Below are 55080 nucleotides of genomic sequence, written 5' to 3' on the forward strand. Positions count from 1 at the left end.
AACAGATCTTCAGGGGGAAGATACTGAGAGTGGACAGAAGAAAGACACAGAAGCTGGGCTGAAGTGGGAGGAAGCTGAGAACCCTGCATGGGATTGTCATGCGCTGGGACTCACTCCCAGAGCCCAACAACTCTGGGGGAATGGGTGAGTTGAACTGGCAAGGAGCAACCCGCTTTCACCATGGGCCTCAGGAATTCTGACAGAGGAGACCCCTCAACCACCATGGACACTCAAGTTGGCAGAAAGAGCTGCTTAGAGAAGTGGTAGGGGCCAACACAACAGCTGATGTGTAGGCCAAAGGGATTGGTACGGAAGCATCTGTAACAGAACACAGCCAAGGACGCCCATTCCCCTAGGCTCGACTTCTTCCTACAGGAGAGTTTAGCCCTAGGGGAACTATAAGACCTAAACTCTACAGGGTGGTCTTGCCCACCAAAACAGAACTGGTCTGACCTGAGCACTCCTTGGTCTGCTGGGGAACCTCAGGTGCGCTGGGTCCCACATCATAGCTCCTGCACTGGCAAACTGTGCCTAACCGGCAGAAAGCCCCAGCGAGGCAGCCGCTATGGTCATGCACCAGCCGGCCTGCTCCCTCTCCACACTGCAGCATCCCTCAGATACACAGCAACCCCCCACCTCCCACCTGCATCACTTTGCAGGCACATGTCTGCACACGCAGGTTTTGCCTTCTTAGCCCAGCAAGTGTGCCTGTGCATGCTCCCCGCCTTGCCACAGCTTCAGTGGGGAAGTGCACTTTGTCCCCCCTCCTCTCACCAGATGGGCATTGCAGTTGGAACCTTGGTGGGCACAGAGCCATACAACACTGCACCCTCCAGCACCCTTCCCCTGCACAAACACAGCCACAGGAGTGAAACTAGGCACGGAGAACAGCAGACCCTCCCCTATGCTGAGCAACCGCCTCTGCCTGTGACTCACAGCACAAACAGACCTGCACCTACCAGTGCCTTGTCTCCCTATCAACACGGCCACCAGTGGGACCATGTGCACAGTAAGCATCAGGGGTCCTTCACCCTCCCCAAGCCATGCTGCCTCTGTCACTGTGGTGAATGCCCACACCCCGCTACAGCCAACAAGTGTGCACCCCACCGTGCTGGCTTGCTGCTGCAGCCACATGTAAATTAAGCTAGGCACAGTAGCTCATGCCTGTAATCCCAGCACTTTGGGAGGCTGAGGTGGGGAGATCATCTGAAGTCAGGAGTTGAAGACCAGCCTGACCAACATGACAAAACCCCATCTCTACTAAAAATACAAAAATAGCCAGGTGCGGTGGTCTGTGCCTATAATCACAGCTACTTGGAAGGGCAGGAGAATTGCTTGAACATGGGGGATGGAGGTTGCAGTGAGCCAAGATCATTCCATTACAATTACACTCCAGCCTGGGCAACAGAGAGAGACTCTGCCAAAAAATAATAATAATAATAATAACCTGACGCCACCACCCTACAAAACAATTTATGCTACTGGCACATGTGAATTAAGACAGATGTTGATGCCACTACACTACGAAATACTTTGGCTGACACCATTTGATCACTTGATATGGTTTGGTTCTGTGTCCCCACCCAAACCTTATCTAGAATTGTAATCCCCATAATCCTCACATGTCAGCAGGGTGAAGTATAGGGGACCAGGTGGAGGTAATTGGATCGTGGGGGTGGTTCGCCCACACTGTTCTCATGATAATGAGTGAGTCTCTCACGAGATCCAAAGGTTTTATAAGCATTTGGCATTTCACCTGCTTGCGCTCACCCTGTCCTGCTGCCCTGTGAAGAAGGTACCTGCTACTCCTTTGCTTTCCACCATGATTGTAAGGTTCCTCCGCAGCCATGTGGAATCATGAGTCAATTTAACCTCCTTCGTTTATTTACCCAGTCTCGGGTATTTCTTTACAGCAATGTGAGAATGGACTAATGCAGTAAATTGGTACTGCAGAGAGTGGGGTGCTGCTATAAAGATACCCAAAAATGTGGAAGTGACTTTGGAACTCAGTAACAGGTAGTGGTTGGAAGTTTGAAGGGCTCAGAAGAAGACAGGAAATGTGGGAGAGTTTGGAACTTCATTGAGACTTGTTGAATGGCTTTCACCAAAATGCTGATAGTGACATAGAAAATGAAGTCTAGGCTGAGATAGTCTCAGATGCAGATGAGAAACTTCCTGGGAACATAAACCAAAGTGACTCTTGTTATGCTTTAGCAAAGAGACTGCTGGCATTTTGCCCCTGCCTTAGAGATCTATGGAACTTTGAACCTGAGAGAGATAATTTAGGGTGTCTGGAAGAAGAAATTTTAAGCAGCAAAGCATTCAAGAGGTAACAGAGCATAAAAGTTTGGAAATTTTGCAGCCTGATGATGTGGTAGAAAAGAAAAACCCATTTTCTGAGTAGAAATTCAAGCCAGCTGCAGAAATTTGCATAAGTAATGAAGGGATGAATGTTAATTGCCAAAAAAATGGAGAAAATGTCTCCTCCAGGGCATGTCAGAGACCTTCCTAGCAGTCCCTCCCATCACAGGCCCAGAGGCCTAGGAAGGAAAAATGGTTTCATGGGCTGGGTCCAGGGCTCCCCTGCTGTGTGAAGCCTCAGTATTTGGTACCCCGTTTCCCAGTTACTCCAGCACTGGCTAAAGGGGGCCAAGGTACAGTGCATGCCATTGCTTCAGAGGGTGTAAACCCCAGGCCTCAGCACCTTCCATGTGGTGTTGGTCCTTTGAGTGCACACAAGACAAGAATTGAGGTTTGGGAACCTCCACCTAGATTTCAGAGGAGTATGAAATGCCTGGATGTCCAAGCAAAAGTTTGCTGCAGGGGTGGCACCCACATGAAGAATCTCTGTTAGGGCAGTGCAGAAGGAAAATGTGGAGTGGGAGCCACCACACAGAGTCCTCACTGGGGCACTGTCTAGTGGAGCTGTGAGAAGAGGGACACTGACCTCCAGATCCCAGAATGGTAGATCCACCAACAACTTGCACTGTGCACCTGGAAAGGCCACAGACACTCAATGACAGCCCATGAAAGCAGCCAGGAGGGGTGCTATACCCTGCAAAGCCACAGAGGTGGAGCTTCTCAAGGCTGTCGGAGCCCACCTCTTGCATCAGCATAACTTGGATGTGAGAGGTGGAGTCAAAGGAGATCATTTTAGAACTTTAGGGTTTAATGACTGCCCTATTGGATTTCAGACTTGCATGGGGCTTGCAGCCTCTTTGCTTTTGATTGCCCTATTGGATTTTGGACTTGCATGGGGGCTTGTAGCCCCTTTGTTTTGGCCAATTTCTCCCATTTGGAATGGCTGTATTTACACAATGCCTGTACCCCCATTGTATCTAAGAAGTAACTAACTTGCTTTTGATTTTACAGGCTCATAAGTGGAAGGAACTTGCCTCGTCTCAGATGAGACTTTGGACTTGGACTTTTTCATTAATGCTGGAATGAGTTAAGACTTTGAGAGGCTGTTGGAAGGACATGGTTGTGTTTTAAAATATGAGGACATGAGATTTGGGAGGAAACTGGGATAGAATTATACGATTTGGCTTGGTGTTCCCACCCAAATTTCACTTTGAATTGTAATCCCCATAATCCCCACATGTCAAGGGCAGGAATAGAGGGAGGTAATTGAATCTTGGGAGCAGTTTTCTCCATATTGTTCTGGTGATAATGAGTGAGTCTTACAAATCTGATGGTTTTATATAAGCATCTGGCATTTCCCCTGCTTGCACTCACTCCATCCTGCCACCCTGTGAAGAAGGTGCTGCTTCTCCTTTACCTTCCGCCATGATTGTGAGTTTCCTGAGGCCTCCACAGACATGCAGAGCTGTGAATCAATTAAACCTCTTTCCTTTATAAATTACTCAGTCTTGGGTATTTCTTCATAGCGGTGTGAGAATGGACTAAGACACCACCCATCTGAGTGTAGTGAACAGCGGTCCAGAAGCACCTCAGCCCTCCACAGCAGAACTAGAACACACAGTCCAGGAGTTGAGAGCTGAGTGTTGGCCCCCTAAAATCTTCCATAAATGAAGCAAGTCAGCTGAACCTACTTTATACCACAATCAAACCCTTTAGGTCATCAAACAGGATAAAAGGAAAAAGAAACCCAACCAATGATCAGAATTTCAAAGACTGAAGAAACATCAGCCCACAAAGATATGAAAGAACCTGCACAATAACTCTAATAACTCAAAAAGCCAGAGTTCCTTCTTTCCTCAAAATGACTGCTCTACCTCTCCACCAAGTGTTCTGAACTGGGCAGAGATGGCAAAAATAACAGAAATAGAATTCAGAATATGAATAGAAAGAAAGATCATTGAGATGCAAGAGATGTTGAAACCCAATCCGAGAAAACTAAGAATCACAATAAAATGATACTGGAACTGACAGACAAAATAGCCAGTATAGAAAAGAATAACTGGTGCAATAAACCTGAAAAACACACTACGAGAACTTCATAATGCATTCACAAGTATTAATAGCAGAAAAAACAACCACAGGAAAAAAATTCAGAGCTTAAAGACTGACTTTTTGAAGCCTAATGTTAAATACAGCTAGAGAGAATGGGCAGGTCAACTACAAAGGGAAACTCATCAGACTAGTAGCTGATCCCTCAGCAGAAACCCTACAAGCCAGAAGAGTTTGGGAGCCAATATTCAGCATTCTTAAATAAAAGAAATTCCAACCCCCAAATTTTATATCCAGCCAAATTAAGCTTCATAAGCAAAAGAAATATAAGATCCTTTTCAGACAAGCAAATGCTGTGAAAATTTGTAACCACCAAGTGCTTTACAAGAGCTCTTGAAGAAAGCACTAAATATGGAAAGGAAAGACCATTATCAGCCACTACAAAAAAACACACTTAAATACACAGACCAATAACACTATAAAGCAATCACACAAACAAGTCTGCAAAATATCCAGCTAACATCATGATGACAGGATCAAATCTGCACATAGCAATACTTACCTTGAATGTAAACAGGCTACATGCCTCAATTAAAAGATACAGGGTGTCAAGCTGGATAAAGAACTAAGAATATTGGTATGCTGTCTTCAAGAAATCTATCTCACATGCAATGACACACGTGGGCTCAAAAGAAAAGGATAAAGAAAAATCTACCAAGCAAATGGAAAACAGAAAAAAAAAAGCATGGGTTGCAATCCTAGTTTCAGACAAAATAGACTTTAAACCAACAGAGATGTAAAAAAGAGAGAAAGAAGGGCATTACATAATGGCAAAGGTTCAGTTCAACAAGAATACCTAACCATCCTAAATATATATAGGCACCCAACACAGGAGCACTTAGATTCACAAAGCAAGTTCTTAGAACCTTAAAAGAGACTCAGACTCCCACACAATGATAGTGGGACACTTTACCACCTCTCCAATGACAATATTAGACAGATCATCAAGGCAGAAAACTAACAAAGACATTCAAGACCTGAACTGAGCCCTGGATCAAATGAACCTGATAGACATCTACAGAGCTCTCCACCATAAAAGAACAGAATATACATTCTTATCACCACATGGGACACATACTCTAAAATCAGCCACATAATCTAACACAAAATACTGCTCAGCAACTGCAAAGAACTGAAATCATAACAACCACTCTCTCCGACCATGGCACTTACAAATTAGAAATCAAGACTAAGAAATTCAGTTAAAAACATACAGTTACATAGAAATTGAATAACCTGCTCCTGAATGACTTTTGGGTAAATAAAGAAATTAAGGCAGAAATCAACAAGTTATTTGAAACAAATGAGAACAAAAATACAACATACCTGAATCTCTGGAACAGAGCTAAGGTAGTGTTAAGAAGAAAATTTATAGCACTAAGTGCCCATATTAAAAAGTTAGAAAGATCTCAATTTAACAACCTAACAGCACAACTAAAAGAACTAAAGGATCTAGAGCAAACCAACCCCAAAGCTAGCGAAGACAAGAAATAACCAAATTAAAGCCAAACTGAAGGAGATTGAAACATGGAAAACTGTTTAGAAGATCAATGATCCCATGAGTTTGTTTTATGAAAACTGTAATAAAATAGACCCCTAGCTAGACTAATAAAGAGAAAAAAGCAGAGAAGCTCCAAATAAACACAGTTAGAAATGACAAAGGGGAGATTATCACTGACTCCACAGAAATATAAATAAATCTCAGAGAATATTATGAACACCTCTATGCACACAAACTAGGAAATCTAGAAAAAATGGATAAACTCCTGGAAGCACACAGTCTCCAAAGACTGAGCCAGGAAGAAATGGAATCCCTGAACAGAACAATAATGAGTTTCAAAATTGAATCATTAATAAATAGCATACCAACCAAAAAGAGCCCAGGACCAGACAGACTCACAGCCAATTTCTACCAGATGTGCAAAGAAGAGCTGATACTCTTCCTACTGAAACTATTCCAAAAAATTGAGGAGGTGGGACTCCTACCTAACTCATTCTATGAGGTCAGCATCATCCTGCTACCAAAACCTGGCAGAGACACAACAACAACAACAACAAAAATTTCAGGCCAGTATCCTTGATGAACATCGATGCAAAAATCCTCAACAAAGTACTGGCAAACTGAATCCAGTAGCATGTCAAAAAGCTTATTCAGCACAATCAAGTAGGTTTTATCCCTGGGATGAAAGATAAGTTCAACATACACAAATCAAAAAATGTGATTCATCATATAAACAGAACTAAAGACAAAAACGAAATGATTATCTCAATAGATGCAGAAAAGGCTTCTGATAAAAGTTAACACTACTTTATGTTAAGAACTCTCAATAAACTAGGTGTCAAAGGAACATACCTCAAGACAATAAGAGTCATCTATGACAAACCTACAGTCAACGTCATACTGAATGCACAACAGTTGGGCACATTCTCCTTGAAAACCTGCAAAAGACAAGGATGTCCTCTTTCACCACTCCTATTCAACATACTCTTGGAAGTCCTGGCCAGAGCAATCAGGCAAGAGAAAGAAATAAATGTCATCTAAATAGAAAGAGAGGAAGTCAAACTATCCCTCTTTGCAGATGACATGGCCCTCAATCTAGGAAACCCTGTAGTGTCAGCCCAAAAGCTCCTTCAGTTGATAAACAAGTTCAGCAAAGTCTCAGGATACAAAATCAACACGCAAAAGTCACTAGTATTTCTATACACCAACAACAGTTGAGCTGATAGACAAATCAGGAATGCAATCCCATTCACAAGTGCCAAAAAAAAGTAAAATACTTGAAAATACAGCTAACCAGAGATGTAAAAGATCTCTACTGAAAGTGTGGCCTGCCCCTCCACACCTGTGGGCGTTTCTCGTTAGGTGGAACGAGAGACTTGAGAAAAGAAATGAGACACAGAGACAAAGTATAGAGAAAGAAAAAGTGGGCCCAGGGGACCCGCGCTCAGCATACAGAGGACCCACGCGGGCACCGGTCTCTGAGTTCCCTTAGTATTTATTGATAATTATCTTTACCATCTTAAAGAAAAGGAAGTGGTAGGATAATAGGATCATTGTAGGGAGAAAGTCAGCAGTAAGACATATGAATAAAGATCTCTGTGACATGAATAAGTTTAAGGAAAAGTGCTGTGCCTTGATATGCACATGTAAACATCTCCATAAACCTTTTTAGTTCATAAAGAGCAGCATTGCGCTTGCAAGTCCGGCCTTTCGCCCTAAGGCGGTTTTCTCCTTTCTCAGTAAACAGAACATACAATCGGGTTTTATACCGAGATGTTCCATTGCTCAGGGACGGGCAAGAGACAGATGCTTTTCTCTATCTCAACTGCCAACAACCGCCAAGAGGCCTTCTTTCCTCTTGTACTAGTCCTCCTCAGCACAGACCCTTCACAGGTGTCAGACTGGGGGACGATCAGGTCTTTCCCATCCCATGAGGCCATATTTCAGACTATCACATGGGGAGAAACCTTGGACAATACCTAGCTTTCCTAGGCAGAGGTCCCTGCGAACTTTGGCAGTGTGCGTATCCCTGGGTACTTGAGATTAAGAGAATGGTGATGACTTTTAACCAGCAAGCTGCCTTCAGGCACTTGTTTAACAAAGCACACCCTGCACAGCCCAAAATCCTTTAAACCTTGAGTCACCATAACACATGTCTCTTGCAAGGACTAGGTTGGGGGTAGGGTCACAGATTAACAGCATCTCAAATACAGAACAAAATGGAGTCTCTTATGTCTCCTTCTTTCTATATAGACACAGTAACAGTCTGATCTTTCTTTCTTTTCCCCACACTCTGCAAGGAGAACTACAAAGCACTGCTCAAAGAAATTAGAGATGACACAAATGGAAAAACATCCCATGCTCATGGATAGGAAGACTCAATATTATTAAAATGGCTATCCTGTCCAAAGCAATTTATAGTTTCAATGCTATTTCTATCAAACTACCATTGAAATTCTTCACGGAACTAGAAAAAAACTATTTTAAAATTAATGTGGAAACAAAAAGATTGCAAATAGCCAAGGTAATCTTAAGCTAAAAGAACAAAGCTGGAATCGTCATGCCATCAGACTCCCAAATATACCACAGAGCAACAGTCACCAAAACATCATGGTACTGGTACAAAAACAGACACATAGACCAATGGAACAAAGTAGAGAGCCAAGAAATAAGGCTGCACACCTACAACTATCTGATCTTTGACAAAGTTGACAAAAACAAGCAATGGAGAAAGGACTCTCTATTCAGTAAATGTTGCTGGGATAACTGGCTAGCCATATGCAGAAGATTGAAATTGGATCCCTTCCTTACAAAATATACAAAAATCAACTCAAAATAGATATAAAGACTTAAATGTAAAACCCAACACTATAAACACCCTGAAAGATAATCTAGGCAGTACCATTTTGGACACAGGAATGGGTAAAGATTTTATGATGAAGACACCAAAAAGCAATGTCAACAAAAGAAAAAAATTGATAAATGGAATCTAATTAAACTAAAGAATTTCTACATGAAAAAAGATCATCAACACAGTAAATAGACAACCTACAGAATGGGACAAAATATTTGCAAACTATGCATCTGACAAAGTTCTAATATCCAGCATCTATAAGGAACTTAGGTAAATCTATGAGAAAAGAAACAAACCCATTCAAAAGTGGGCAAAGGACATGAACAAACACTTTTCAAAAAAAGACATACATGTGGCCAAAAAGCATATGAAAAAAAGCTCAACATCACTGATTGAGCTCAACATCACTGATAACATCATTAGAGAAATGCAAATCAAAGCCACAATGGGATACCATCTAACACTAATCAGAATAGCTATTATTAAAAATTTAAAAATAACAAGTGCTGACAAGGTTGCAGAGAAAAAGTAACACTTATACACTGTTGGTGGGAGTGTAAATTAGTTCAATCATTGTGGAAAACAGTGTGATGATTCCTCAAAGACCTAAAAACAAAACTACCATTTAACTCAGCAATGCCATTACTGGATATATACTCAAAGAAATAGAATCATTCTATCACCAAGATACATGCACGTGTATGTCTATTGCAGCACTATTCACAATAGCAAAGACATGGAATCAACCTAAATGCCCATTAGTGGTAGTCTGGATAAAGAAAATGTGCTACATATACCACAGAATACTATGCAGCCATAAAAAACAACAATATCATGTTCTTTGCAAAAATACAGATGGAGCTGGAGGCCATTATCCCTAGCAAATTCAGGAAAAGAAAATCAAATACCTCATGTTCTCACTTATAAGTGGAAACTAAATGATGAGAACACATGGACACATGGAGGGGAACAACATACACTGGGGCCTGTCAGAGAAGGGAGGGTAGGAGAAGAGAGATCAGGAAAAATAACTAGTGGGTACTAGGTTTAATATCTGGGTGATGAAATAATCTGTACAACAAACCCTCATGACACAAGTTTACCTATATAGCAAATCTGTACACGTACCCCTGAATTTAAAATCATATATTTTACAAATATGAAAAATAAAATAAATCTAAAAAAACAAAGAAAGCAATCTGAAAACAAATCAAAACAAATGAAGCTAGGTAGCTATAAATTTAATTTGTGACATAAGCACAAACAAAAAAATTATTTTAAATTATTTTAGGGCACAATGTTTTCACCGTAAATTCTTAGTTGAATATGCTCTCAGAGAAAACAGCTGCAAATAAATTTTGACAAATAATAACTATATATATTTATGGGATGCAATATGATGTTTTGATGCATGTATACATTATGAAATGATTAAATCGATCTAATTAAATCCATCCCCTCGCATACTTATCTATTTTTCTGGTGAGAACATTTGAAATTTACTATTAGAAATTTTGAAATAAACAATACATTATTATTAACTATAGTCACCATGCTGTGCAATAGACCTCAAAAACATTTCTCCCACCGCTAACCTCTGGTAACTACCATTCTACTCTCCACTTCTGTGGGTACAGCTTATTTCAGATTTCACCTACGAGTGATATCACACAGTATTTGTCTCTTTGTACCTGGCTTAGTTAGCATAATGTCTTTTAGATTTCTTCATGTTGTCTCAAATGAAAAATTTCCTTCTTTTTTTAAGGCTAATAAGTATCCCATCCCACAATTTCTTTATTCATTTGTATATTGGCTAGCAGTAAGGTTGCTTCCATATCTTAGTTATTGTGAATAATGCGTCAGTGAATATAGGAGGGCAGATAACTCTTCAACATACTGATTTCATTTCCTTTGTATGTATAGCTAGAAGAGGGATCACTACATCATGTAGTAATTCTATTTTTGCTTTTCTGAGAAACCTCCATGCTATTCTTCATATCTCCATATCCTTTTGTCCCCAACCTTGCCAACACTTACTGTCTTTTGTCTTTTTGATAATAGTCATCCTAACAGTTGTGAGGTAGTATCTCTCATTGTGATTTTAATTTTTGTTTTCCTGATGATTAGAGGTCTTGATCATTTTTAATATATCTGTTGGTCATATATATATGCTGTTTTGAGAAATTCCTATTCAGGTATTTTGCCCATTTTAATTGGGTTATTTGGGGTTTTTTTCTATTGAGTGATTTGAGTTCCTTATGTATTTCGGATATTAACCCTTTATCAGATGTATGGTTTACAAATATTTCCTCCCAAGTCCATAGGTTGTCTCTTTACTCTGTTAATTGTTCCTTTGCTGGGCAGATTTATAGTTTGATATAACCCCATATATCTATTTTTGCTTTTATTGCCTGTGCTTTTTGGGAATCAAATCCAAAAAATCATTGCCCAGAACAGTATTATGAAGACTTTTCGCTATGTATTTTTCCAGTAATTTTATAGTTTTAGATCTTACATAAAGTATTTAACCATTTTAAGTTTATTTTTGTGTGTTGTGTGAAGTAAGGATCTAATTTCATTCTTTTGTGTGTGAATGAAGAGACTGTCCGTTTTCCATTGTGTGTTCCCAACATCTTTGTCGAATATCAACAGAGCATAATGCATGGGTTCATTTCTAAGTTCTCTATTCTGTTTCATTGGTTGATGTGTCTGTTTTATTGTTTTGATTTTGTTTTGGACAGTATCAAATGTTTTGATTACTATGGCCTTGAAATAAATTTTGTAGTCAGATAGTGCAATTCCTGCAGCTTTGTCCTTTGTATTTAACATTGTTTAAGCTATTCAGGCTCTTTTATAGTTTTATATAAATTGTAGGGAGTTCTTTTTCTATTTTTGTGAAAAAGAGCATTTTCATATGGATTACATTTAATCTGTAGATTACTTTGTGAAGTATGAACATCTTAACAATATTAATTCTTCCAATTAATGAATGTGAAATATCGTTCCATTTATCTGTGTTTTCTTCATGAATATTTTGTAGTTTTCAATAAATATTGATTATATATAATTACATGTGACAACGTAATCTTACATATAGAAATCCCCCAAACACTACACTGAAAAATTGTTAGAAATAATTAATGAATTTAGTAAAGCGGCAGGATAGAAAAACAATTTCACTTATTTTCTACTTCAATACCTTTTATTTCTCTTTCTTGCCTAATTTCTATGTTAAATAGAAATGGTGAGAGTGGGCTTTCTTGTCTTGTTCCTGATATTACAGACAAAGCTTTCCATTTTTCACTATTAAGGTGATAGTATCTGTGCACTTTTCATATGTGGTCTTTATTGTTTTGAGGTACATTACTTCTATACCTATTTTGTTGGTTGAGAGTTTATATTATGAAGGATGTTAAATTTTATCAAATGCTTTTTCTGTATCTATTAAGATGATAATATGGGTTTTGTCCTTTATTCTGTAGTGTGTGGTGTATCACATTCAGTAATTTGCATATGTTGAAATATTCTTTCCTTCCAGAGATAAATTCTACTTGATCATAATTAATTATTATTTTATTGTACTTTTGAATATGGTTCATTAGTGTTTTGTTGAGGATTTTTGCATCTATATTTATCAGGGATATTGAACTATAATTTTATTTTCTTGTAGTATCCTTATCTGGCTGTAGTATCCTTGTCTGGCTGTAGTATCAGGGTAATTCTGGCCTTTTAAGATGGAATTGGAAGTATTTCCTCCTCTTTTATATTTTGAAAGAGTTTGAGAAGGATTAACATGAGTTATTCCTTAAGTGTTTGGTAGAATTCAGCTATGAAGCCATTCAGTGCTGGAATTTTCTTTAATTGGAGACTTTTACATTACTGATTCAATATCCTTATTCATAATTGGTCTTTGCAGATATTATGTTTCTTCATGATTCTGTCTTGGTAGTTTATATGTTTTATGAATTTATACATTTCTCTATGTTATCCAATTGTTTGGCTTATAATTGTTCATAATAGTTTTTTATTGTTTGTATTTCTGTAGTCATCAGTTTGAATGTCTCCTGTTTACTTTTTGATTTTGTTTATTTGACTCTTTTTGTTAGTCTAGCTGCAGATTTGTTGATTTTATCTTTTCAAAAACTTATCTTTTAGTTTCATTATTCTTTTAATCATTTTTGTAGTCTCTATTCCTGTTATTTCTGCTCTGATCTTGATTTTCTTTCTTCTACTAACATTGGGCTTAATTTTTCCTTCTTTTTCTAGTTCCTTGATTGTAACATTATTTATTTGAGAGCTCTCTTTTGTTTCTGAATGTAAGCAGTTATTGCTACAAACTTTCCTCTTAGAACTGCTTTTGCAGCAACCTATAAATATTGTATATTGTGTCTTCATTTTTGTCTTAAGATGTGTTTTAACTTCTCTTTAATTTCATTCTTCATCCATCGGCTTTGTTCAGGAACACATTGTTTAATTTCCACACATTTGTTACTTTTTCAAGATTCCTCCTGCTATTGATATCTAGTTTTATACCGTGGTCAGAAACAATACTATATATTATTTGTATAATTGTGATCAGAAAAAATACAGAAAAAAAAAAAAGCCATGATTGCAATCTTAAATTTGTTAAGACTTCTATCATGGTCTAAAGTATGATCTACCCTGGAGAATGTTCCATGTGGATTTGAGAAGAATGTGTATTCTGTTGCTGCTGGATGGAATGTTCTATATATGTGTGTTAGGTCCATATGCTCTGACATGTAGCTCAAATCCAGTGTTTTCCTAATTCTGTCTGGATGATCTGTCAATTGCAGAAAGTGCTAGTAGTGTATTGCAGCGTATCTCTATTTTCAGATCTTTTAATTTTACTTTATTTATTCAGGTTCTCTTATGTTGGGTAAATATATATTTATCATTTTTATATCTTCTTGATGAACTGACCCTTTTATCATTATATAATGATTTCTTTGTCCCTTTTTACAGTTTTTAATTTAAAGTCTATTTTGTCTGAAATAAGTCTAGCTACCTCTGCTCTTTTGGTTTCCATTTGCATGAAGTATCTCTTCTACCCATTTACTTTCTGTCCATGTGTCCTTAAAAGGGAAGTCAGTCTTTCATAGGCAGCATGTAGTCTTATTGTTTCTTATCCATTCCAACACCACATTTTAAAAAAAATTTACTCTTTTTACATTCAAGGTAATTATTGATGGGTAAGGACTTTCTATTACCATTTTGTTCATTGGTTTCTGGTTGTTTTGTAGATCTATTGTTCTTTTTTTCCACTCTTGCTGTCTTCCTTTGTGGTTGGATGACTTTCTGTAATAATAGACTTTGATTCTGTTCTTTTTCTCTTCCTTGTATTTACCATAGGTTGTTGTTTTGTGGTTATCATGAGGCTTATATAAACATAATACACTTTAAACAGGCTATTTGAAGTTGATAAGAGCTTAATTTTTATTGCATGCCAAAACCCTACCCTTTCACTTCCACACACATATTTTATGTTTTTGATGTCATAATGTATATCTCTTCCCAAATTATTGTAGTTGTAGATATGTTTGTTTGTTTGTTTGTTTGTTTTGAGACAGTCTCGCTCTGCCACCTAGGCTGGAGTGCAGTGGTGCAATCTTGGCTCACTGCAACTTCTGCCTCCCGGATTCAAGCAATTCTTCTGCCTCAGCCTACCCAGTAGCTGGGATTACAGGCACACACCACCATGCCCAGCACTTTTTTTTTTTTTTTTTTTTTTTGTATTTTTAGTACAGACGGGGTTTCATCATGTTGGCCAGTCTAGTCTCTAACTCCTGACCTTGTAATCCACCCACCTTGGCCTCCCAAAGTGCTAGGATTACAGAAGTGAGCCACCACATCCAGCCTGTAGCTGTCGTTTTTTAACAGTTTTGACTTTTAACCTCCATGCTAGAAATATTATTGATTTACACACCATCATTACAGTATTAGAATATTCTAAATTTGACTTTTGCTTACTTTCATAGTGAATTTTACACTGGGCAGGTGTCCTCACAGAAGTATTTCTTGTGTACGATTGTGGTGGCCTTTGTGTAAGGTTGTAATTTTTGCAGAGTATTTTGTGATAGGTCTTGTTATTATACGTTCATATATGAGAACCATCTCTTCATGGCCTTCTCAGCTCTATTTTTCAGAGTATTTAATGCATATGACTCTATTTTGATTCTGAAAATTTCCATAGAGCTTAATTACTTTCTTTTCATGGTGTTGTAATTCCTTGATACTTCATAATCCTGGTGTGTTGGCATTATGTACATTTGAAAAAGCAGCCAGCTCTTTTGGACTTTATAGGTGTTCTTTGGCATGGAGAGAACTTCACTATTTAGTCTAGCCTGGGATTCTGAATGGGCCAGCTGGTAATTACCACAGGCAGGCATAGTTTGCTGTTACGTCTCTATTTGGACTGGGCTTTTGTTCTGACATCAGATGGGGCTGCTAACTGGGCTGCACTTTCTGTGTAACTATTGGCTAGGCACTTCAGTTAGAGAGAACTGATGGAAAGGCATTGCTATTATCTATGACCAGGCAGGTTTGTAGACTGTATTTCCTGGCCAGGTAGTACTGCTGTTTGCGTTCTTCCATCAGACAGGGCTGTGCACTGAGCCCCGTGTTTAAGCAGAGTTGCTCCTTGGAGCAGTCACTAACAGAGCCTATGAGTCATAGAAGTGCATAGTTGAAATTTGCCTGACTTTCTGGGTAAAAGCTTAAGCTGAGCTCTGAGGCTGGGTCAAGTTGCTGTTATGACTTCCAGATTGGGTAGGGCCAGCCCCTGTGCTCTGCAGAAATGTGCAAGTTTTTGTTTGCCTGGGCAAGTTTTTATTTCTCCTTTGTTTCTAAAGAATAGCTTTTATGGATAAGGTATTCTTGATTAAATTTTTTTCCTTTCAGCACTTTCAATATATCATATCACTCCCTCCTGGCCTGGAAGGTTTCCATGGAGATGTCAGCTGCCAGGTATATTGCATCTCTCTTAGGTTATTTGCTTATTTTCTCTTGCTACTTTCAGGATGCTCTCTTTGTCCTTGACCTTTGAGAGTTTGATTATAAATATGTCTTAGGTTAGTGTTAGCCTTTCAATTTTCTCTTTATGTTTCAAGGCTGTCTTGGTTATCCTAGATCCTTTACATTTCCATATGACTTTTAGAATCAGTTTATTAATTTCTAAAAAGAAATTAGGTGATTCTGATTGAGCTTGCGTTAAATCTACAGATCAACTTAAAAAGAATTGATATTTTAACATTATTAAGTTTTTCAACCTGTGAATAAGATATAACTCACCCTTTCTAAATGTCTTCTTTAATCTTCCTCAGCAATATTTTGTAGTACATAAGTTATTCACATCTTTTATAACACTTATCTCTAAGCAGAACATATTTTGATGTCATTATAATATTTTTAAAATTAAATTTCCAACTTTTTGTTGCTAGCATATAATATGCATATGATTTTTGTATATTATTCTGCACCTTTCTAAACTCACTAATTAGTTCTATTAGTTTTTTGTAGATTCCATTGGATTTTCTACACCAAAAATTACGCTATCTTCAAATGAAGACAATTTTAGTTCTTTATTTCCATTCTAGATACCTTTTGTTCCTTTTTCTTGCATGATTTATTGTTAAAGCCTCTAGTACAATGTTCAATAGAAGTAATGAAAGCAGATGACCTTATCTCTTTTCCTTTCCTTAGGAGAAAGAATTCAGTCTTTCACAACTAAATACAAACTTAGCTATAGTTTTTCATTTATGCCCTTTATCAGGTTTAGGAAGTTCCATTCCGCTTTTAGTTTGCTGGCAGTTTTTATCAGGAATGAATACTGGATTTTGTCAAATGTGTTTTCTGTATCTATTAAGATCATTATTAATTTTTTAAAACAATAAACATACTGAATTACATTCATTGATTTTTTCAATGTGAAAGCAATCCTGTATTTCTGAAATAAATCTCACTTAGTCATAATATATTATCTTTTTGGCATTTTGTTAGATTTAATTTTATCTACGTTCATGTGCAGGGGTCAACATACTATGGCCCACATGCTAAATGCAGCTTGTAGTTCATTTTTGTATGGCTTATGAGCTTAAAAAGATTTTTACATTCTAAAGTATTCAGGAAGAAGAGAATGAAAGAGGAGGAGAAAGACCATGAGGAAGAGAAGAGGAGAAGAAGAAGAAAAAGAAAGAGAAGAGAAAGAGGCAAAAGAAGATGAAGATGAAGAAAAAGAGGAAGAAAAAGAGGAAGAAGAAGAAGAAGAAGATGAAGAAGAAGAAGAAGAAGAAGAAGAAGAAGAAGAAGAAGAAGAAGAAGAAGAAGAAGAAGAAGAAGAAGAAGAAGAAGAAGAAGAAGAAGAGGAAGAAGAAGAAAAAAGAAGAAGAAGAAGGAGGAGAAGGAGAAGGAGGAGAAGAAGAAGAGGAGGGGAGGAGGAAGGGGAAGAGGGAGGGATGGGAAGGGGAAGAGAGAAGGGGAGGGGGAGGGGGATGGGGGACGATGATGACTGTAAATAGCCTGCAAAGCCTAAAATACTTATCAAACCTTTTATAGAAAATATTTGCTGACCCCTGTTCATAAGGACTACTGGTCCATAATTTTATTTTTATGCATTATCGTTGTCTTATTTTAGTATCAGGGTAATGCTGGCCTCATAGAATGAATCAAAAAGTATTTCCATCTCTTCGATTTTTTTGGAAGAGTTAGTATAGATTAATATTATTTTTCCTCAAATGTTTAATGGAATTCACCATGAAGCCTGGAGTTTTCTTTGTGGGAATGATTTTAGTTAAAATTTCAATTTCCTTAATACATAAATAACCATGTTAACTATTTGTTCTTGCATGAGCTTTGGTAGGTGTGTCTTTCAAGGAATCTGCCCTTTTCATGTCATTGAATTTATTGACATAATGTTTTCTTCACAACATTTTCTTCTCATTATTTTAATACATGTAATACTATCAGCTCTCTCATTCCCAACATTGGTAACATTTTTCCCTGAGAAATCTGGATAGAGGTTTATTAATAGTATTGATCTCAAAGAACCAGCATTTGGTTGCAGTGATTGTATCTATTGATTTCTTCTGTTCTCCATTTTATTGACTCTCCTTTGATCTTTATTATCTTCTTTCTCATGACTAGTTTGTTTTTAATTTGCTCTTTCATCTCTAGATTCATAAGAAAGAAGCTAATGTCATGATTTGAGATCTTCCTTCTTTTCTATAACACATAGGCTTTTAGCGTTATAAATTTCCTTTAATTTAAATGTCACTGTTCTAGTGACATTCTATAAATTCTGCCATGTTTTTCATTTTCATTCGGGCAAAATGTTTTTTAAATATGCTTTTGATTTCTTTTTTGATTTAGGAATGTTTACAAGCATGTTACTTAGTTAATGGATGTTTGGAGACTTTCTAGAGATATTACTGTTATTGATTATTAATTTAATTCCATACTATGGAGCAATTCTCTGGACCCTTCCTTAACTCTTTGTTTTGTTTTTTGGTTTTCTTGGGGAGCGGGGGATGGAGTCTCGCTCTGTCGCCCAGGCTGGAGTGCAGTGACGCGATCTCGGCTCACTGCAAGCTCCGCCTCCTGGGTTCACACCATTCTGGCTAATTTTTTGTATTTTTAGTAGAGACGGGGTTTCACCGTGTTAGCCAGGGTGGTCTCGATCTTCTGACCTCGTGATCTGCCTGCCTCGGTCTCCCAAAGTGCTGTGATTATAGGCGTGAGCCACCGCGCCCAGCCTTTCCTTAACTCTTTGAAAGCAGCATCATTGGAGAAGGCAAATTCCTTATACAGTAGTCCACAAGTTCTGGGAAAGTAGGCATGAAAGAGATTGGAAGACTTAATTTTTAACAGTAGCTGTTCTGCACCCACCTGTTTTCACCAGTCTTTTGTCCCAGCTGGAGTTTAGCCTTATCCCAATATTATGCTGTGGGCTCCAAGCAATTTGAGCTACTGCTTCTGATTTATGTTTCACAGTGGCAGTGAAGCAAGTGGCAGTCTTCTTTGTAACTTAGTGTATATACAAAAGCGCAAGTTAAAATCTGTCCCCCAAACCTATCCACCCTCTTTCAAGCCAGCTATTCTAGAATGCCACCACTCCCTAATTCTCACTCTACACAACACACACACACACGCATACACACACATACACGTGCGCGCACATACACACACACACACACACACACCAGTCTTTAACATCCTCAGTGGTATATTATGGTTTTTATGTTAATTTCTTAGGCCTGTGCTTTTTTCTTTCTCTAGTGTGGATTTTATTAGAGGGAGCTAGCAAACCCTCTAGTTTCACCACCTTATAAGAAAATATAGCCCATGGCATGTAGTATTCCTCCACATATTCAAATAAATTTTTATAGAATGGCTGTTATGTTTCAGGCATTGTTCTATATGCTGAAGATAGCAGAAGTGAACAAAGCAGACAAAAGTTACTGTTCTCATGGAGCTTACACTCTAGTGAGGCAGACAGATAATAAACAAGTAAAATCTAGTGTTTGTCAGATGGTAATAAGCATTGTGGGGGTTGGGAATGGCACTTCTGAATTAAAATAAGGTAGTTGAGGAAAACATCATCATTTAGCAGAGGACTATGAGTAGAAGCTTGAAGTTGGTGATGAAGGGAGCCTCACACATATCTGAGAGTCTTCCACACCAGAAGGGTCATGAGGGCAAAACCTTGAGCAGGACATTGATTGGTAATTGAAGAACAGCAGGGAGACCTCTGTGTCTGAGCAGAGGAGTAGCAAAAAGGGTCAGAAAGATATTATCATGTAGGGTCATTGGACAGACTTTGCATCTTAATCTGAGAGAGGTGGGAAGCCACTAGAGGATTTTGAGTGGAAAAGTGACATAATGGTCACTTTTGAGAATAGGGTTGAGGGTGGAGCAAGGGCACTTGTAAAAAGATCAATTAAGAATCTATTGCAGTAACCCCAGTGAGGCATATGACTGTGACTGGTACCAACGTATTGAGAAATAGTCAAATTCTGGATACTTTTTAAAGGTAGAGCTGACAAGATTTGCTCATAGATTGAATGTGTAGGTAGTGTGCAAGAGAGGGGTCATCGATAAATCCAAAATTTCTGACTCATAAAAACAGACAGATGCACAAGATGGTGGTACAAGTTTCGGACAAGGAGTAGATTCACATTCAATTTGTAATGTGCTAAGTTTGTATTGTCTATACATTATCAGCATGGAGATGTGAGGGAGGAAGCTGACATAAGAGCCTGGAAGTCGAGGAAGAAATCCAGGCTGGAGCTATAAACATGTGTTGTCAACATCTAGATGGCATTTAATGCATCAAGTCTGGATGAGTGAATTTAGGTCAAGGAAGAACTCTTCTGGGACACTCCAACATTTAGAGGTCAAAAAGTTAGGAGGACATAGCAAAGAAGATTGAGGTGAAACAGCCAATGAGGTTGGAAGAAAGTCTGAACACCAAGTGAGGAAAATGTTTCAAGGAAAAGAGAGTGATCAATTGTGTCAAATGCTACCGAGAGAATTCAGATAAGCTGAAGACTAAGAATCCACTATTGGATTTTGCAGTGTGAAAGTTGTTGGTAATCTTGACTACAGCAGTTTAATACCCTGAGTCTTTATTTGTTATTTGCCTAACTTGTTCTGTTAATGAGGTAAGGATGTTTTAAAATCTCCAGTTTGGCTGAGCGCGGTGGCTCACGCCTGTAATCCCAACACTTTGGGAGGCAGAAGCGAGCGGATCACAAGGTCAGGAGTTTGAAGCCAACCTCGCCAACGTGGTAAAACCCCGTCTCTACTAAAAATACAAAAATTAGCTGGGCGTCGTGGCATGTGCCTGTAATCCCAGCTACTCAGGAGGCTGAGGCAGGAGAATCACTTGAACCAGGGAGTCGGAGCTTGCAGTGAGCTGAGATCGCGCAACTGCACTCCAGCCTGACGACAGAGCGAGACTCCATCTCAAAAAAAAAAAAAAAAAAAAAAAAATCCCCAATTTACAATTGTACTTGTGTTAATTTGTCCTTGTGCCTCCAATCATTTTTTCTTTATATATTTCAAAATATCATTTGACTCATAAATTTTAACAGTTTTACCTTCATTGTGCTTTTCCCTTAAAAATATTTTCCTGTTTAATGCTTTTATACTGAATGTGATTTTATTTTATTGCGATCTTTAAATTAATACCTTTTAGAATTACGCCAAAATCAGAAAAAGTTTATAGATGTTGTAGTACAATTGAAAGCAAAATGTCAAGTAGAAAGTGATCTAGTTAGAACCAAAAGAGCTAGGTGTAGTGGTTCATGGCTATAGTCCCAGCTACTCAGGAGGCCAAGATAGGAGGATCTTTTGAGCCCAGGATTTTGAGACCAGCTGGGCAACATAGTGAGACTCCAACTCAAAAAAAAAAAAAAAGAAAGAAAGAACTGAAATCACATTTTATTGCTCTGAAGCCATTGTTTTGTCCCAGAGCACAGGCCAAGCATGCATGTAATATTTAGATTTCTATTCAAAGCTAATATTCCCTACTGGTGGACTGGTCTTTTTGTCACCTCTTGCTGACTTTGCCCCTCTCTACCCTTTTCCCTGCCCCAATGCCCATTATCCATATCTCGTGGATTATCTTCCTCAAAGCTAATTATTAACAGCACATCTCTGCTTAGATATCACTTTGGTCCTCTGTTACTCATAAGATATTGTCCAACCTCTTTAGAATAGAGCCATGAGAGTCTGGCTTAGCCCTTCATAGCTTCCACATCCTGCCTGACATTCTACATCTCTACCCTTCCCACCTACCCTGTACTCCTCTAAAACTATTCATCATGCTTTGTCATACCCAGTACCTCTGACCATGTGCCCCTCTTTCATAAAATGAACTTCTCTTTTACTTGAACTGATGAATGCTCATTCATTTTCTTCTTAAATGTTTATGGTACCTTCTCTAGTCAGAACCGATGTCACCCACCCTTTGGTTCCCTCAACAATTTGTTGTCAACTCCTTGTGGTCATAATCTGAGGCATTCCTTCTGTGTTGCTTCCTTCTCTACTGAAGCAACTGGAGAACAGTGACTGTACCCAGCACAGGGCCTGGTACTCAGTGAGGGCTTAGTAAACATTTGTGGAATAAAAATTTAATTTATGAAAATATTAATTATATTCAATCAAAGCTACAATGTATTTATGTTTTAAAATATCTGTGAATCCCGAACTGTGTAAGATAGAGAAAAAAAGTAGTTGTGAAATTTTCATAGATCCTATAGAAGAATAATAATTTCTTTTCTCATCTCCAGATTATCTGTTAGAATACTTCAGTGATGGCCATTTAATAAACAAAATGCCCTGGCAGCATCAAATAGTGTTTAACTTGGGAACATGTTTTCAGTTCACCAAGTGATCTAGTACTGTAAATCCATCCTTGGATGGCTTTAATCTCCTATAATAATCAGTACTTAATGCTATTTTAACAGAATCTGCTTCAGACAATGGTATACAAAACTAAAGAAATTATCTATAACTTTTCATAAATATGCAGACTCAGAAAAGGAAACATTTGGAGATATTTTATTTCTATGATAAGGAAATCTCACATAAAAGTATCATTTCATTAATTCACAAAAAGTGTTAAATCAGTTAAAATTAAAGAGAAAAGTTCACACGAAATGAAAGACTCCTTTTGTCTTCTCCTCCCCTGCAATATGAGCAAAAATATATTAAATATTAATTAAACTAATAGGTGCAGTAAGTAACTGGTTCTATTATTTTATATCGGAGAAACATTGGATACATAGGAAAGTCTTCTGATAGCATTTGTTGAAGCCTTTTAAATAACCTAAAAGGATTTTGCATAGTTGAGCCACTAATTTAACATCGTGTGCATAATTTTGTTCAAGTGCTTTTAAAATAAACTTTTTCTTGAATTCCATTTATTTTTAAGAGAATTAATGGCAGTCCTCATGATCTGTCTCATTATGGATTGATATTTCTGGAGAATCAACATTATATTCAGTCTTGTCTGAATGTTTTGTTACCTGAAGTAATTTAAACTCCCAAAGCAGCACGAGTTTTTGAAATCAGTTTTTGTCCCTGAAAATTAAGAATAAACATAATCAGATAAAGAAATGGATTATTATACCAATCATACAGTTAACACTGTACAATCTGGGGTGAATTTATGGGTTTGTAGATTAACTAAGTTAAAAATGAAGAAATACATCTCTGATGCCAACAATCTAGGATAGTAAAAGCCAGGGAGAAAACAATATTCATTCATATCAACAGTTTTTTTCTATAACAATCTCCAAATCTGTGCCTATTCTGACTCAATCTTTCCCCTTCCTCTACAAATTACAAGTTATTAGAAATTAAAAGGTTTGCAGATAAAGTACTGCTACTATTTGTTCATGTTCTCTATATCTAAATAAATGTCTTCTCAGATTATAGAACATTAATCTTCTTCTGTCATGTTTTTCAGAAATGCTTTACATCAAATCTGTTTTACCAGTTTTATCTAATTTGATTATCTATGTCCCACCCCACCTGATCCCACCAAAAACACACACATATACTGATAAGTGCACATACTCAAATGCATCTAATTATATTATTTATAGAAAAACTCTACATTTCTAAATACATCTGTCTTTGGATTTTACATGGCGAGAAAGGTAAAACTGACAAAAACGCTAAGTTATAGAATATCTTTTTAAAGTATAGTGTTGCTATATTCAAATATATGTAGCAATACAAACTGAAAAATTGTAAAATTTAGCCAATTGTCTTGATTGTGATAATCATTTCACAATGTATAAATATATCAAAACATCACATGTATACCCTAAACAGATATAATTTGTATTTGTCAATCATGCCTCAATAAAGCTGAAAAAAGGTAATTTTTTTAAATGTTAGGTAGAATTCCCTAGTTAAAAAAAACCTAGCTAATTATCCATCTAAAATTACTATGTAATTAAAATAACTCCGAAGTACTACTCTGTTGATGTACAAAAGCAAGCTTCTAAATGAGTTCAAAAACATTTTCTACAAATATTCTCCTAATACTCTGTTTGCATAATTAATTTGCTATTAAATCCTTTTATCCATTTAGCTGAATTGATCAATTTTAGGCCAGAAACTATCTAAATTACCATCAATTATTTATACATTCACTTTATGGGTTTCTCTACTACGAAATAAATTAAAATTACTAATTCTATCAATATATTTTAATATTATAATTCTTCCTAATATTAAGAAAATGTGATTTTTTTAAATGTTCTAAAATCCTTCAATCTGTTTCTCAGTGAAATTTAAATCTCTCTGAAAATATTTTAAAGTTATAAATTTGTAGGATCTTCCTTTCATTATCCACTACAGAAAATTCCATAGCAAGTATTTTGAGTATGAAATGAGCTGCATGTACCTCTTCAGCAAAGCAGACTTCCTGTTCCTGACCTTGGCAGCATTTCTCCAACAGGCCTGAGAAATCTGCAATGACAGCCTCAAGTTGTTCCTCTGTTATTTGTGGCTTTTGCTTCACAAGGTTAATGAGAAACCTGTGATTTAAAACAAAACAAAATACAAGAGAAGTCTGTTATGCAATGCTATTTTTCTACAGCCTTGCTGGTAGAGAATTCTCAGAGCCTAAACCCTTACTCCATCAACCTATCACCAGACTGACCACACACACCTTGTCTAGTACTTTCAGTAGAAAGACTGAGGGTGAAAACACGCCAAGTGTTCCACTGGCCTGGAGTTGTGCAGGTTATGGATGGAACACTATTTCATACTTGACCATATTTATGTGTAGTGGAAGGCAATCTCCTCCCACCCCCTAGGAATATCCTTTCCTGTCCTCTCTTCTTAACTGTGTCTTATCCACACTCAAAGACCCAGATCTCCGCATCCTGCCCATCCAGTTATCACACCCTTATCTAGGCACTGGCAGCACTAATTGCCTGCACCACTCATTTAGCAAGCCTTTCATGTTGGACTTAGACCAGAGCAATAGGGAGTAGATCAGAGCAATAGGAAAAGCTTGCCAGAAGAGGCAACATTCTTATCATACCTTGAAACATACCTCAGACTGTGATAAAGGAAAAAAGAGAAGAATGGGTTTTCCAGTGAAGGAAGACTATTTACAAAACAAGTGAGGATTAAAATGCATGTGAATTTGAAGAACATAAGCTCCGTTGACTTGCATGACCATCACCATTACAAAAGAGCTCCCACAATGAACTGAAATGTACATGTCATTTCTTAACACCCAAATGGTATGGTTGAATTAAATAAGATAGTTATTCTCTTCAAAGCGTAAATAATGTGAAAAAAAAAAAGATTCAATGATGTGTTTCCTGTGCTTGGAATGAAAGTACCCAAATTTGCTGCAAAGATACACTCTAATTCCTCAGAATAGATTGCCCACTTTTCCTCAAACCCCAAATACATATCATGATAATAGTTACAACAGAGATTATTTTTACAAACAGGAAATTGTCTGCCCTCATTAATTTTTCTAGACCTGCTTCCCCAATGAGGCTGGGAAGACACTGAGACAAAACTATTTTCAAAGACATTTTAAGTGCTTTGGGAGTAATGCTCTGTTAGTGAGCCCAATAGTGTTAGGTGAGAGAGGTAGAAGTCTCAGTTGCTCTTTGGGGTTGTCATTATTTTCCATGCTAGCAAGTAACAGTTTCTTACTCTTGTTTCATCGTTTGCAGCGCTACACCCTGAGCTTGACACAGATCCTTATGGAAAATGAACTTGTCATCTGAGAATGCAGGAGGGACATATGTTTCATCCACCACCAAGCTGCTGAAGCATGGCCTCCTGTTGGCATATGAAGAAGTGCAGCACTGGCCAACACCAGGGTTTACTGGAGTCGTTTCATGTCTGATACATAAGTGTCCAATAATAATGTCAGCCTGGTTAGGAGAATGAGAAAAAAAAGCAAGGAGATTGGGCATTAGTCATGAAGTTGGTCCAGTTTTTCAGAAAACTGCTGCAATAATTTCAATGTCCAGCAATTTACAATTAATATTACAGGAAAATTTGCTATATGGGATCATGTGACATTATATTGTTAATTCCAGCATTTACTCATTTGTTTGGGCTAAGCCTTAGCACGTAGCAGCAGGTAGTCCATATGTGATGTTGAGGATAGTCATTTAGCTATTTGTGTCAGCTATTCGAAACATGCTTCCAGTTACATACACACTTCTAAAGGACGAAAATATCTCTGCCTTTATGTTTCCCATGTGTATTTAGTAGAACTTTCCATTTTTCTTTTGAGAATCAGTATCTGAAGGTAAGAATAGCACAAACTTACCCCTTTTATTCATATACATATACACATGTATATACTTGCAGCTAATATATCATCCTAACTGAAAAGAAATAGGACCAATTTTGCATGTTTTTAAGACTTTCCTAATGTAGAATCTTGCTACCTTGCCTACTTCGGAGATATTTCTTAATCACCTATTAATAACTTGCATTAAGAAATAATATGTTTTGTGTTCACTTTATATATCAGACTAGTGCTGTGTGAGTTACGCAGATTATCTTGTTTAAAATAGCTGTCGTGTGAGGGTGGTATAATTTTTATTCTCAAATGTCAGATGAAAAATCTCAAACTTAATGACATAAGTAGCTTTCCCACTGTGATACAGCTAAAGAGTAGTGAAAGTAGAATGCGGCTGTAGGCTGGTGGCCTCTGGAACATACACTCCTGAACCATTACACCATCCTGCATCCCTGCAGCCTCCCAACAGGGGGGATTCAAGAAACAATTGAGGTGACGTTTAATCATAGGAAACTCTCCTTTTACTGTTAACCTTTGGGGAAAAATTTTACTACAGGAAGACTAAGTAGCAAATAACTCCCCATTATGATCAAGAGGAAAAGGGATAAAATAGACAATTTCATTTGCAATTATGACTTTATGGGAAAAATATTTTTAATTCATCCTGTAATCTTATGTATGACACTAGTGACATTAGGAAGTAAAGAATATTGGCATTACTGACTCGAAAGTCATTTTACTATTCAGAACATGATACTTATCCTGTGCTGTATCCTATACCCTGTGAAAGGGAAAAAATTATCCTTAATGTCACAATAATAACATTATACTACAAAAGGTAAAAATGTAAGTATGGCTAAAATAGTGTGACTAATTTTAATCAATCAAAGATAAAGTTTTTTAAAACATCAAAGTAAATATATGAACAAAAAGCAGAAATTGTGAGTTGAAGTTACAAATTATGAATTAAGTTATGAATTATGGGCTACATGTTAGTCATTCTGTCTTTCCGATATATAAAGTTGGCTCAGATGTTGTTGACTAAACTGGCTGCACTTCCACCAGCCATCCTGGAAGAACAGGAAGCCTGGCCACACGCCTGCCATCCAGAGCTGAGTCTCACACCTTCCAACTGTGACTAATCAAACAAGCCTCCTAAAGCCATCTCTACATTGGTTTTTACCATCTTCCCTACAGGGGAATTATGAGGCTATTTCAAGTCAAACAGGGCAGAAATGAGATGGGACTAAACCAAGCAGACACTCACCGCTCCCTCACCACAGGCCAATAGTTTGTCCTCACTGAGTTGGCAACAAGTGGCTGCTGTGGCTGCCATTTTTCTGGTGATGGCCATCAGCTCCGATGAGGTCAGCTGAGGGGCTTTCTTTGTGTAAGCAACGAGAAATCTGAAAGAAGCATTTTTTTCTACTAAGTCCTGCTGAGTCATTCACGAGTTTTCAGCCACCTTGCTGCTTCTCACAGACTCTCTTCTCTCATGTCAGAAGACATGAGGTCAGCTCATTTGTTTCATCTACATCGTATTTGAACCAACATTTGAGATGCATTTACTCTAACAACCACTCCCTGTCTTCCTATTATAAAAGCACATCACAATGAAAAAGCGAACTCCAGGCAGAAGGCTGACTCGTATTCCAAACCTCAGAGCTTCATTGATTTTTAACTGTGATCTTTTGGTGTTTTAACTAGGACAGACTGTGACAGAATGGATATCTTTACTGCAAACATTTGCACAGTATGGGAAACTTAAAGTCAATACCACAGATCAGACCTCACAGGTCATTCTTGTTGCTTCCAAAGGAGGAGAATGGGGAAGGCTACATTCTCTTCCAGAATATTGGGTAGTCAGATTACACTGACTTCCAGTCTGAAATAGGAACTGAGATTAGAGTAGCTATGGAGTTACTAATTTGAATTTATATTTCCCTTGTCTGTTAATAATTTTAATTCACTAAAAATACTATTTACAAAAACATACGCATTTTGTAGGTAATATTCTCCTAGTTTCTGGAAGAGGCCGCAGCTTCGCTTTGCCAATGCTTGGCTCTCCTGGATGTATTTCTGTAATTCTTCTTCCTGAAAATGAAGAATTATTACATGTACATTTTTCTCTTCTTGGATGCTTAACTTTGTATATAAAAGTTGATCAATATTATATACTATTATAAAACCAATCAGAGATTTGTTAATATTAAAGATGGTAAAGTATAAATTTTGGTAATTAAAGAAAATGGATTTTGGGGAGATTAAGTTTAAAACTTTATGAATCACAAAATCATTTAATGGCAAAACTCAGTCTTTGGATAAATGATTACAGTTCTTTCTGTACCAAATTCTTGCCTTTCTGAAGTTATCCAAAAATGAATAATGAATACTACCTTTATTTGTGGATCATAGAACTTTTGGTTAACATTTTTATTTCTACACTTGATCTTAGCCAAAAGGCCGAGAAGCGATTAACATTTTTATTTCTAAAGCAAACCACTAGCTGCTGACTGCTAGTTAATAACAGTTTAATATCTAGACAACTAGTTAATAGATACAACTGGCTAACAACTAGTTAACAACTAGAGACTTTCAAACCAATAGCATTTTTAACAGATGACATCAATCCAGTTTTTCACACTCCCCTAAAATTCTAGAGAAACTTACCCCTTTATCTTGGCATTCAAGAGGGTTTTCTGTCTGGAAACACTTCTCCAATAACTCCTGGTATCCTTTAGCAACTCTTAGAATTACTGAGACTGCAAGCTGAGGATGTCTTCTTGAATATTCATGAACAAAACTGAAATATGTGGAGAAAAATATTTCAAGTTATTGGAACTAAGAGACAAAAGGAGCCCTCACTTCTCTAGTTATTCCTGTATAATATGGCATGTGGAAGTTAAATTCAAATAAATAAACCTGAAAATCAAATATGATTTGAATTATATGAATGGCAAAACTGTTAATGAAGACTGTGATCCTTCAAATTGTCCTGTAAAATGGTTTTTTGTTTTCTCTTACATCTCTCAATTTGACTTTTCAATTATGGACTTTATATTCATTTATTCAACAGATATTTTTCCAGTGTTTACTCTCTGCTAGCATTGCTTTAAGCAGATGGACTCAATGATGTGTAAGATAAATACCTGCCCTCTGACAAGCACACATTATAGGGAGGCAGAACAACCAAACAAAAAATAGGCCATCTCATTTCAGTTAGTGATAAATCAATGAAAATAAATAAAGATGAAAAAGAAGAAAAGGGTTGATACCCAAGGTGGAGAGGCCACTAACTTTGTGTGTGGTCAAGAAAATTCTCTCTCGGCAGCTGATATCAGAACAGAGATCAGCTGAGTGAAGGAAGCCATGCAAGTATCTGGGGGAAGATCATTCCTGGCTGAGAAAATTCTACTGCAAAGAATCTTTGCAACTGAAGAACTGCTTCTATTACACAATTAGCTTTAGATGTGCATGGATGTGTAAACTTAAAGATAATTCTTGACTTTACTAATGGTATTCCCAGATTATAGGATTAGTTCTGTCACCAATAAGTTGTCACTATGTGCCTCTTAAATCTGAACTTTATTCTAGCTTACATAATTTTATTTAGCAGTGCAAACAATGTGTGAATGTTTAATTTTAATGCAACAATAGAGTAATATCTTCAGGCAATAGTAAAAAGAAAATTGGGCCATTACTTTTAATACTACATTAGAATCAGACTCTTAAATCTAGAAAGACCCTGGGAAATTATCGAGTGTAATGTCTTAAGTGCTTCACAAATCCCTCCTCCAGTAGTGTCCATAGTTACATACTATACAATTAAAGAAAACGTATTAACTTGATTGCTTGCCTCCCTTAAAGGCAAATAGAGTGAGAACGTGACCTATCATTTGTATTAAAACAAACTAATGTACTGCAAATGCCTCTAAACATGTTTTGATTTTCTTAAAAAATATAAAACATGTAGTTAATACATAGCCAATAAACTGTTCCTATAAAAGCTCTTCTATCTAGCATTATCTATTGTGTTATCTTTTGGAGAAAAGTTTTTCTTTAACATGCGTTGCAAGAGTACATTCTTAATCATGAACTCTTCCTATTACAAAAATATCCATATCCTATTTGAAAGTTCAAGGGCAGCCTTGATATGAGTAATCTTTACAGGATGACAATGCTTCTGGTTCCAGAGAAATTGACGTGAAATAAAATCCAGCTTCATAAGCAAAGCAGTTAATGAGTCACAATGGTGAAAGCTTCACCATTATACACCAAATTCCATTACTTATTTCCTAGTTATCTACTTAAATCTATTTTGGCTCAGAACATTCTAGCCAAATATCTTCACATATTGAACTCAAAAACCATAACCATCACTCTCCATTTCAACAATGCAAATCTGTCAGCCACATAATCATTTTTACTTGTATGAACATACATTTACAGAGTGTGTTACCTTGCCAAGAAGATATTTTTTTCCCCTGAAGAAAATTGGTTAAAATCTCTATCTCCTAAAAACCTGTTTAGATTTGGAGATAGACCTTCAGGTTTTTCATCATTTTGTGCATGAATTATACATTGACCACGTTCCAGTGTGGTCAGTTTGCAGCATTCTGTTATTTTGTTTGATAGAGTGTCTTGTTGAGAACATATGTAGGACATAATTTTTTCCTGCAACAGGGAAAATAAAGTATAAGTTTTAAAGGTTTATTCTTTAATAAAGGATCTCAAAGTCAGCTTCAGAAAAAGGAAGAAAGGGAAGAGAGGGAGGGAGAAGGGAACAAGGAAAGAAGGAAGAAAGTCAAGGAAAGAAGGAAGAAAGTCCAGGAAAGAAGGAAGGGGAAAGGGAAGTAGAGAGGGAGGGGGGAAGGAGGAAGGAAAGAAGAAGAAAAAAGACATTTTAACTTATCTCTCGTTTTAGTGCTTTCTCCCCACTTTTGGGTTTTCTCATTCCTTTCCACTTACCTGTTTGTTCAATTCTTCTTTCCATAGTTGTAAGCTAAACCCTATGTTATTTTAATTAAAAACTTTTACAAATAAGAGGGAAATGTACTCAAATAAAATGGGATGCATATTGCTGTATATATTTCTATTAGCATTCAAATTTGCCACTAAACAACACTTGCAACTCATGTCATAACATGGAGAGCAAACTTTCTGCTCCATGAGAAATTCCATAAGAATGATAATCATCATCAGAACATACTGCAGTGACTGACTATGACCTTCAGAGGGCAGTCTATAGATAAAACGGCAGTGCACGTAAGTGGCCAGAGGAAGGCAGAGCTTATATAAACCTATCATGGGACTGAAAATTCTGCACATTCTCAGCAAAGACAATTAGAACCCATTGTTCAGCTATCCAAATCCACCTTATATATCATACCGAAATTAATGTTTCCACTTTAAAGGAAAAGGGTGGTTATGAGCTCCAAAAATTGAAAAAACTAACTTTTAAAAAATGACTATGAGAAACAGTAACATGGTCAGTTCAAAATGGGAAAACAGAGCTCAAAGAAAAACAAAATATTTCTTGCTGGTTTTCCTAGTATGCAGGTAGATACTTCTAGAATAAAAACAAGTAAAGTAGTACAGTTGCCTGTCAGACTTCCTCCTCTCACTTCTTCCCCAACTCCTTAGGGACTGTCACTCTCAGGTCTCCCCTGCAGCCTCAACTTCTTGCTGACTTCAAGCATCTCAGCTGAATTGTCATCGGAGTAGGCTGAAATGAGCATTTTATCTTCACTTTCAGCCTTCTGGAAACCATAGTCCTGTGCTGGTTATCAAGCCATTTGAGTACCTATGAGCAGTAATTTTTAAGCCCCTTGGATTTTAATCTCTTTGGTGTGTCCTGGGGCCCATAGAGAGAGAGTAATCTGGGGGTCAACAAGCCTCTCTTGTAATATCTAGAAAGTCTAGGGTTAGCCAAAATAAGCCAATGCCACACTGCTTAAGTCACCACTGACTAGAGCACACTCAGGAAACTGTTACTGGGTTTTTTAAACGTTGTTTTCTAATTCGCTAAGACCCCTTTATTCACACTTCTCTTTGGCATGGCTAGCTTTTTATCTTGTAGAACAGTTTCTTGTGCTATTTTTATTGTATTTGTTCATTTAACAAACTATTATAGAATGCCTTCCATGTGCCAGGCATTGTGCTATGGAGACAACAGTAAACCAAGGCAGTCCCTAACTCCAAGGAGGTCACTGTCTTATCTCTCCTATCAGACTGTGAATTCCTCGAGGTCAGCCTATGCTTTTATAGCAAGTGTCTGTCACAGTGGCAATCAGATAGAAAGTATTTAACATATATTTATTCGTCAAATGAAAGAATAAATGAATGAAAAAACAAATACATTAAAACTTAGTTTCCTCCTGTCCTCTAAGACACTATGTAGAAGCCTTCTGAGAAGTTCTCATAGTTTTTTTAGAAGTAAGAAATAGATGGGCCTTGGTTTCACAAAAGGGGGTATAGCTAAAGTGAAAACCAGGATCAACAAAAGATGGCTTAAGTTTTACTACCAACAAGTCTGCAAATTTACGGAGTCACCTAGTTTCCATACCCTGTAACCAATTCAAGTCAGACAACCTTCTCCCTTTTAGAATGAGACAAAAAGAAAGAAAAGGGAGTGAAAATTATCTTTTTTAAGAAGTAAGACTCTTCACCCCATCCTGCAGACAATCCAACACGTCTCCTCTGCAGCAGTGCTCATGCACGTGGGCCACATCCAGGACTAATTTCTGGATTTCAGTAAAATTAACTTTGGTAAACTTCTGACTCAGTTTAGTAACAGTTCTAGGAAAAAAAAAAAAGAAATTAGAAATTAATTTCTTCGTTATCTGTCAAAACAAAATAGAATTTACAGAGTATTACTACAGTAGAAGTTTCAAAGAGTAACAAGTGAAATTCCCTTGTTGTTTAAAAAGTAAAGGAAACATGTTGTAAGGCTTGATTCCAGCTGTGTCTTTCAAGGTGGTAGCTCTGTAAACTGTGACCTGGCCTCACAAATGGTTTAGAAGAAATTTATCTCTTCCTAAAACATGTCTTAAAAATTAAGGTAAATTCTTTTTGCCATTCCACTCTGATGTTGAGCATTTGTATTGAGTGGACAGAAAACTTTAAAAGAATAAACAATTAAGAAATGGAAAACTCCATGGAAATGAGAACCATTTTCTACTGGGGTAAAAAATACTTCTGAGAATCCAGGAAAGGAGGCGTATGTGCAAATCAATGAAATGGGACAAGAAAGTGGAGCAGATTAAACATTTCAGGCATACCATTGTGCCAAGAGAGTAATGTGGCCAAAAAAGAAGTAAGAAATAAAAATTCTGGTTTCCTCTGCATATTTCATTAAATTTTAAGAGCTGTCTTTGTAAAACCACTGTTCCTAGAGAAGATAGTGTTATTCCTGCTTCTGATAAAGATGGATCTTCTCTATAAATTTAGACCACTTAGCTTTCACTATGGATAGCAAATGATAAGGTTATTATAATACTATCTCAATTTCTATTTTATTACTAAGATAAATTTAAATGAAGTAGGTAATAAATTAATCTTTCAATTTCTAGTTGAGTTGGAGAGTAGTTAAGGCATAAATCTGACTTCTTACAGGAAGAAATTTCAGTCTTTAGAACTTATTCCATTAATAAAAACTTCATTATAGATTTCCATTGTCTACAATATGTTTTAAAGTGTTATTTAACCAAACAGCAATCAACTAAACTCTGAATATATATACTTACTACTATTCGATTAGCAGCTCAGATATTTTCATGTACTAGAAATGTTTCATCATAAAAGAGTTGATGAGTACCTTAAATCAGTTATATAATTTAAAATGTTCTTTTCTCCTGACACTAGATTCTAATATTATTGCCTCAAGGGAATATTTTTATGGGAAGCAATAAATGCTATAAAGAGCCTTATAGAAAGTTAAGAAACACAATTAATGTAAAGAATTTCTTGTTAAGGCAAAAGTTGTAAATGATACTCAGTGAAGGCTGACTTATTTTGTAGAAGGGCTAGAAAAATATGGTCTAGTAATGAAGTATAATTTGATTGCAGACCAGAACTTAAAGTGTCTTAAAGAGGAGGTAAATTACACAAACTATAAAAGTCTTTTCCATTTATTATCTCAGCTAGGCTTTAGTAAGTGTTAAACTGACTTATCCATTGGCTTCCTTCTGATCCTACGAGTTCACGGTTCTAACCCCATTAGCCCTCATCAAAGGGGTCTCAAAGGGGTCTTCATTCTCTAAAACAGCAACAATTAGAAAAACGAACCCAAATTGCAAAAGGGTAGTTCTATAGCTCTCACCCTCTTCCCTAGATAGAGCTTGAACTTACATGGCATGGAAAGTTCGGGTCCCAAAATTTTTCATTACTGCACATGCATGTTGATTTAACAAGCTGCTTTCTCTTAATTCTTTTGTAATTGATGCTGCCTAGATGTAGAAGAAACAAGATGTCATGAAAGCATATACTAATATTTTCTTTATGAGCTCTAATATTTAGAAAAACTACAAGTATAGATAAAATGCAATTCCATAAAATATGTTTTTTACTAAAAATTATAAATGTCATACGTTATGTCAGAATATTATTGACTCATTTATTCTTTGAGGTTAGTTTATATGCATCTGTGCCAGAAAAATTTACTCAAAATACCTTGAAACAAAAACATAACTTTTATATTGGGGATCACCAATGAAAAACTGTACTTTTAAACAGCTTAAAGACAAATTCAAGCCTGCTAATTTCTTAAATGTCTTCTCAGTTACAAAAAATACGATTGTATCACAGCTTGACACTAAGAGTAGTCACAGTTCTCAAGAAATTTTTGTTGTAGGACTGCTGGCGGCAAGTAGTGAATGGTGGATATTATTCTAACTCTCTAAACCTAAAAAAATATTTTCTTCTCTAAACCTCTTTCCTAGTTTGTTAAAGGACAAAAATACTTACACCTCAAATTTGTTCTAAGGATTAAAAAAACAGTGAGTATAAAGCATTTATGATAGTTGGCCTTTATTTTTTCTCTCTCCTCTGCTTCTCCTTTTCTCTGTTTTCTTTCACTTACTCGCTCCCACTTATAGCAGCCTCTCTTTCCCTTTCTCTCTTTCTGTCTTTCCTTCTTTATCCCATCAAACTCACTTCCCTAATAATAAAGTTATTGTTGACTTAATGAATAGATGCTAAAAACCAGCAAATCCAGTTTTGTTCACACGAAGAATATCAGATTGCTGAACTATTTCTCTATTCCAAAAATTATACTCTCCACATTAAGCACATTTTCATTTTTAACTTTGTTTTTTTTAATGAGTCATAGTCAGACTACAGTACTGGCTCAGATATCCACACAAATATGATACCTTTGTTTGGAAGCATTCAACTGCATTTTCAGCTTTGCAGCAAGATGGAATTATTTTGTCATAGCGAGCAGCCAAAAGAAGAATTGTAGGTGCATACAGGAAGGGATGCCTTCTTGCTATCTCGTAAATGAATCTGTGAAATAAAATAGAGCTGGAAGATTTATAAACACCTAAAAATAGGACTACTACTGCTTGGAACTGGACTCTAGGATTTACTTAAAGCTTCAAATAACAACAACAAAAGCATTTGACTTTGTCTTTACTGTGTTTCTAAGGGGAAAATCATCATATTTTTTCCACATGTTGTCAAAAGTTTCCTCACTAAAGATGCTGGAGGGAAAAATATCTGACAGATGGTACCAGATTCTATTATGAGGAGAAAATAGGCAGGCATGCTAACTATGATTCTTATTAAAAGGTCCTTTTCAATAAGCCGACTCAGATATGTTTCAGGGATCAGCAAAGCCAGACTTCTGCTAAGTGCAACAGAAAGATGCACATTGTATCCCTTGTCAGTGCAGAATGGGGTTATGCACCTGGATAGTCACCATAGCACAGATGTTCTAAGGGCAGTCTCTCTATTTATCTGGTTTAGGAGTAACATGGAAGGCAGAAGTGCTGAAGAGTTACATACAGGCTTCTCCAACAGAGAACATGTTCTCAAATGTCAAATGTACTAGCTGTGTGCCCTTAGCCAGTTGTTTTAGCCTTCCTACCTTCAATTTCCTATCAACAAAATGGGGGAAAGAAGAAGAATGAAGAGGAAGAGGAGAAGGAGGCTTCAAAGGTTGTCTGTGAGTGTTAATCCGATCCTCTGTGCAAGCAGACATGTTTCCACAACATCCTAAGTGTTCAGTAAACCTTTGCCATGTCTATGTATCTTGACCATGCTTGGATATCTAACTTTCATTTCTAGGCAATTAGATGAATACAAAACACCAATATACGGCTCTGGAAAGCATCAATTTTGTGCAATAGTAGTACATTCTTGAACAAGGTAAAATTGAGAGTAGAAGGGATAAAAAGAAAAAAGAAGAAGAAAACAAGGTGTATATCTCTCAAGGGACTAATGGAACCTCTGGTAGGTCTGTCCTATGGTCTGTACTACATCTAGCATGCTATGGAAACAAAGTTACACTAAATGTTGCTCTCCTAATTACCTTGCCTGGGACCTCAGCAGACACAACACCAAACAAACATTATATCTCTTACTGGGAGTACATGAGTACATTGCAAAAATACCAAATTAGGCTTGCCATTGCTGTGTTTCTGAGGTTTGCATCTACCTTTAAACTGGATCCTTACTTGTTCATGAATGTTTCCCTGTCTTCTTCATATGCTTCACAACTCGTGACAGGTTCTGGAACTTGGAAAAGTGGGATGGATGCTGGAGTGGGCTTTTTGTGTGCAAGAAAACAGTTATGTCTTCCCTCTTCACTTTGGCTGCAGCAGTCTGAAAGTCCGTACTTTTCCAAAATGTCTTTCTCATGGCAAAGTTCTTCCAGAAAGGCAGGTAGCTACAAGAAATATTTTATGTTTAGTGAAAGACACTAACTTTGCTTTAAAAATCTATAAGACACAAACATTTTCTAATGTCTAAAATCACAACTATAGATTCTGAAAATTCTTCCGTACACATTCTAATGTATTTTGTTTTAGCCTGATGAAATAGATTTCTTTGCTGCCTTATGGAAAATGAAACTTTAATCTCCAAACAATAAAAGGAAAAAAGCCATGCAATATTTTGTTTCTCTTTCTCAATTTTGAATTATTTTGTTTTTCCTTTTTGTGTTATCAAAAATTTGGACTAAGATATATAAGCTTTTATAAATATATAAACCATGTTTCATAGACACAGGAAGGGAAACAACACACACTGGGGCCTGTCAGGGGGTGGGGTGCAGGGAGGGACAGCATTAGGAAAAATAAGTAATGCATGCTGGGCGTAATACCCAGGTGATGGGTTGGTAGGTGCAGCAAACCACCATGACACATGTTTACCTATGTAACGAACCTGCACATCCTGCACATGTACAACAGAACTTTAAATTTAAATATAAATAAAAAAGAAACCGAGCAAAATAATATTTTCATTATTCTCATTAAAGATGTAACTTTTGGAATTGCAAATACATATGTATATATTATGGTATATGCATATATATTCATATACACATACCACATTTCAAACATCAATGCTCATTTTACATGCCATCCTTACAAGGCAATAAAAAATTACATATTATTTTTAATTAGAAATAAAAATGATTTTGAAATGAAATAATGGTTGGATTTTAAACTGAAAAAAATGATTTTTTAAAAAAACACTTTTCTTGGTCGTAATTACAGATTTAGCTAAAATGTGTTAAAATGTATGTGCTTCCTTGTCTGTGACATACTCTTACCAAACTCAGATGACAGCACCAATATTCCACAGAAAGCCCCAAGAAATACATGTGTTTCGTGCATCTGAGGAAACTTTTATGTAGCTTTTATAGCTGCTACAGTAATATTTAGAGAATCCTGGAAAGCTTACGTAAGATTTCTAATTCCCAATCCTCATTTAAAAGGTAGACCTTTAAATTTACAAGAATAAATCAGTAATCTGTAACATTACCTTGAACCCCTAATTAGATGTAAAGTTGCAATAGATAATGTATTTTGTGTTTTTTATGCACATTTTGAAAAGATTATCACAAGACAAAAATAGAGATGCAAAACAGAAATTTTTGTCAAATCATAAATTTCAAAATTGGAAAGTACTTAAACCATATATTTAAAAGGGCATCTCTTCTATGATATTCCAAGTACATTGTCTTTTGGCCACCTAATTAATCCCACCATAATAGAGTATTCTCTGGGCATGTTGGTTTATAATTGGAGAGTTCTAATCACTATAAAGTTTGTTTCTTTGTTAAGATAAAATAAATAATAATAAATATTATTTGTTGAGTTTCTACATTGAAATATCCTTATACTAAGAAAAGTATTTAGTGTTTATCTAAAATTCAAATTGAACTGGGTATTATGTTTTATTGTTCTTTGCTAACCCTGGCAACCCTAACGATGTGCTATGCATCTTACATTCACTATACTTATAGTGTTAAGAAGCTACTAAGACTGTCAATTTCAAGCCAGATGGTCTAGTTCAAATCCTGGCTCTGCCATTTGGTGGTTCCCTTAAGAAAGTCAGTTAAATTCTCTGCACCTCAACTTCCTCAACTGGAAGATTAGCATCTATCTTCAAGGATTATTTTAAATGTTTAATAAATGAATATAGGTAAGCAAAGCTGATATCCTGCCCAGAAGCCCCAGCCAGCATCTCTTGACTCACTGGACAACCATTCTGATTCATCAGTGCTATCTATCCCCTATGTCGTAAAATATTTTTATTATCAATGTACACGTTATGCTTCCTAGAATAATGCCAGTCACATTGTGTGTATAATAAAAGTTAGCTACTATTATTGTTATATCAATTTCCATGCTAACTCTGAAATGGGAGCTATTATCATCTCTTATTTTATAGATAAGAAAACCGAAGCCCAAAAAAGTTAATACGCCCATAGTCATCAAGATAATTTTATTTCAGAACCTTAGCTCTTAGTCATCATATTCATATGGTCTCTTTACAATAGCTACCTATTGTTCTCTTCCGCTCTCTTTAGCAATTCAGAATTAACCTAATCCCTCTTTCATATAATAGCTCTTCAAATATTTAAATGCATTTTTCATTGCTATTTTTGTATCTTCTCTTCGGCATGCTAAATTTTAGTCAAATATCACAATGCTTTTTTGAAATTACTCACTCACCTGGTTTTCTAAACACCCTGCAGACTGTTCATCTCCAGTGGGTTTCTCAATTGCAGTCAATACATCTTTCACCATTTTGCTTACTTCCTTGTAAGTGGCTTCTTGAACAAACTGAGCAAAAAATATGGTAGCCCTGAAACAAAAATACATGTGAATCCTTAAGGAACAGACCTGTAGCAAGCTTATTTTTCTCAAGTATAGTTTTTTGTTTGTTTGGTTTGTTTTCTTTTCTATTTATGTTGTAATCTGTTTAGACATTTGATTTGTAAAATTAGCTTCTAGTCATCTGAGAAGAAACTTCAGTCTTTTTCTTGTTTTCTTTTCCCATAAATATACATATAGATGTTAAAGGCTAAAATAAGTGGATTTCCCATAAGAGTGGTTCCTCCTTCTGTGACCATCCATCTACTGCAATGTACCCATAATTGAGGGTATCTACATTCCTTACGGTTACTTTTAAATTTAAGCAAAAAAAAAAAAAAAGGTAATTAGACAGACCTCTAACAGTGTCTACTCCCAGTATGAGCAAGGTGTAAAACCCAAGACTACAGTGCTCATGGATTGACTCAAAGCAGTCCTTATGCAGGTTTGGATGTGCAAGGAGTAACAGCAACACACTACTTTAAATTCTTCGTTAGAAATTTTTAAAATGTGGGATGGAAAGACATCCAAGAGACTAACCTACTCTCCACAAATAACAGAAAATAGAATATTTTATCACCTATGGTTTGCTGCTAAGATTTAAATAGTATACAGAAAAGAAAACATTATAATATCACCCTGTTGATACTGATGAGAAAAATTCCTGAATTAGTATATGGCTGTCACTGATCAGACACTAATCTTCAGTTTCTGAAATCTGATTTGGTTTGCCTCATGGGATTTCAAGGAATCGAGAAGTTAATGTCTAAGACATTAGTCAACAGTTTAACATCTTCAACATCAAGTTGATATTCAGTATGAGTAACTTTTCTTGAAACTGTCCAAATTGCTTTTGTGCTTTTAAGAACTCACAGGGCTACCCAATTTTGTTTAAGTATTTACTTATCCTTGCTTTACACATTTAAAGTAGATTTATATAAGCAAAACTTACAGGTCAGGTAAATTTATCTCTGCAGTACATTGGTAAGAATCCAATATGGAAGCTGGAAAGCAAAATAAACTTTATGAAACGTGTTTTCAACTGCAACCAGGAAAGTAATCATTGTTACATACGAATGCTTGTATTTCAGTTAGAACTGTACAGTTTCAGAACTAAAAGAACATTAGAGATAACCTAAGCATCTTAATTTTATACTTGAGAAAACTGGGAAACTAAGGAATGAAGTTAACAGGCATAATTTATAGTAGACCTATCACTAAAATCCAGATTTTGTCTTCCAGTTGTTTGATTTTTCCCTGTACTCTAGTGCTGTAATTGTCCTGAAAGTTAAATGGTTAAAAATATATTTCAGGCATTCTTTTGAACATAGTTATATTACAGTTTGCCATTCACATCCCAGTCACAGTGTTTCTTCTTCAGACTATCAAATAGTGACCTATTTTCTGTATTAAAAATAAAGATGTTACTTATTTTACTAGTCTGAGGGAGTTTTCTATGTGAAGGAGCACAATTCTGGCTTCTTCACATATAAAATTTTATTTACATTCACATATAGGTACATATAGGTGTATATAAAATTTTTCAAAGTTAATATGCATACCAATTAAATAAATGTGTAAAAATTAATTCAACATGAAACATACAAACCATTCATTTGTCACATTAAACACTGCTATAATTTTGTAAACCTCTTGTAAAGTTACAAGTTTATCTTTCATTTAAATATATCCACCAGTTAAATATTTTTTCTCCATGTGGAATAATAAACATGATAAATAAATCAAGACAAATGAATAAATGCAAATTTTATAATTTTAAAAATTTTGATATAGAGAAAAGACAAGAGAAACACAAAATATCTCACCTATTCCATATTCATTTCTATGCAGTGTTCTGGATTCAGTAAAATTTAGTAGGAAAATTAAAAAAATTGATTCCACCCACTTCATGGTTGCTAGTTATTTTGTTATTGGCAGTGGTGGAAGCAGAATATGGAAAATCATGCTGAAATTCTTTTATACTATTTTCAGGCAATGCCTGTTAACTAGTAACTTTTTGTTGGTATATCTGTTACTTTATGGTATTTCCTTAGGTTGAAAATGGGACATTTGCCAATAATTAACAGCATAGCACTTATTTGTATTTTATGTTCAAGGACACAGACCTCTTTGGGGCAGAAAAAAAAATTGCAAGCTTATTTTATTTTGCAAATATAACAAATATTCTTCTCAAAGTACAGAATATTCAAAGAGATGACTTGTCCCTAAGTTGCAGATTAATTAATTCCTCTCAAATTAAGAAGTTAATGAAGCCATAAAGAAAAGACATCAGATTTGGTATGCAATTCATCTAATACTTTAATTCTTTAAAACTATCAAATGTCTATTATATGCCAGGCACACAAGACATGGTCTGACCAATTCAGACTCTTCATTTTGCAAATATAACAAATATTCTCAAGCTACGGATAATTCAAAGAGGTGACTTGTCCCTAAGTTGCAGAATAACAAATTCATTTCAAATTATCATTGCTTGATAATTATGCTGTCATTGTTTAGCTCAAAAACACTTTTCACTTAATATGTATGTCAATAAGGTACACTTTAAAGTATTTAGTATGTGATGTATGACTTAACATAGAAAACTTAGAGCACAAGCCCTAATAAACCAAGTCCTATAATAATTTTATTTGCACCTGTGTCTTTATGAAGTGGGTCAGCTGCACCATTCACTTAGCAACTCAAGATGATGATGTTAATACTAAATGATGGATGCTAATAGTGGTTCACCTCCTATCATCCATGTCTATGAGGGTTCCCAATCTTGGTTACACATTAGAATCACTGGGGGAACTTTCTGAATTCCCAGTGCCTAGTCTGTAACCCAGACCAGTTAAATCAGAATCTGTGGAGTTGGGACCCAGGCACCAGTATTTTCTAAAGCTTCACAGGTGTTTCATTATTCTAAAGGTAAGATTATAAAACCAAATGACCCACACCAGGAAATAAATTACTATGGTACATTCATAAAGTAAGATGATATACAGCCATCAAAATAACTTTGTGGAAGAATATTTAATGAAATGGAAATGTGCTCATAATATATTGCTAACTGAAAAACAGGACAAAACAATATATAGAGAAGGGTCTCATTTGTGTATCTTTGTACCTCCTCTTTACTCCTCCCACCCTCTAAAAAAAGTGTTGAATAAAAGAAATAATGGACAGCAAAGTTTTAACATCGGGTTTCTCTAGATGGTAAGGTAAGTGAATTTAATTCTATCTCTCTCTCAAAACTTCTTCAGTGAAAGAGCAGTATGCAATTTTAAACATAAATTTTTAAATAAGGTAAGTACAGTACTCAAAAAATAGATCATACTGCAAGCTACTAGGGCACACATTTAAACAAAAAGGGTTTACCATCAGTAGCACTTCCAGCAAATACAAACATTTATCATAGTGTAAACAAGGTCTTCCATGCTAATCGAGTAAAATTCCCATTCATTTCTTAGGTTTTTCTCATTTTCTGCTATGTATGGCTCTCCTACGTTTTGTGTGCTAAGGAACATGTTAACAAAACAGGCCTTGCTCACGTACTCTCCAGGAAGAGGTAGCACCATCCTTGTCTATCCATTTGGATTCCAGGATACTATTTACAAAGTGCAGTTCTTCCACTCCTCCTCAAGGGGGACTTCACTCAAATACATGAAAGCCAAAGTATTTATTAGGAAGGAATACCTGAAAAGCAATAGTCAACGAAGTATTAGTTATGAAGAACTGAAATGGAGTTTTATGAAGCAAACTACATAAGCTTGCCCAAGCATGGGCAAAATCTCCCAAAGCATTTCACAGTGCCTGGTTCATAGTCAGGACTCAGCAACATTTGCTGAATGAATAATAAATGTATTTGCTCCAACCATGGGTTTAACGTAGAGAAAGGGGTTACATTTGGCAAATCCCAGATTCCATAACATCTGAAACCTTTATAACTTTACAAAACATATTTCAGGTTTTCTGGTATATATAGATATAGATATAGATATATAAATATAATCTTCAAGGCCAAGTAATCCAATCTGATCATCTCATCAAAAGATTAGAGGGGACAAATGTAAAAATGCCTGGCAAACGGTAGGCATTTACTAAATTATGACTATTTCAATATTACAAATATATATATATATAAATAGACACATAACTACAAATAATATGTACACATCAAGCCAATGTGTGTTGTGTCAGCCACCAGTTCATCAAGATGTCGATGAGACTACACCAGGAGTAACAACTTTTCTATCAGTCCAGGTCGTATTTGGACTTTTCCTCTGATATTATGCTGCATTTGTGTCGTCCTCCAATCTCCTTCCATATTCTGCCTTATGGAGCAGATGTCTGCCATTCCATGCCATATGATCAGAGAGGCAGTATAGCACAGTATTAATCATGTAAAGTTGGGGACCAGTTTGAATTTTTGCCCTGTCACTTAGTTACATGACTTTGGGCGAGTTCATTAATTTCTCTGGGCTTTATCTTTATCATCTATAAAATGAGGATGTGATAGTACCTCCTTCGTGGTTAAATGAGAATTAAATTCATCAATAAATATAATTGCCTCAGAACCGGGTCTTGCACAAAGTAGCACTCGATAGATGGGATTTTATTTATTCGTCCAACAAAATGTTAAGTCTGCACTCCACGCACTGTTTTTGGATGGGAATAATGAGCAACAAGAGACAGGCACCATCTAGCTCTTGTTGAGCTTACTGCCTAATCAGAGAAACAGACAATAATATCAGTAATCACAACATGGTGTGATGGATGCTGTGATAAGTAGAATGAAAAGAGGAACTCCGGGCATCTTTAGAGGGGTCAGGTCAGGCTTTCTAGAGGAAGTAACATCTTAGTGGAGATCTGAAAGAAAATTAGAGGTGAGTCAAATAAAAAGGGAGGATATAGTGTTCCAGGAAAATGTAAAAGGCAGTGGAAAAGCCAACTGGTAAGGGAGAACAATGCACACTTAAGGAATGAGAGAAAATGCAGTTTCAAAGAGGCACAAAGTTTAATAGAACATACTAGATATTGGGAATTCCTGGCAAAGTTGGCAAGGGCCACCTCTCAAAGACTTTTTAAATAGACTTTACTCCTCTTTCTGGGGCTACTATGGACAACAAAAGGGAACTAATAAAAATCATATTTGTACTTTGAAACTGTCTCTTTTGTTTCAAAAGGGGATAAGACTATGATAAGGAGACCAGTTAGGAAGTTTTCGCAATAATACTGTCAAATAAGTGGGCTGGATAAAGCTGAGCGGTATGAATGAGATAAAGTCAAAGACTTAGTAACTAAGTACATGTTCAGTTTTGGATATATTGAGTTTAAGATAAAGTGACCAGTTTACCCAAACAGTGCTGGCTCTATGCCTATTGACTTAGTGTAATTATTAATCAGGCTCCCTTTTCACTCTCATCTCCCCATAGGGGGGATGAGCACTGGGCTCAATGTAATTAAATTTTAAGGAACAAGAGGACTCTATGTGCTACAGGACACATTTTAGGAAGCATTCTAGGCAAAACTCCTGGGTTTGCATTTTGAAACGTCTTTAAGCCCTCCAAGTGGAGAGGTTGATGTGCATTTGAATGCTACTTTTTATCTTCTGGAACAAGATTGAGGCTAGAGATAGATATTTCAGAATCATAAGTTCGTAGACAATTATTGTAGCCCTGTGAGTGGTTGAGAAAAAAAGATAGTAGTGAAAAGAGAAACCATGAAGAATAGCAAATTTTCCAAGACAAGCAATAAAGAGGAGCTTTGTACCAGAGTTTGTATACTAACGGCAAACAATCCTCAATCTATATGTGTTATTGCTGAAAGTCCTAAGTACAGAGTTCACGGCAATGCTTTTGCATTGATGTAATTCTGATTCCGCTTACTTTTTCATACGTCTGTGAAAAGACTCAGAAGCAACATGGAACAGTAAACTGAACTTTGGTATTAGAAAGATGCAAAACTAATTCAAATCTAATTGTCTTATGGTCAATTATTAGCTATATGACATTAGGCAAATAATTTAACCTGATTTTTAATTTTTCTCATATATCATGAAAATGATCTATCCCCTGAAGTTTATTTTGATAATAAATGGAATAATATCTTCTAACTGCCTGGTACCTACAGACATTAAAAAATGAAAGTAATTATTATCATTGTTAGCATGATGTTAGTGTTAAATATTAGATATATTCTTCTTCAGAGCAGTTGAGCTATACATGTGGGTTGTGAGAAAATTCCTTCTCTTTCCTCACTGTTTCTGAGATCCTTTTCATTTTTTGTTTGTTGGATTGGGTGGTTGGTTGGTTGAAAATGTTTTCAAATCTCCACTCTCCTTCTCCATCAATGCTTGAAAAAAAGTACCCAACCCTTAAGGTCTGTCTATTCAAATAATTATCCATGAATGTATTTCTGATTAGTCCCTAGCTAGAGAAGAGCCCTCTCACCTTTGACAACTTATTAAACCTTTCAGATGATTTTTTTCATGAAACCTCTTGTTGATGGTATATCATAGTCATTTGTAAGCTATGTAATTATTCCTGGACCATTAACTTCTTAAATTCAAAAACTCATCTTTGTGATTCCTGTGGTCCTAAACAAAACATTTGTCACCAGCATAAATAAATAGAAATAAATAGCTTTATAAATAGAAATTGAATGGTACCACCCCTACCCCCAGATTGTTGTACTCAGGATTTATGCACTAATTGTCCTCATTCATTCATTGATACAAATGAATAACACATCTCTCATACTCGTTTCACCACAGAAAATTATTGAAATGTTTATATTTATATTTTCTCAGATATTCAAGACCCAGAGGCACCAAAACAGATCTGAAAAGAGGACAGTACCTAAGGTCTTGGGAGAAAGTCAGTGAACCCTGTTGCAAGTGGCAGAGCTTAAAATAAGCCCCATAGAACAGATATAACTAAAATGTCATGAGATGGACATCCTCAAAGTCCTCCAGCCCATAGTCTGTCCCTTAATACTTAAGAAAGGAGAGGGAGAGAGAGAAAGCACATTTAGCCCAATGCTCTTCCTACCTATGGGGAGAAAACAGAATTACCATCACCACCTCTACCCCCATATTTCCAAGAATTCAGTGATACGGGAGTAAGGACTGCATTTATCCTTGGCATCATTGGTTCTTATTTCCTATTGCTGTTAAATTCTGTTTACCAAATACTCTGTCTTTTCTCCTTTACATGCTGTTTCCCCCCTGCCCTAACCCCCAGGTCAGATCGCCGCCAATCACTTTTTCAAAAAACCCCCACCACAAGTTTGTATCAAGGAACTAGACATAAAACATAAAAGGATCTTTTCCACTCGTGTCAACACCACCTGACTCTCTTCTTGTAGAGCCCTGACCGACCTCCTTCTTGCTTGCTCTCTCGCCCTCTTCTTTCTTAATATCTTCCCATCCAGCCCCAGTTTCTATATTCCCCTCTTATTACTCTTTTTAGGCAGAACAAACTATCCCTCCCTTTGTTTAATTTGTGCCTATCTATCTGAATCATGCTCTAGAGTACGAGACTTCACCTTTCCCATTTGCTGCCCCCCAAAAGTTATTTTACTTATAAATAAAAAAAGTATTTGCTTAAAAAAGAAGACTATTTCCCTTTATCAAAGGAATCTTGTCCCTGGTTTGTAAAGGGAAAAAAACACATTTTTTTCTCCCTCCCACACAGGAACAAACTCAAAGGAGTCAGTCAGATGAGGCAACCGATCTTGCCTCCTAAACTTAAAAGGATAGAAGTGCCTCAAGTTCAGCAAGGTGAATTACGACATCAATACGGGTCTTGCAGAGATAGAACAAAGTAAGTCAAGGGCCAACTGAAAAATCTATGTTCCATTAACAGCATTTCTTCTTCTGTATGTTGGTTGCCTATGCTAGGCTGGGCATAGCTCCTTAAAACAGCCTAACTGCTCCACATGCTCAAATAGACTGTCAACTACTTGAGAGAAACACACTTTTAAAGCATCTCCTAGAACAATAATTTGGACAGAAAATAACACTTCTAAATCTTCATTTTGTAATGACTTTTTCATATGGACTCCTTCTCTTCCCAGCTTCTATAGCAATGACAGGGTATGAGAAACAACAAAGGGGGTCCATGGCCATCTACCATCATCAGCATCATTGCTGAATATGAATATACCCTTTTCTTAATGTCTTAGTCCATTAGATCATTTGTGATGCCATAACAAAACACTTGAAACTGGGTAAGTTGAAAACAACAGCAATGTATTTCTCACAGTTCCAGAGAACAGGAAGTCTAAGATTCAGGCACCAATAGGTTCTGTGCCTGGTGAGGACTGTTTCTCATCTAGGTGTCCCCACAAGGCACAGAAGGAAGGGAATGCCAAAAGGGCACTAGGGCACCCTTCAGCTTCTTTCATAAAAGCATTAATCCAACCATGAGGGTGGATTAATCACGTCTCAAAAGGCCCCACCTCTTACTACTATCACACTGGATATTATGTTCTGACTTGTGAATTCTGGAGTGACACATACATTCAAACTATAGCATTTCACAAGGTTGAGTGATGGCTCGTTGTTATAGAAGTTTCAGAAAAAATCCCTTACTTGGTCAAGAGATTTCACTGTCTGCTACGGACTAGACGTTTGTGTCTCTCACTTCCCCTTACCAAATTCATATGTTGAAGTCCTAACCCCCAATGTGATGATACTTGTAGATGGAGTCATTAGGAGGTAATTAGGTTTGATGAGATCATGAGAGCAGGAGCCTCATGATGAGATTGCTACTCCTATAATGTCAAAGAGCTTGCTTGCTTTCTCTGCTATATGAGGACATAGCATGAAGGCAGTCAACTATAGGCCTGGAATAGAGTCCTCACCAGAAACTAAACTCTGCCAGAATCTTGATGATAAACTTTCCAGCCTCCAGAACTATGAGAAAATAAATGATGTTGTTTAAGTCACCCAGGCTATGCTATTTTGTTTTGACAGCTTGAGAAGACTAAGACAGACAAACACACACACACACACACACACACACACACACAGAGAGAGAGAGAGAGAGAACTGTCAATATATATTCTTATGATAGAAAATATATAGAATAAAACTAGAATTATTATTTATTATTCTTAAACAAGTCATGCCACTTCCCAGAAGATAGACTATCTATTTCTAAACAAGTTCTGTTTTATTTAGAGAAATGCTCTTATTTTTGATGTTCCTAAAAAAGAATAAGAACATATGTGCTCTCTTGTATTCTGTGGGATGTAAGAAATTTGTGAGTGGATTTTACTGTGGCCTCACAATTTCTGTCATTAAACAAAGTCAGAAGCTAGGTCAGAAGAAATCTCCACTGCCATTCTCAATGCCTCCTGGTCATCTTTGCATTGAGTCAGTATTGTCCAAACAAGGCATCTGTTGTCTGCCCCATCACAAAGTTAGGTAGGCCAGCTGTATCATCCAAGACTGTCCTGAGTATAGAAGAGCCAATCCTTCAGGCAATGGAAAGAATAAGTAGAGCTAGTATTTGGGTGTTGTTTGTGGTGTTCTACAATTTTTTTTCTATTACAGTTTTTAAAACCAAGAGATCATCTTTCCTATAGTGCAAAGCATCCTTATTTTGGCACATATTTTTCATGGCAGCCATTGGAGCTAAACTCTGTGCTCTGCTCCTTTGTAGCCTCTGCTCTAATGTCCCAGTGCCAAGCCCAAAGACATGGGCTAACCTCACTGGAAGCTTGGGAGCATGTGTGTGCCTTGCAGGTGTCCTCTTCCATCACTTGAAGATATTTGTGATTCCTAATACTCAACTGGATGGCTCTTCAAGTCACCAACCAAATTACTCTACCTAAGGTAGATGAGGACCTCTCCCCACACAAGCAGGATGGACTCCCGATGTTTGGTATTTACAACATCGCTTATTTCAATTCTGATTTCAAATAGTTCCTTATTTCAATTCTTCCCTTGAGACTCTTAGCTGGGGTTTTAAGAAACCAGTCTCCAGAGCACATATATCAATTGACCGAATGAATAAAGATTTTTGCAACAAAAAGAACTGAGTGAGACCTGAGTGGAGATAGTAAATATAGAAAAGTAATTTGTTCATTTGTATGCAGTATTTTTCAGATATTGTCCAAGTAACTGCTTCATACTCTAGTGTTGAAGACATTACACAGCATACACATGAATTAAGTAAAATGGGCAAATGACTATTACTCTCCCTGTATATCAACCATCACACATAACATTTAATTAACATAAAATATTTCATTGGTCAGAAGATTCTACCTTTCCCAAATGATAAATCTCAAAATGTCAAAGTTCTTTTTTGGTGCCACCCATGTATTCATATATTTATTCATCAGTTACTCACAGGAGAGAGATAATTTGGATAATTCTAAACCAATTAAAGTGATACAAAAGCGACACCACCATATGAGACATTGCTAAGTCTGCCACTTTTGGATGTGCAGTTCTTGATGCTTCATAATTTGGGAAAATTTTTATTATTCACATTTTAAATAAAATTTAAAAATAAAATGAATCATGGTTATTTTCTTAAAGTGCAAATATTCATGATTCAAATATTTATAAAATTCGATATACTATATATGCTATTTTGGAAGTCCAGGAAATTACTGTAAGTCAGGATTCTGTGATTTGTAGTTTTGAATATTTAAAGCCCATGGTATAAATTAATTTATTCATCTAATTTAATTGCATACACACTATGTACCAGGTTATACTAAGTACCAGGGGAGATACATGGACTTCTAATTCCTTCTGATGAGAAACACTATCTAGTTGAAGAGAGAGATATGTAATGAACAGATACCATTAAATGAGTCAGCTTTCAGGGATCAGAACCTTGTGTGTTCAAATTCAAGCCCTAGCACTCAGATTGTTTATATTTAAAGTAGCTATAAAATCTACAATAATTATAATAAAATATAAATGTGGATACTAGTATGAATGTTTAAAAAAGAATGTGAGTGCTATAATATGTCAGGTTCAAAGAGTGAAGGACCATCAGGAAAGAAATGACCAACTCTATTCAGAAAAGTTTCCTCAAAGAAGGTAACCTTTCAGCTGGATAAACAGATAAAAAAGAGAAAGAAAGACATTCCAGATAATAGGAATCCACGTAGGGAGTCATGAAAAGCATGGTGTGCTAATGAATAGTATGAAGTCCAAACTGATTAGGGCATTGAAGGCAGGAAGAAAAAAGAGATTGGAAGGGTAGTCAGGTCTGGACTTTGTAAAGTAATTAAGAAGAGCAAAGATACTTGTTAGGTCAGAAGGGAAAAGTGGAATGATGGGCTTCCACATGTAGTTTCCATGTATCCAGCACATCTGTCACAAAGTAGCTGTCTTATCACAATCTCAGCTGCGCTTTCATAAACCAAATCCCTAAAATGCTAATAATAGTAATAAAAATAGCCCATGTTGCTAAATTCCAGGAGGCACCCTTCACATTTTATTTTACATTAATAGTGCCCTCTGATTTATGCAACACCAGCATGTACTCATGTAAAGTATATTAATTTAATCTACTAAAATTTAGAATAATGAGTATAGAAGCCAGACTGACATAGTTGCTTATTGTTCAATCGGTGCGCGTGAAGATCCTTCTTAATGTTCACGCACCATCTGTTCCTGTGCAGGTCCAGGTACCATACCCTGTTGGTACTATCTTCTTTATTGTTAAATGCATTTCATTCCTGGCTAACTCTCTATCTCCCATCTCAAAAAAAAAGTAGCAATGCTGTTATTACTCAAGACACAATGTCTCTTTGGAGGTTGTTCTTACTGAAACAAATAAATCTTCTTGCCTCTACAGTTCTCTACTACCATTTATTTAATTTAAAACTGGTTACATCATTACTTATGATGCTGCATCATCCATCATGTCATCCTCAATTCTGGCTTCCAGTGACTCTTGTGTTTTACTGATAACAAGCACAAATGCAAATCTCTGTCATGTTAAATTTACTACTCAGACTTTCTTAACATAAACAGAACAAAATATCTTTTGACCACATCTTCTCCTAAACTCTTAAGATGTGATCACAGTATTTCTACAATGTGACCTATTTTAATGTTACTTAACACCCCTGCCTTCCACACACAACCACCAACAGAAAGAATAAGTGAGGGGCCTAAGGTGAAACAAAAAGAGTGTTCACATTCCTCCAAGAAATGTTTGGCAGGACTTTAAAACCAATCCAGGGAAGCATAATGTAAGCACGTCGATAGAGGTAAGGGAGGACATCCACTGGAAGGGTCCACTGGCATTGCAGACCCATGATCTTCAAAGTCCTTGGAAGAGATAGGTATGGTCACCCTCAAAGACTGCATGACAATTGATGTGGAGTCTGTAGAGAAATGGAGTGACCACCCTGGGTACCTGTGGCAGAGAACGCACTGGGTAAAGGATACCTGTCACCACTGCTGCTACCTTTATGAATTGCAGGCAAAGGTTACTTAGGTGGAAAGAGCTGCTGAGTGGCCCACACATACAGCTCAAACCCAAAGGCAAGTCAAAGGCCAGAGCCCTAAACTTATCTTGTGTTCAGTGTGAATGAGCCACCCAAAGTCACCTGTCATAACTTCACAGAATATGGTAGGGCGAAAATGGAGCTGACCTACATGACTTTGGAGAATCATGTCTTGACTGGAAATGGTATGGCTAAAGACAAAAGGAACAGTACATAAATACTGCACTCTAGTTAGTAAATTTGACTTTCATGGAGGAATGGGTTTATAACTCTGAAACTCCTTTACATGCATCCTGAGGTGGAACAAATGGGTAGGTGAAGGCTAGACAGTGGAAGAGAAGATTTTTGCTGTCATCGAGGCAAGGGGGAAGCCCAGAATAAGTCCTGTGGTTCTGGATTAGAGTCAGAGACATCAGTATGCACTCATCATTAACCAGAAAGGTAGCTACATAGACACAGAAATAATTAGTTATGTATGTGTGTGTATTCAAATGAAGATATGAATATTAGTATTCATACCTACCTTTCTTAGCTCTGTTCCCTGAAATGGTCTAGAAGCAGTGATATCCCATGAGCAATGAGAATACCCAGCACTCAGATCTTTGTAAAACCATTCTCTAATGAAGAGAACCAGGCCTTCCTTAAGAAATGGCCATTTCTAGGGCTGGGAAAGTGAAATATAAGACAAGCCTGAGGCAGCTTGCAGTGCCAGAAAGAAAACAAAGTATAGAGACATGTCAAAGGGATAGGGGAGCCAACCAAAAAAGATCCCCAAAGGCCAAAGCTGGGATAGTTTGAGCAACTAAATAATGTGGCATTGAATTATAACCCAAAGTATATAATGAATATATATATGAATTTATACTGGCATAAATGAACAATTAAATAACAAATCTTTCTTACAAAAATATAAATAAGACATGTCGCTACTCCCCCTTTCAGGAACTTATCCTTCTCCCTGTCTTTCAGTGTGGGCTGGATTTCATGACTCACTTCCAAAAAATAGAGTATGAAAAGAGAAAAGTGATAACTTTACAGTAGAGAAACCTGGCAAACACCACCTTAACCAAGTGATCAATCTTAATATCCCCATGATAAATCATGTTGATATCATATCATGTACCTTCCAATATTATATGAAAACAACATTTTACACACACACACACGTGCACGCACAACACATCGATGTGCCTGCACCATTGGTACATTCTGGTGTACCAATCTTCCACACCATGCAGGAAACAAACAAACAAAAAAGCCAGCTAGCCAGAGTGGTGTGCTTGCCAGACCACTCTCTGAAATTAGAGCAGTGGGTCTGGCTTTATAGGCTTAACTGTCGAGTTCCTCCGGGATTCTGGTCAACTCCATAGGAAGCGGGAAAGCTGGAGCTCAGGGTTACCATATTTGGGGGAATCTTTTTCCAAAAGTTTTAAGTTCCTCTTTGGTGCCTGAGACTGGCCAGGATGGCATTGCTATCGATACAGGGTGCCCAGATCCTGTCCTGTGTGGGTCCAGTTCAGTGACAGCGCTTTATTGAACATTTTCTAGGTCCGTCTCTGGGGCCTTTGACCAGCCAGGGCCCACTATCTCTGTTTCTCTTTTTCTGAGCACTCTCTGACTTCTTTGATGATTGCAACAAATGTGAAAAAGAAATGTTTGATACATTCAATATGGACCAAAGTGGGGGCTGCTTAGGGACAGGAGAGTGGAATGGTAGGGAGTGCAGAACAGAACATTCCAGGGATAGAAAGAAACTCTTTGTAATTTGGTACTAGAACCTTTTGTAAGCACCACACTTAAAATGAAACTATTAAGCAGTGTTACTAAGAACAAGTTGTGGAATAGCATGTACAGTTTGAAACCAATTTGATATAAACTTTAAAAACACAAATTAATAAGGCTAAAATGACTAAGTATGTGGATTAATAGACAAAGATCTAATAGGCCTGTAAATTCACAGACAAAGGTTTGATAGACTTGTAAATTTATAGACAAAGGTATGATATGAGTTACCTCCGGGAACAGGAAAAAGAGGCCCAGAATGATGTTTTAGTGTTTTACAAGAAACGTTCACCCTCCCACTCCTCCAGCTCATCATTTCAGTAGACCTTCATCACTCCTTACTGTATGTTTCTCCAGGTGTTCTAATTCCCTCTTCCAATAAGGCTTCTCCAAACTTCTTAGACTCTTTGGGTGTTGTTATTCTAAACTGTCTTAAATTTCTTCTAAGATCACTTCCCCCTACCAATTCTGTCAACCTCACTTATCATCATCTCTATCTCCTTTGTTCCTCAAAATTTCTTATAGTGTCTGAATAGTAAAGAAAAGCCATGTTTTACTTTTTTGGCTTATAATAAGTATTTAATAAATTTAACACCTACAGGACAAATGGCCCTGAAAATGCTATTGAGTGATGGTATAACATTGCACCATATGGGTGTTTTGTAATATTACTAGCTATTTTTTTTTATTTTTTTAATTTACATAGGTTATTGGGGAAGAGGTGGTGTTTAGTTACATGAGTAAGTTCTTTAGTGGTGATTTGTGAGATTTTGGTGCACCCATCACCCGAGCAGTATACACTGTACCATGTTTGTAGTCTTTTATCTCTCATCCCCTTTCCACCCTTTCCACGTGGGTCCCCAGAGTTCATTGTGTCATTCTTATGCCTTTGCATGTCATAGCTTAGCTCCCATGTATGAGTGAGAACATATAATGTTTGGTTTTCCATTCATGAGTTATTTCACTTAGAATAATAGTCTCCAGTCTCATCCAGGTCGCTGCAAATGTCATTAATTCATTCCTTTTTATGGCTGAGTAGTATTCCATTGTGTGTATGGAGATATATATAGATATATATATAACACTATAGATATATATAGATATATAGATATAGATATAACATGTTATATCTATATCACAGATATCTGTATCTATATCACATATATATGTGTGATATATATATAACTGTGATATACATATGTGTGTGTGTGTATATATATATCACAGTTTCTTTATCCACTCATTGATTGATGGGCATTTGGGTTAGTTCCACATTTTTGCAATTACAAATTGTACTGCTATAAACATCTGTGTGCAAGTATCTTTTTTGTATAATGAC

The 55080-nt window shown here is 36.5% G+C and overlaps 1 protein-coding gene and 1 pseudogene across 1 annotated transcript; both read right to left on the reverse strand.

The window, feature by feature from the left end:
• Positions 1-22379: 22379 nt before the first annotated feature.
• On the reverse strand, positions 22380-41478 carry LOC112625509 (alpha-fetoprotein). Its single transcript, XM_025386816.1, has 15 exons — positions 41294-41478; positions 40420-40471; positions 39327-39459; positions 36819-37030; positions 35514-35646; positions 34492-34589; positions 32811-32940; positions 30602-30816; positions 28813-28945; positions 28139-28236; positions 27410-27548; positions 25539-25762; positions 24262-24394; positions 22871-22925; positions 22380-22530 (listed from the first exon to the last, which is right to left on the reverse strand). Exons 1-14 carry the CDS (start codon positions 41376-41378, stop codon positions 22881-22883), a joined length of 1830 nt encoding a protein of 609 aa, XP_025242601.1. The 5' UTR covers positions 41379-41478; the 3' UTR covers positions 22380-22530; positions 22871-22880.
• LOC112625666 lies at positions 28506-28617 on the reverse strand (annotated as a pseudogene).
• Positions 41479-55080: the final 13602 nt, after the last annotated feature.

This window comes from Theropithecus gelada, chromosome 5, assembly GCF_003255815.1.
Source record: "Theropithecus gelada isolate Dixy chromosome 5, Tgel_1.0, whole genome shotgun sequence".
NCBI classification, from domain to species: Eukaryota; Metazoa; Chordata; class Mammalia; order Primates; family Cercopithecidae; genus Theropithecus; species Theropithecus gelada.

Bases quoted from the DNA above. Each gene is read 5' to 3' on its own strand.
- LOC112625509 (XM_025386816.1), bottom strand. From the start codon at position 41,378: ATGAAGTGGGTGGAATCAATTTTTTTAATTTTCCTACTAAATTTTACT. The intron at 34,590-35,513 runs GTATCATATTTG...TTCTACATCTAG, and splicing joins TTGAATGCTTCCAAACAAAG to GCAGCATCAATTACAAAAGA. The intron at 24,395-25,538 runs GTAAGAAACTGT...TTTAAATCACAG, and splicing joins CTGCAAACGATGAAACAAGA to GTTTCTCATTAACCTTGTGA.